At 37.7% G+C, this 72,089-nt stretch overlaps 3 protein-coding genes and 1 non-coding gene across 13 annotated transcripts in view; 1 reads left to right on the top strand and 3 right to left on the bottom strand.

Annotated features, from left to right (window-relative positions):
• Positions 1-7,470, bottom strand: part of tle2a (TLE family member 2, transcriptional corepressor a) — a 38,324-nt gene extending 30,854 nt beyond the window's left edge. For 7 of the 8 annotated variants that reach the window (XM_067396196.1, XM_067396197.1, XM_067396198.1 and 4 more), the window contains exons 1-2: positions 6,993-7,470; positions 1,146-1,306 (exon numbers count right to left, since the gene is read on the bottom strand). In XM_067396196.1, the coding sequence (XP_067252297.1) occupies positions 1,146-1,306; positions 6,993-7,016 (185 nt within the window). In that variant the 5' untranslated portion in view covers positions 7,017-7,470. Of the gene's footprint in view, positions 1-1,145; positions 1,307-6,992 lie in introns of those variants that run through there. The other variant, XM_067396204.1, reaches the window with a different exon arrangement.
• A 6,178-nt stretch (positions 7,471-13,648) lies between these two features.
• trnaq-uug (transfer RNA glutamine (anticodon UUG)) lies at positions 13,649-13,720 on the top strand. Its single transcript has one exon. It is a non-coding gene; the product is annotated as a tRNA-Gln (tRNA).
• Positions 13,721-20,093: 6,373 nt separating this feature from the next.
• On the bottom strand, positions 20,094-40,378 carry plpp2b (phospholipid phosphatase 2b). Its single transcript, XM_067398700.1, has 6 exons — positions 39,930-40,378; positions 24,508-24,659; positions 23,992-24,254; positions 23,852-23,909; positions 21,857-22,033; positions 20,094-20,876 (listed from the first exon to the last, which is right to left on the bottom strand). Exons 1-6 carry the CDS (start codon positions 39,988-39,990, stop codon positions 20,763-20,765), a joined length of 825 nt encoding a protein of 274 aa, XP_067254801.1. The 5' UTR covers positions 39,991-40,378; the 3' UTR covers positions 20,094-20,762.
• A 3,435-nt stretch (positions 40,379-43,813) lies between these two features.
• mier2 (mesoderm induction early response 1, family member 2) lies at positions 43,814-55,822 on the bottom strand. 3 transcript variants are annotated; one of them, XM_067396193.1, is made up of 13 exons: positions 55,783-55,822; positions 53,944-54,116; positions 53,732-53,857; positions 53,215-53,335; positions 51,239-51,318; positions 50,545-50,614; positions 50,265-50,416; positions 46,535-46,616; positions 46,328-46,422; positions 46,078-46,208; positions 45,401-45,525; positions 45,010-45,128; positions 43,814-43,950 (listed from the first exon to the last, which is right to left on the bottom strand). In XM_067396193.1, exons 2-12 carry the CDS (start codon positions 54,106-54,108, stop codon positions 45,049-45,051), a joined length of 1,227 nt encoding a protein of 408 aa, XP_067252294.1. In that variant the 5' UTR covers positions 54,109-54,116; positions 55,783-55,822; the 3' UTR covers positions 43,814-43,950; positions 45,010-45,048. The 3 variants fall into 3 exon arrangements, with proteins under 3 accessions (XP_067252294.1, XP_067252295.1, XP_067252296.1); XM_067396194.1 differs by having other exon boundaries at positions 46,328-46,419; XM_067396195.1 differs by having other exon boundaries at positions 53,215-53,329.
• Positions 55,823-72,089: the final 16,267 nt, after the last annotated feature.

Here is a 72,089-nt window from a genome sequence, read left to right as displayed (position 1 = left end):
AAACGGCTCCCACTCTAGTTTGATAAGTGTGCAGGTGTTTGGCCCTCTGCGTCAGGCTTGAGCCAGATTCATTAGATATTCGAGCACCAGCTAACTGCGAAAACCAAGAGCAGATGAACAACTCTTAAAATCTGATTCGGAGACCAATACAGAGCCACATGAGAGTGGTATTATCCATTAATTTAGAAAGGTGCTCAAAATAACTGCTTAGCTGTTGGCTTCCAGGAAAGATTTTGAGAAAATACAGCCATAAATATCCAGGCTGATATATGTGTAAAACCTGCAGCCATCAGAAGGGCTGAACTCTGTTTGTACAGAGGATTTTTGAGCTTATTTGACTGAACTTTGAAGGCGGGAACAGAAGAGACCTAACAATAGGAATGTGGGGACTGGGTGGATTTGCCGATTCTGGCATGAGGAATCAAAGCTGTAGCCGTGTGAAGGCTTGCCAGTAATAAGGAGGGGTGTGCAAGTGTGCAGAGGGGGCATGGACTACCGTACCAGAGAGGATGCCAGCACCTACCAGAAATCACACACGGGTCATGCCTGGTCTGGCCACATTCCTGAGCCTCAGAGTGCACATAAAACAAACCCACAGAACCAAGTTGTATGTGTGTAAAGCAGTGGGCCTTCCCCTTTTAGAAGCTAGAGCAAGGGATTTCTTTTGAATACTAACAAAATTCTAAGCCCTACATTCTGATGGTGTCAAACAGGGGTGTCCAATCTTGCTCCTGGAGGGCCACCGTTTTGCAGAGTTAAGCTCTAACCTCCCTGGAATTTTCGCTGGAATCCAGAAGATCTTGATTAGCTAGTTCAGGTGTGTTTAACAATGATTGGAACTATACTCGGCAAGAAAACATCCCTCCAGGAGCAGGATTGGACACCCCTGGTGCAGATTGGTTGTTTAGATGGATGGGCAGAAGTCAATCATCTTTGTCAAGCAGCTACCATGTTCCAAAAAGCAACCTGACCGCCGTAACCACTGACATTTATCCTTTCTTCATAGCCTTCTTCCTACAATTACATTCTGCAAAGACATTCTCCCATGGGTTGACTAAATTTCAGGCTTGGAAAAATGTTTTCCGATAATATTGACAGTGAACATCTTAGAACTTAGTGAGTATGTATTAGCAAGAGGGTTGTACCTGTGATACTGTGTCTGCAGGAACTGGAACTCCTCCTTTATGCGGTCCAGAGTCTCGGGGTAAGTGAGTTTCAGAGGTTGGGTCGACCCCGATGCTGCAGCGACTGCGGCTGCTGCTGCAGCAGCTGAAGCCGAGGACCCAGGGGGTGGTTGCAAAGGTGCCTAGGGGTGGGAGGAAGTAGGTTTAGCATCTGAAACTTTTTTAAAACAGTTTTTAAAATAAAGGTACACTTAAAGCTAACTTCTGGCAACTGCAAAAGACTCTGTCCTAACACATAGACCTGGAGCCAATAATCGTTTCATCACTTGTAATGAAACCCGACTTAAAACAGTGGCATTTTGCATTCTCCAAGAATCAGACGATTTACAGAACTGATGAGAATCATTCAGTGTGAATATGATTTGAGGAACTCATTGCATAGAGGTCTGTGAGCAAGATAAAGAGTGCTGTGCACAAGGCAGAAATGAAGGACACTGATGAAAGACAAGCTCCCCAGAACAAGAGATAAAGCAATGAAAGAATGAGAGAGGATGGGGGTTGGGGTAGTTCCATGACATAGGCTCCATTGTAAAAGGATAAAGCATTACAGCAAGTGCATGTCTATATCACAGTGGTTGTGTGCTGGGATGTGGGACTGGGGTGGGGTCCATGTTCACTGCTAGAATTAAGACATTTGTTTAAAATTAAGCATGGATTAGAAGAGGGTGCAAGAAAGAAGACCCCATCAGCATGGGACCCCACCAAGCTAGCTGAAATCCACTGGCTCCAGCAATTAGGAGCTTGTCCTCAGGGTAATGCAGACAGACAGGCAGACAAAAGCCTACGTGCCATACAGTATGGCCTGTCCATCCATCTATCTGTCTCCAAGCACCTCTGCTGATGAAGGTCCTCGAGCTCACAACTGCGCCTCATAGGGGTTTTCACACTTCTCATGGGAAACTCTTTTTCTAATGAGCTAAAAGAGGGTAAAAACTGCCAAAAGGGACATGATTGATCAAATGTGAAAGTGCATAAAGCCCCATTACTTCAATTAACATGGAGCATGGTTTTGACGGTAGTCGCATTTACTGCCAAACACTTGAGCGGCTAACCGTTGGCAAAGTGTCATAGGTTGTTATGAGTGTCTGTGTGACCTGCATTAACACAGGAACGGTCTTGACCTAGCCAAGAATTACTGAAAAAAAGAAAACGGTACATGAACAGTTGAAGCTTAAAGCTCATCTTGGAGGGATGGGGACAGATGTAGCTGCAAATATCAAATAGGGGGTGGAGGGTGTCTGTGGGTAAAAGGGGTCACCCTGTGTCAGGGCAGCAGGCTTGGAGTACTGGGGGGGGGGGGTGTTTGGGGGGGGGGACCGAACTACACAGGGAGAATGGAGCTTCTCGGCCTTTAGCTCATGGGAGACACGCCGCATTGTTAGAGTCTCTAACGAGCTCCTCTCTCCAGCCCTGCATTTCAATCTGCTGTCCAGATCCCCAGGCTCTCACAGCTCCGGCCTAGCAGGGAGCACACACACACTACAATTACTTCTCACAGGCCAAAGAAAAGAGTCTGGAGAACAAGAGGAAGGCCATTTGACGGGGGGAGGCGGGAAGAAGGGGGATTGACACTTGGCTCTATTCCCTTCTTCCCCTTTATCTCCTCTCTCTACCCCACCCAGCCTCTCACTCTGATATTCACCTCTTTTTATTGAATTTTGCGTACAGGTGCAAAGAGACTTCCGGAAGAAAGAAAAAAGAAACGACAAAGAAAGCAGGCCTTTGCTGAAAGGCAGAGACCAAAGAGCCAGTCACATGGAGCTTCTTGGAGACTGAATGTTCATTAATTAGACATTCAGTTTTCCAAAACCAGATTGTCACTACCTCTCAGAGGCCATTATTGTGGTTCTTTCTATGTGTCCAGTCTCAATATGGCAGCCATTTTGATTCAATGCTCTTATAACCTGCTTCTCAGGCTAAATTGTCTTGCAAATCCTCTGTGCAACTTTCCTTGGTGTTTGTCACAATAAATGGCTCACTTGACCTTGACAGTTTCACAACAAGGTTTTAACCTGGCAGGACATAATCAGCATTGTTGGCCACTCTTGTCTTAGCATGAGTCACGGTCACAGAAATCTGGATTTTGGCAAAACTCTGAATACCAGAGTTGACTGAACTGTTTAAAACCTCTTATGCCATGCTGACAGGTCACACAAGAAAAGGGCGTCTTGAGGCAGCAGTGACTTCAATCAAGGCTAAATTCTCTCTTTATGATTTTAAATAGTGAAGAATAACAATGTTCTCATATGACCCTTAGTAGGGAATAGCTCAGGATAAAGATGGGAGTCTGCTGGAAATTATAGCTTGAGCTGACTAGATACTATGAAAAGCCTAGTATAGACATTATAGGCACGTCCAAGTCCATTTCTTTACCACACTCACAATGAGTCTTGGATAATGTGTGTGTGCATGCCATGTTTTCATTTCTTTTCCTCTAATTACATTGTGTGTTGATGTGTTGCATCAACCCATAATGATCTCCCAAATCCCCCTACCCACCCACTTACACAAACAAAATGTAGAAGACTAAAGAGACTGCTAAACACTACAAACAATCATACACAGAGAGAGAACTGCTGCTTCTGTGTCCACTGAGCTGTCCAAACCACAGCTTCTTTCCTTCTGTCAGAGGTCTGGCTGAGGGACCTACAAGACTCCCACATGGCCTACATCTGAGAATTGCTACACAGCCTGTGAAATGCTGCGGCCGGCCATGATGACCGACATCGCAAAACCTGTCAACACGGTTGCCTAACCTTTGATAAAGCGGTTTCTCTTTTCACACACAAATCACTTGGAAAGAACAGACCATGTGCTTGACGTTTCCATTCCCAGAGTATTGCTACAGAGCCCAATTTGGAATTCTCCAAAGTTTCTAAATCTTTAAGATCACAGTGTAAATTATAACTGTGCTTTAAAAAGCAGCTGTATATTCTCTTTAGGTGTCTTTTCATGGTAGCCTCCCCAAGTTAAGTTTCTGAGAACCAGCAACCCCACTAATTATATCATGTTTTTCCTTTAAAAAAAAAAAAAAAAAAAAATCACAAACATCCACCCTACGAAATGGGGTGGAGACACGCTAAAAATAATTGGAATGGACTTTCTGCATCTCTGAACCATTTGAAGTAGCAGCTCTTTTTAGGTGTACATACAAATCCAAGGAACCAGGCGATGCTTTCTGCAGCAACGTTTGAAGTTCAGGCATTGCATATGAAATCTTTCGACTACAGTGTCAACAACCAGCAGGCATTTGCATTTTAAAGAACCTCCCCAGGAACCTGACCTAGGCGTGGCCTTGTTTCATTGATTCCGTACTCTACGGCAGCATGGAGCTTTAAGGAATGCCCCAGTAATCCCTTACTTAGAGGGGGGAGGGGACATGGTGTGTAGTATGGTGCCAGGCACCTGTTTCATTAACATCACACATCTTTTCTCTACCCTCTCCGCAAGCTCGTTATTCAAATTTCCCCGCTGTCAGGATACATTAGCAGCGCCGCAACGTTGGCTTGTCAGCTGTAGTAATTGCTGTAGGTGCTTCCTTTATGAGGTAACCCGCAGCCTGTTTGTTCTTTCGCTTTCAAGGAATTCCACACTTTCTTCCAATGACTTTTGCAAACCTGGCCCAAAATGCTTCACTTCATGGCTGAGGGTGCCAAGGCATGTGCCATGGCCGGAAAGGGCCATGCCCTGATTTCTCTTGGATTCCTCTGGAAAACAGAAAGCTGGAAGAAATTGGATCACCGTCAGGGAGGAATACTGAGAAATACCTCACATATAGGAAGGATAGTAGTGCTCCTCTGTTGGAGACATCTTGGCTGGAGCAGATCCCTCCAGAAGACAGAATTAGAACCAATCAGCAGGTGTCAGTAGGCAATCGGTAGGAATTGCCCACCATTTCAAACTGGGAAATAAGAATTTACACTTGGTAGTCAAATTATATGCAATGTAATAATAAAAAGAAGTTGCTAATGATGAACATTGCATTCTCATCTGTAAAGAATCTAGTTCGTAGTTTACTCAAACAGCAATATAAATACAGATGCAATTAATTTTCTCTCTTTTGCCTGAATACAAAAACCTTATTTAGTCCCTTAAAAGATATGACTCTCCCTATTAGCCAAAAGTTAAACTGTGTACAACAACCACTTACTCTCTCATTCAGTGTTAAAAGCACTTTTAAAAACTGATGGACTGACTAATTAGCATGAAAATTGTTGTCTTGGTTAAGAGGTGAAATGAGAGATTTTTGACTGAAGCCATCCATTCATCAAACAAAAGGTTTTGTATTAAAATGCTTGTTTTAAACAAGATGGTAATTTTTGCATGTGTTAACCTTTTTCACATGTTGAGGAATGTGTGGGTTGGTTCTGTCTGTTTCAACTCTTTTATTTAATGCATGAGGCCTTTTTCCAATTTCATCAAGATATATCCACTCATAATTGACTAAATTAAATGCCTGTGCCAAAGTAAATATTTTTTTATATGGATACTAACAGGTTTTGTCAAGAAACTTAAAAACTATGACTTGGACTGAAGAACTGAAGTCTTGTCTTATTAAAATGACAAAACAGCTGTATCACATCCCAACAACCTTGTCATGTTTTAGGATGTTCAAGGTGAGCACAAAGAGGCTATATTCAAAAGCAGCCAGGTGCCCTGGAAAAACAGGTTGGACCAATCTTTCATTCTAAAGAGAAATAAGAAAAGAAACGAGCAACCTGGTCACTGCAGAGCAACATCTAAAAGGGGTGGAAAACCCAAATACTTCACCTATGTACCATGCATCTCCTTCAGATCACAAAATTGCACACCCCAGTGGAATCTAATTTCCATCCTTTAGGAAATGAATGTCAAAGCATTCTTAGGGAAGGTTGGGGGTGCTGGGGGAGGGGTGTATGGTGACTGTAGAGAAATCTCAGGAATGATTTTAACACATAGTTTGATTCAATCAGTCCGGTGTATTCAATTATAACTGACATTCATTAAATGGTCGTCAACCAATATGGGCTTTTCAACAGTCAATAACGCCAATATGATAACTAGAGAGCACAGTGACCGAGAAAACACCTGATATATACGTGATAAGGCACATACACATTTTAGTCTTAGACATTTCAATGTACACTGAAACCAAACAAACTTTTCTGACACAAGGGAGCTCTAATGCATCTATTAATTGGCCAAGAAGCACAACCAGACGATTACCATCACAATGGCCAAACACTTGGCCCAGTTGATATATCCATCACTAATACTAAAGTCTCATAGCTTTATGAGATGTTACATGATGCAAAATGAGCATACAAGAACAAATGTTTACTAAAAAGACCATAAAGTAAAAACCAAAGAACTGCTTCCAAGGGTGGTCAACATTGGAGGTTCATTCAGTACTGAAAATAGGAAAATTCATGAAATTGAAACATACGAAAGGTGAATGTCCTGTGGCACTCTTGAAATTACAGTAGCTGAAACTTACAGTAGTTAAAAACATCAGAGATCTGCCTACAAGCTGTAAGGGGGTATAACAGTAAAATAACGGGAAAGTAGTATCATTGATTTCATTGATTATCGAATTGGCTACCTTGAATAAACAGAGTCATTTAAAAGCACATTTAAGTGTGGTTTAATTTGATCTTGATGAGCAGCACTACTCGGCCAACTACAGTTTCACAATCCATGTGAACGTTTACCCTAAATGATGAGACAAAGGGTACAAACACACTTTGTTTTAGCCTATATGTGAAATGCACTAAAGCGCATTGCGCACCAAGCAGACGGTCATTTTACAGAGTAGTAAGGGCAACTTACCGGGGGTCGATTCTGGGGAAACATGGTGAATAACGGGGTTGTGGCGGTTTGAGGGTCTTCTGTTTCGGTCTTGTGTTAAATGTTGTTTCAGAAGAGTTTGCACCTTTGGCGGCTCTCAGAAGAACATTTGGCCCTGTTTCGGCGACGCCAGGCTCGGCTCGCGCATTCCTCGCTCAAGACTCCCTTTGTTCTGCTTTATCGCGCGATATAAGATGCGCCCAGTCCGGTATCGAGTCCCTCAATGCGACGCACCTCGAAATATCAGAATGCACGCGCTCGGCCTTCAGAGCTCCCCCGCCCTTGATGTGTTTTACTGATGAAAATAATAAAGAAACCGAGTGGATGGCCAGCTATCGTGCTCCCAAGACGCGACACTCTACGCAGCCGCAGCTTCTTTTGTCTGCTTCTCTCTCCCTCTCTCTCTCTCTCCCTCTCTCTCCTCATCCGCTCCTTCCTTTCGATCCTCAGCTGTTTTTCAATGGGACATGCGAGTTGTTTTCTTCAAGAGAAACGCATGCCCCCCTGTGCTAAAAGAGAAGGGGTTTGGCTTGTGGTAACCAGAAGCAAAGGGTTAAATTCTCAAGTTACACTCATTTTAGGCTGCGGTAGGAGTAGGAACCCATAAGACTCTCATGGATTGATCTGTTCAGTGCTGTATTTGTTTATGTATGTGGGTCAATGACAAATAAGGATGTCTGAGATGATTGAAAGGAGAAACCGTTTAAAAATTAGTTTGTGTTTATGTTGGTTTAATACATTCTTGAAGGATGTATATATCATTTTTCTACAGATATTCTGATTTAATGAGTTCAAAAATGTCAAGTATCACTAAAATATCTGAGTAGACACAACCTAATCACGTTTTTGAAGGAAACATATTTTTATCTATTAATTTCAGGACATCCTTTGGGTTACTCTGTTTGAAAAGAACAAAATTTGCACTTTTATAGAAAAGTCTGTAGGGAAAAAATATGTGTTTTTTATGACTTTGACACAATAAGGTTTTGTTGTCACATGACAACAAAATGGCTACCTGCATATTGGTTACACACCACACTAACCTTGATTTGGCAGACAAACGTTTTTCAAAAATTAATAATTTTTGTTTCAATGCTCTAGAAATAAAGAGGTTACTAAACTGCCAACATTTCTTCGTTTTTTCATGAATTTAAACTTTATAATGAGACTTTAGTTATTTGTGATGATTACACCACCTACACATTTATATACATATTGAAATATAAAAACTTCATCAAATGACAGGTCATTATCTGTATATATGGCACGACATATTTTAGTACAATAATTTAAAATACAAGCACTGTGTGCAAAATAGATGGTGTTTTAGCCAGTATATTGACAATGATGATTTTAAAATAAAATCTCATCTGCACAAAAGTCATATTTTGAAATGTGGTTTAAATATAGCAGCCCATCTCTATTCACACGTTCTCTTCACATTGTCTAATTTTATGCACAGGACTTCGATTGAAAAATAAGGGTGCAGCTAAATGTACAATGATTGAATGAAATCTCCACGTGGGGTTTGACCCAGCCACAATCAACACTGGCTGTGATAGCCAATCAGCGCTGAGAGCGCCCCACGTGGGGTACGCTGACCGCTCGTTGATTGGTGCGCGTCACAATTATAGAACCCCAAACGTCAGTCAGGCGCTCAGAGAGACCAAGAAAACCATTTAACCCCTTCGGTGCGTGCGGTGGAGACATTTGAATTCAAATTCCTTTTGTGATGTAAAATAGTTTTTTTAGCCTCTTTTATTACTTTAAATCGCTTTGCATTGTTTCAGGGCGCCCACAATGAAATCCCACGGCTAGTGGTTTAAAACGAGGGCCTATTTCCTATGTAAATCACTTTTTTGTTTAGGCCACCAGTCTCTTCATCTGTTTATGAAATATCTTGATTTGAAGATTCCTAAGATAGTACGTCCAGCATTTTGATCTTTGATCACGAAGACACATGAAACATCCCTTTGCAATAAAGATAACATGCTCCGGGGGAGCAATAAGAACCAGTGTGTGACCTAAATCAAATCTCTTGTGTGCTTTGCTCTGGGTCAGGGAATACAGCTTAATATCCTCACTAAGGTATTATCACTAAGGAATCTGCATGGAATATCTTGGATAAATTGTTCAAATTTGCTTCTTTTTTTTTTACAAAAAACAATATGAACGACAGCTATTTTCATGCACCGCTGTGACAAATAATCTAATACGTAAACTCCCTTTCGCTGTAAAGAAATGCAAAAACGCTGGAGACATTTATTAGTATTCCAGTGGCATGACCCCTTTAGCTGGGCTCATAATTAGAGAGGCAGATATTGAAAAAGCAATTTTCCCACTGTAGAAATCACTACCTGGCAGCAGTGCGGCTGAAAACAGAAAGAAGGGATGCGGAGGAGGAGAGAAAATAGAGGGAAGGAAGAGTGTAGAGGGATCTGCTTAAAAGAGAGATACAGATTTAGAGGATGTATGGGGACTGGAAGTGGGGAGGGGGGGTCATTATTGCCATTTTTCCCATGAATTTTAATGCACAGAGCAGGTCTCCTGGCCACTGCGGTCCATATGTATTGGAAACAGTCATAAGCGAGCCACATATTAGAGTCATGCTGCAGGACGTCTGATATATGATGTCTGGTGTGTGTGTGTGTGTGTGTGTGAACTGAGAGAAAAAGGAACATTTTAAAGCTCAGATTTCACAAAAGTTTTATAAGCAACGGTCAATATCTCCATTTTTCAGATCAGACGAGAGAAGCTTTTAAACCATGTTTCCACCGGGGCCAAGAAAACCGAACAAAAAGACATTTTTTTCCCCTACAATGTTTGACATTATTTATTCCAGAGACGTCCTTCACAAGTAACAAACTTGATCAATGATCTTCCCCTGTAATTCACTTTCACATATGCAGCCCACACACAATTGCAACAACACAGATATGAGCCTTTTTGAAGGCTGAACAGAAAAAGACCAACTCGCTTTGTTACTGGGAAAATATGCTTTCAGCATTTAGAACTGCAGAAGGGAGGATATTTAAAGGGATAGTGCATCAAAACAACAACAACAACAACAACACATCAGAATGTCTATAATAAAGAAAAGGGGGGAAATCAAGACTTTAAAACACACATGGCAACATCCTCTTTATTTTAATGTTTGTTTGTTTTTTGCTGTTGTTTAAAAAAAAAAAAAATTCAACAGAAGTTCCAATTTAACAACTCTAAAAATGTCATGTAGTGTAACCATCAAGTATAAAAGTATTTTCAGAGTTCATTCTTTTCAAGAATGTTTTAAATATCTTTTTCTAGGTAAAACATATCACAAATTATTAATTAATAACTATGATTACATTTTGGAGAAGTCGAACCACCTGACATTTTACCACCTGTACTAACCTTGTCATAACAAAAAAGAAATTATCAGAGACATATTGGCCTTGACAGTCAAGACTGATCTCAGTGGTCCTCCCTATGATATCATTTCCTGTTTTGTGAGGCTTTTTTCCATTAGGATATCAGGACAGTTGTGCTACCCTGACATTTTACTTTATACCTTCAAAAAATATATTCGTATTTTAAAGGATAAGTTCGCTTCTGAATTAAAATTTCTTTCAAATTAAAATTTCTTACTCACCCCCATGTCATCCAAGATGTTCATTCTTTCTTCAGTTGAAAAGAAATCAAGGTTTTTGATGAAAACATTCCAGGATTATTCTCCTTATAGTGGATTTCAATGGACTCCAAACAGTCAAAATTACAGTTTCAGTGCAGCTTCAAAGGGCTCTACATGATCCCAGACGAGGAATAAGGGTCTTATCTAGCGAAACGATCGGCCATTTTCTAAAAAAAAAAAAAAAAAAAAATTATATAATTTTTAACCACAAATGCTCATCTTGCACTAGCTCTTAGATGCGCCACACATAACATAATCATGTCGGAAAGGTCACATGTGATGTAGGTGAAAGTACAGATCCAGTGTTTACAAAGTAAAAGCCAAGAGCCCTTTAAACAAAGGTAAAACAATGACAATTGTTGGACAATTTTGAAGTTGGAGGAGGAAATGAGATGGAGTTTTTTGCCCCACCGCGGTACTTTAGCCTACGTAACGTGCCTACGTACCTTTCCAATGTAATGCGCTGCACATCACAGACCAGTACAAGCATTTTTAGTTAAAAAGTATATAAATTCTTACTTTTGTTTTAGAAAATGGCCGATCGTTTCGCTAGATAAGACCCTTATTCCTCGTCTGGAGCCCTTTGAAGCTGCACTGAAACTGTAATTTGTACCTTCAACCTGTTGGTAACTGTTGAAGTCCACTATATGGAGAATAATCCTTCAATGTTTTCCTCAAAAACCTTAATTTCTTTTCAGCTGAATAAAGAAAGACATAAACATCTTGGATGACATGGGGGTGAGTAAATTATCAGGAAATTTTCTGTCATCACTTACTAACCCCCAAGTTGTTCCAAACCTGTATGAATTTCTTTCTTCTGCTGAACACAGAAGAAATGATTTTGAAGAATGTTGGTAACCAAACAGTTGATGGGCCCCATTGACTTCCATAGTACTTTTTTTCAGCTTTGGAACAACTTGAGTGTGAGCAAATGAAGACAGAATTTTTATTTTGGGGGGAACTATCCCTTCCACAAACACATGGCATTTGGTTTCCCCTTTCCTAACAACATACAGTTTCCATGGTGGATATATTGTTACACGCACTGGATTGCAAACATACCTGCACACATATATCAAACTGACAGCAGTTACTTCACTTTCTCCAATTACAGAACTATATTTAGAGCAGAAATGGTCACTTATTCAGTGGTGAAGAGATAATTTGTCAGCATTTGTGTTGGTACTTTGCTCTCATGCGACACTCGTAGTACTTGGCAATCTGCTTATGTAATTGTCGCAATATGTCCACTTAAAAGAATGCAGTCTTGATACAAGAAGGCACTTATATGAATGTAAACTTCATCCACTTTTGGATAAACTCGACAGTCCAAGACTAAAGAAAGAAAAGAGGAAGTAAACAAAACGGAGCGTGTATCAGCCTGCCAGAACTGAACTTAGAAAAATGAATGGATGAATGGTAATGAAGGTCTGCGGCCTCACGATGGATGCGTGTGAGTTTGTTGCCTGGCCAGTATGGCAGTGACTGACAGCTAGACAAGGCTATGCTGTTGTTGTGATCCCCCTCTACACACACACATACACACAGCACACACCCCTCACAGACAAGCCCCATGTCAGCACGGAGACGGCAGGCTGATTTATTGGATTCTCCTCCCCTGGGAACCCCCCTCCCATCCTCCACCTCTTCCCCCATCCATCCATCCCTCCTCCTCTTCCCTGCTTTCCCCAGGGGGCAGAGAAGGGGTAATGACCCACATCAGCATCCACACACACACACACACACACACAATCGTTCAAGTACATTTGAACCCTTCACAGGATATCAAACTTCAAAAAAACAGGAATCAGAAATTCCACTGCACCCGTTATTCAATTAAGATGATTCATTCAGACAAAAATGAAGCTTCAACCTGGAACCAAGACAATGTATTTGCATATTCAGAAATATGTCTCTAAAATAATAGAGCTGTATCAATTATTCTGTTGGCTGCCTGTCAGTTCTTTCTTTATTTGGACAAATTCATATCTAATGCATATTAGTAGAAGGAAAATTAACTTTTTATGGTTGTATTTCATATTTCGTTTTGCATGTAAATGTAAGTGATTAGCAATATGCTATGCTAAAAATATACTTTTTTATTTATTGATTTGCAATATATCTAATTTGTGTATCTAAATTCCCTAATTTGTTTCTAATAAAGACTGCAATCGCTGTAATATTAATGATAATATACTGCATAGTTACGAACTCCGGCTGCCCCCTTCAGTTCATTTTCAGTATTGCAAGTGAGGGAGTCAGATTATTACTATTAAAATTCATGAAAGAGGCGTTATGGCTTATGGTGTGGTGAACATGTTGACCGTGGGCGTCACTGCAGTCCTCACATGTTGCTTTCTATTTTTGAAGTAGATTTTCACGGTTGGTACATCTTTATCTTGAGCACTTGGTAGCCTACGACACGTTAGTTTAGCTTGCTCATCTCGTGGACAGTTGTTGTTTAGTAAATATAGTAAATATATGCCCGGTTTCACAGACAAGGCTTCAATCTAGTAACATACTAAAATGCATGTTTTAGCTGTCTTAACTGAAATGTACTTGCAAATGACATATCTTAAAATGTGTCAGGGCCGTTGTTTTGTGTCAATATGCATAGCAGTAATGTGTTGTTGTTGTTTTTTTTCTAAGGCTCATTTTAAAAAGCTACTTAAATGTCTTAATTAAGCTAAGACATAATCCTGGCTTTATCTAAGCCCCGTCTGTGAAACCAGGCTATAATTGAATAACTTTCATAATGCAGAATTATTGTACATTTTGTACTCGCAGACATGTTGAATGAAAAATCGCAGTAAACTGTCACTCAAAGTTAGGAAGACACGATGAGACGTTATCTCAAAAACATAAAGGGTCTACATTGTTTGTACTGTAACTGTTTTATAGATAGTGTTGTAGCGATATTATCATAGTGTAGTTTTGAAATATCATCTTCTGACACACGTGTTCACGCGGTTCTATGGTGTAATGGTTAGCACTCTGGACTTTGAATCCAGCGATCCGAGTTCAAATCTCGGTAGAACCTAAAGTTTTTTAATTTTCTTTTTTTTATATCGAAATGTGGCGAATAGTAATACGCAGAAAACAAAAGTTATAACTCGATGGAATTCATATGTAAACGATGTATATGTATAGTCTAATTTGAATACTGTGATTACTAGCATACTGCTTACTACACTAAATTATTATTATTATTTAAAAAATAGTAATTTAAAAATGTTTTAAATAGTAAATGAAACTATTAATCCATCGTAAATATTTAAAATGCTATATTGTGACAAAGTATCACTATGTAACACATAATTAAGCGAGCGGTGTCCACTATCCAGATATCATGTCATTTTATTTTGAATTGACTTTCAAGTAAAATATCTTGACTGATGGTAGTCTGATCATTTGAGGAATAACTCCCAAATAATGCAATAAAATAAAATGAAATAAAACCAAAGTAGTTTTATCAGTATTTAGTCAGTTAAGATGTTATACTTGAAATGTCCAGTAGGAGTCAGTATATCACATGAACATGGAAAAAGTGCACGTCTCGAGTTCACCAATTTCATATGGAGATAATAGAGGGAAATGTTGAATGTTATTATTTTTATTATTATAAGCTTCATAACATTTAATATGAATTAAAAACATTTTTACTTCAATTATTAATCATTTAACCTTACCCAGGGCTGTACCTAGATGCACCTAATAAAAGGTTTAGCTAACTTCTGGTGTATCTAAGAAACCCCTACACAAATACATGGTAACACTTTACAGTAATGTTCATTATTAATGTATTAACTAACATGAACCAACCATGAGCAGTACATTTGTTACTGTATTTAATAATCTTGGTTAACGTTAAGGAAAATTGAGTACTGTGGCTGGAGAGAGGAGATAAAGATTTTGTATGTACATTTTTGTGTGTGTTTACCATCATCCTGCCAGGGACTGCAAATGAAAATGAGCCAGAATGGCTAAATCTGGCATATTTACATAGGAGACTTGTTTCTTGTGTTAATTAATGTGCATTGTCCTGTTTTAAAAAAGCAAATAAAAAAAAAAAAATACAGTTGTTCATTGTTTGTTCATGTTAGTTCACAGTGCATTAATCTTAACACGATTTTAATAATGTATTAGTAAATGTTGAAATTAACATTAACAAAGACTAATAAATGCTGTTGAAGTGCAGTTCTTTATTAGTTCATGTTAACTAGTTAATAATGTTAATTAATGAACCTTATTGTAAAGTGTTACCAAATACACACCCTTGATTTTCTTATTCTCTCCACTTTTTAGATCTTAAAATACCTAATTTATCTCCTCTCTCCAGCCACAGTACTCAAATGTTCCCCTTTACCCACTATCTGCAGCCCTCTTGGCAGTTTAACAGACCCTGTATTTTCCAGGCCTGAGACACTGCTGCCCAGTCCAGATGTCTGTGGATCCTTTGACCTCAGCGAGAGCTGGATGTCTGTACTTCAGGCTCAAAGGTACATTGACTGTAATTTGTAGGTATAAAATTCCAAAATTATTAAGTATACAACAAGCCTGCTTGACCACCACAACATGTTTTTCTTCTGTAAATAAGAAGGAAGTTTTGCTTGGCTAGTGTTCAAGCGTTCATTGGATCAAGCATTTGTGCATCAAAGTTACTTTAATTATGATCTAAGAAAAAGCTTTTTTAAACTTTTGAACTTTTAAACACAATTAAATGCGGAACATATTTAGTTTCACTCAAATATGCTTTTGGCTAGTCGACAGACTTCTAATTTCTCCCTTTTACACGACTGTCGACCACTCGCAAAATGTACAACCGTCCAATGTGTTTTACCTGTAATAATTCCTCACAGAGCCGCAGAGAACAGCAGCAACAGTGAGCGAGTATAAATATATAACCCCATCCAGCCGGTGGTGGGTATGGCCGGGAGCCAGGCATCACTGACCCCTGGGCTGAAAGAAGTGTAGCATTGTCTCTCTGAGCCTCCAGCTCTGTGCATTTCAATATGAACACAAGCCCTTCTGGATTATTTACTTTTGCCAGGCTATGCCGCATATGAGTCAAAATTACTATTTCCCTAAAGGAAGAAGGCTTTCTTTAGTCAAAAATGAACTATATGAAAATAATTCTAATAACTGAGTACATTTTCATAGCAGTTGGGCTTGAATTTATAAGCAGAAAACGAGAAAACCTAAAATTATGTAGATGAACAAAGTTATGAGAAATTTAGTACCAGAGGCTTGTGACATTTCAGTAACATTGAAAAAAAAAATTGAAAACTAGCCAAAAAACACTCACCAATGATTCTTTATCATGAAAATGTGCACTCCTTTTCCTTGAAAAAAAAAAAAGTTTACAATTGCTTATTACACAGCCAGGGCCTAAAATTAACTTTTTTACCACACCTGCCAATGGCCGGTGAAAATTTAATAGCCATAAAATTAATTTAATAGCGATACCAGCCATGAAACATAGAATAATCCTGATTAAAGTTAAAATTTTTGTGCTTGTTCTTTGTCTTTTGTTGTTCAATTAACATAAAAAACACAAACAGCAGCAGGAATATTAGGCTGCTGTCACTTTAAAGGTGCCCTAGATTCAAAAAATGAATTTACCTCGGCATAGTTGAATAACAAGAGTTCAGTACATGGAAATGACATACAGTGAGTCTCAAACTCCATTGTTTCCTCCTTCTTATATAAATCTCATTTGTTTAAAAGACCTCTGAAGAACAGGCGAATCTCAACATAACACTGACTGTTATGTAACAGTCAGGATCATTAATATGTACGCCCCCAATATTTGCATATGCCAGCCCATGTTCCCAACATTATGAAAGGCATTAGACAAGGGCAGCCAGTATTAACGTCTGGATCTGTGCACAGCTGAATCATCAGACTAGTTAAGCAAGCAAGAACAACAGCGAAAAATGGCAGATGGAGCAATAATAACTGACATGATCCATGATAACATGATATTTTTAGCGATATTTGTAAACTGTCTTTCTAAATGTTTTGTTAGCATGTTGCTAATGTACTGTTAAATGTGGTTAAAGTTACCATCGTTTCTTACTGTATTCACGGAGACAAGAGCCGTCGCTATTGTCATTATTAAACACTTGCAGTCTGTATAATTCACAAACACAACTTCATTCTTTATAAATCTCTCCAACAGTGTAGCATTAGCCGTTAGCCCCGGAGCACTATCAAACTCATTCAGAATCAAATGTAAACTTCCAAATAAACACTGTACTTACGCGATTAGACATGCTGCATGACGAACACTTTGTAAAGAACAATTTTGAGGGTTATATTAGCTGTGTGAACTTTGTTTATGCTGTTCAAGGCAAGCGTGAGCTCTGTGGGCGGGGGAGCGCGAGATTTAAAGGGGCCGTGCAAGGAATCGGCTCATATTTAATGATGCCTCAAAATAGGCAGTTAAAAAAATGAATTTAAAAAAAATCTGTGGGGTATTTTGAGCTGAAACTTCACAGACACATTCAGGGGACACCTTAGACTTATATTACATCTTGTAAAAAAACGTTCGATGGCACCTTTAAATTGGCAAGGCTTAAACTTGTAACGATGCAGCGCTGGCCCACCAACTGTCCCAAATGTCTTACACGTTTGTTCACGTTCATGTTCTCACAATTTTGCATTGTTAGAATTCATAAAAATGTTACCGGCCAACTGGCTATTGATAACTTTTCACACAGAATACTCGCTGATTTTTACTTGCATTTGGCAGTTGGCCAGTGTTAATTTTTAGGCCCTGTACGCAGCGCTCTGGAAAGCTTGATTCTGATTGGTCAGTCGCGGCATTCAGCGGACAGATATTTCCTAAGGCTCTCATGCCAACGTTGTATATCAGTCTGCTCATTGGTGGAACTGAAACTGGAGATACCAAAAATACACAGCTAAAATGTTTCTGAACACAGTGGTGTGAGAACAGACCTACAATCATCCCCAAACAAATATAGGTGCTAAATATGTTTGAACGGCCAACACTTTCTTTGACATCTTCTAAACCTTGCATAAGCAGAGAGGCGTCAAGCCAGATGGAAACCCACAAAATAACAACTTACATCTGAGGTAAAAGGAACGCAACATGATATAGAGTAACATGAGGGGTTGTGTCTTACCATTGCAGTTTAGGAACACAAGGGTAGGATGGAAGCTTTGTTAAAATCCTGACTACACTCTAAAAAGTAATTCAGTGGACCTGTTACCACATGGTTGCAAGTTAAAAATTCAAATGTATTGTTTTAATTAAACCTTTTAAGTTGTAAACATGATTTTGATTTTTGCATGTTAAAGGATTAGTTCACTTTCAAATAAAATTTTCCTGATAATTTACTCACCCCCATGTCATCCAAGATGTTCATGCCTTTCTTTCTTCAGTCGAAAAGAAATTAAGGTTTTTAATGAAAACATTCCAGGATTATTCTCTTTATAATGGACTTCAATGGGCACCAAATGGTTCAAGGTCAAAATTACAGTTTCAGTGAAGCTTCAAAGGGCTTTAAACGATACTAGACGAGGAATAAGGTTCTTATCTAGAGAAACGATCAGTCATTTTCGGAAAAAAAATGTAAATGTATATGCTTTATAAACACAAATGATCGCCTTGCACGTGTTTCCGCCAAAACCGCACTTTCGTATTCTTCAAAAAGCTTACGCAGAATGTCCTACGCCTTCCCTATCCAACTTACGGAATGAACGTGGTGCCAGTTCCATTTTTTCCGTAAGTAGAACAGGGAAGGCGTAGGACATTCAGCGTAAGCTTTTTGAAGAATACGAAAGTGCGGTTTTGGCGGAAACACGTGCAAGGTGATCATTTTTTTATATAAAGCATATACTTTTACATTTTTTTTTTTTGAAAATGACAGATCGTTTCACTAGATAAGTCCCTTATTCCTCGTCTGGTATCGTTTTAAGCCCTTTGAAGCTGCACTGAAACTCTAATTTTGACCTTCAACCGTTTGGCCTCCATTGAAGTCCACTATAAGGAGAATAATCCTGGAATGTTTTCATCAAAAACCTTAATTTCTTTCAACTGAAGAAAGAAAGACATGAACATCCTGGATGACATGGGGTGAGTAAATTATCAGGAAAATTTTATTTGACAGTGAACTAATCCTTTAAATTTGTCACTTTTTGAGGGTGAGCAAAAACACAGTTTTTGTGTGTCCCTTTAAATGCAAATGAGCTGCTGCTCTCAAGAAGAGGGCGGAGTTTCAGAAGCTCACATTTGCAGCTCCGATTACCTCAGACTCACTGAAAATGTCAGAAACTGTTCAGCCTTTTATGTTCAAACTGGAGTCGGACAATGATGGAGAGATTTAAGAAGAAGTGACAACATGTTGAATGCAACAGGACGCTTCTGAATGGTTAGTTGATGAATTTATGTAGCTGATGTGGAGTTAATTATCTTTAAGTCATTGATTAGCATATTCTGTCATGATAATCTATAAATCGCTCATGTGGGAACTGTTGTAAGATCCTAGAGCCAGAAAATATATGCTGCATGAAGATAGAACAGGTAATAGTTTAATTACGGTTATATCTATGTCGTCATCTGGCTTTTATGACATGCTATTGCGTTTGTGTTATGTACTGTATTGCAGTAACATGGCCTCACCCCTTTGTTGCGTGTTCTCGGGGGCAGGGTTTATGTAAATTTTAGGGTTAGTGATGTCACTAACTCAAAGTTGTCATAACTCAACAAAAATTGATGCAAACTGTTGAGCCAACATATTTTTTTTAGTGTATGATATAATACAAATAAAGAAATAAACACATGCAACTACAGATCTGCCCACTCACACCTAATGACAGGGCCAAATTTTATATAGGCTGAATATTATAATAATTATATTATAATAATTATATTATAATAATTATATTATAATAATTATATTATATATATATATAATATATATATAATATATATATATAATATATATATATATATATATATATATATATTTGCATCTTTGCCTAGCTCATTAGAGGTCTGGCTACTGCGGTTCTGGACTGACAGGAAAGTGCCCAGCAGAACAAGGCTAAATTAAACAACGTTTGCAAACCAAATAAGATCAAAAGTGTTTGACAACCACTTCTGGCTGATGTGTCCTTCACGGTATGCAAAACTGAAGTTTACATGTGGATTGAATTCATGTTTGTTCATGCCTACATAAATATTTTTAGTATTGACATAGTACTTCTAGATTAAAATATGCTAACTGGATATGCAAACATTAAATATACCAAGCTCATGTTTTACAGTAGAATACAAATGCAGTCAAAATAGAGTCCAATTTATGATATTTATCATTTAAAGTAGTGATATCTGAAAAAATAAATTAAACTTTGGTACTCAATAACAAACAAGCCAATTGTTATTACAAATATTTAATAGGAAATTAGACAAATGCAAACAACAATTCACAAAGTTCAATAAAGCAGGCTTTTTTAAAATGCAAAAAATGAAGCACAGAGGCTTGCAGATGTTGTAGTGGTATCTCAATTTTTAATTTTAAACATAGGGGAACCAAAAAAAAAGATAAAATATCCTAACAATTTTATGGCATTATTCACTTTTTGCAGTCCAGATTACTAGATATAATTAAGGCACATGGTATTGGAAAAATACAAACAAGCAATGATTTCCAACACTTTAAATCACAGAGTATGGGATTCTGTTTGGGTTGTCAAAGGCAAGCCATTATTTACACAACAGTTCAGTAAGATTTACAATTCAAATAAAGAAGATACATGTCGTACATGACTTTGTATAAATCCTGGTCCAGTACACAAACTTAAAATAGATTCAGTCCCTCAATATCTGGTATCCTCGGCAAATCGTTTTGATTAAAATAAATTGATTAAATATGTATAAAGAGTTCTCTCTCACTTGAAACAAAGGAATAGACACTAAAGCTTTTTCAAGGAGGGCCATTGTGAGCATGTGCAGTCTTACTCCGCCCCCTGCCGTCAGTCCAGTGGTTTGTGGGAGATGTAGTGTGAGTGTTTGTTCTCATTTCTCTCACACATGTCCAGAATAGCTGTAATGGTTATTGTGCTCCACCTCGAAAGCTGTGTTTCTGCTCCTCATTTTCTGCTCCTATCTCTGGACATGAGTATTCAGGCAAAGGACGGACCTTGAAGAAATTTGCGACGTATCGCACCTGTAAGAGACGAGGTCAGTTAGCAGAGTTAAAGACCCTTACAGTGCTACATTTCAAACTGAACTGAGTGGCCTTGTACTTTTGAGTCACTTTAACAGAAAAGGAAATATTCAGTGGAGGAAAAAAAAAATCTGTAAAGAAAATGCTTTTATTTTAAATTTTTTATTTAATTCATTTTTTAATCATTCTCTGAATGCATGCGTCGGATTGTGTGAGTATTGTATTTATTTGGGTGTTTACATTTGATATTGAATGAGTTTGAGGCTGTGCTCTGTGGCTAACGGATAACACTACACTGTTGGAGAGATTTATAAAGAATGAAGTTGTGTTTATGAATTATACAGACTGCAAGTGTTTAATAATGAAAATAACGACGGCTCTTGTCTACGTGAATACAGTAAGAAACAATGGTAACTTTAACCACATTTAACAGTACATTAGCAACATGCTAGCAAAACTTTTAGAAAGACAATTTACAAATATCACTAAAAATATCATGTTTCATGGATCATGTCAGTTATTATTGCTCCATCTGCCATTTTTCACTGTTTTCCTTGCTTGCTTACCTAGTCTGATGATTCAGCTGTGCACAGATCCAGACGTTCTGCCCTTGTGTAATACTAACTGCCCTTGTGTAATGCCTCTCATGAGCTGGCATATGCAAATATTGGGGTGTACACCCCGACTGTTATGTAACAGTGGGTGTCATGTTGAGATTCACCTGTTTTTCGGAGGTCTTTTAAACAAATGAGATTTATATAAGGAGGAGGAAACAATGGAGTTTGAAACTCAGCGTATGTCTTTTCCATGTACTGAACTCTTGTTATTTAACTATGCCAATTTAAATTCAATTTTTAATTCTAGGGTACCTTTAAAAGGTTAGAAAGAAGGTCATTCTGATTTGGAACAACGTGAGGGTGAGGAAAAGATGACAGATTTTTGGGGTATATCGCTTTAAAAAGAAAAAAATGTTAACTTACAGTGAGAATTGCGATAAGCGCCCCCTGGAGGAGCCCCACCAGCACGTCGCTCCAGTGGTGCTTATAATCAGACACGCGGGTGTAACCTACATACACAGCAAAGGCCACCAGGAAGAACTGGATGGTGGGCCTCAGAAGACGGGCCCATTTTGCATTCAGCCTGGCCTGGACATAGAACTGGTGAAGGAAAAGGAAAAGAAAAAGAGGTGTTTTTCATTAGCTGAATGATAATGACTTCATTTGTTGAGATGATCAAAAATCAAAAAACCTCTTAAATGACTTTAGCCTCTGGGAACTGACAAACGCTAATGACAGCTTAGCTTTATCTCAGTGGACTCTCTAAATAGCATTTACTGTATCATTTGCTTTGTAGTTCATCTGTGGTGTATGCAAAATTATTTGTATTCAAATTCAAGTCTTTCATTTATTTATTTTTTTAATAATCCTTTTTATGAATCTTATTAATCTCTCTTAATGAATTCTAGTCATTGATAGCTATGTATTAATTTAATCATTAAAGGGATAGTTCATCCAAAAATGAAAATTATATCATAATTTACTCACCCTCAAGCCATCCTAGGTATATAGGACTTTCTTCTTTCAGTCAAAAAGTTCAGTTTTGTTTTGCTCTATCCTCTGCGCTTCCACTTTCATCAATACGTCATGTGTCAGGTCAAAGACCTTCCGCCAGAATTGACTCACGTACGGAAGCCAGCGATTCTAGTTTATAAAGTTACAAATATGGATATTTTTCTTACAAAAACACATCGTTTCACTTCAGAAGGCCTTTATTAACCCTGGAGCTGTATGGATTACTTTTATGATGGATAGAAGTGCTTTTTTTGGTTACTGTTCATTCCCATTATAAAGCGCAGAAGAGCCAGAATATTTTTTATATAACTCTGAGCGTATTTGACTGAAAGAAGAAAGTCCTATACACCTATGATGGCTTGAGAGTGAGTACATAATAGGATAGTTTTCATTTTTGGGCGAACTAACCCTTTAATTGTTATATTCCTTATGTTGCATTATTATTCTTTTCATGTTATTTATTTCTTTAATCATTTATATATTTTCTATTATATGCTCTGATATGTTTATTTCCAAATGTAAGGTCTTTGATGTCTTCTGTGTAAAAACAAGTGGGTGTATTTTCCATCAGAATTGTTTACATGATGTACCTTCATATCTAAATATGTCCGTTTCCATCTCTGCAGACATGAGATAAGATCTGCAATATTTTCATAAAGGTCTTAAAAGGTGTCAAATCCACAACTCATATATCGATCTTCATCTATCTTTGACATCTGACCGGTTATGCCGACCTAGCTTTTACATTGACTATGACATAATAGAAAAGTTTGTTTGACTTTTACTTATCAGACCAAAACATAAATTTAGGAGGATGTTCTTTGACATAATCATTGATTGTCTGCTTGGATGTCATTGCATTAATCAGGAAATCTTTTTGTACTAAGAATGATGCAGAACCTGTTTTAGCAGATTTCAGAGACTGCTTTTTACTTTTTTGTTTTGTTCTCTGACCGCTTTGAACGTATACACTGTTTATTCCTCATTGTGTCCCATTTATGTCATATCTATTCAGTGCTTCAAAAACAGTTGCTTAAAATGAGGTCATATTAGCGAAATTTGTAGCCAATCAGGTCCATTTGTCAAGTGTAGCAATGTATGAAGCACAGCTAACATTCAAGTCACTTTCAAACCAAGCAGCTTTCTGTTGGTCAATTGCTCTCATGAGAAATTCCTGATCGTGCTGATCCCTACTGATATGACTGACGGTAACTGTGACCGCACCTTTAAATCTGCCATTTTAGTGCCTTTAGTTGAATCAAATGGAACTGCAGAAACAAAGCCTATTTTTAAACAGGTTTCCCCATTGGCCATTGGTTGCAAGACAATCCCACCCCCAAACTGTTGGTTGATCCCAAGGGGTGAATGTTTTGCGGGTAAACATCCGATTGCTTCAGCACTCACCGCTAGAAACAGCATGCAGTACATCCCGAAGGAGGAGTGACCCGAGTAGAAGGACAACCTACGACACACAGATTGCATATAGTTTCAACAGAAATTCACAGAACTCAAAGCATTAAAAAGATTTATGATGAGACACACACCGAGCTTCAGTCACTTCACGTGGGTCGCCAGTGCAGTTGATCGCAGCAACGTATCCTTTGCAGACTTTGGGAGCACACACTGCTAAGAAATGTGGACGTGGTCGCCCAATGGTGTACTTAGCCAAGTCGGTCAGTGATTGGCTGACAGCTCCCCCAAATAGGAAGGCACCCAGCACCTTATAGATGGCCGACACATATTGATTAAAGGTAGAGTTGGAGTGAATTTTCTTGCTGTACACCAGATACGCTTCACCTGACGATATCTAGAGGAACAGAAGAGGTAAAAGTTTAGTAATGTGATGCATTTCTGTAGCTTTCAAAAAAGGTTATGCTACATTAGGTTTGTCATAAATGTGCCAAACAGGTCCATGAGCACAAAATGCTGCGTTGTTGTGCATAATCAAACCCTCTTCTGTGCAGAGTCATGAACGGACACTTTGTTGAGGATCAGCATGTGACTCGAGGGATGATGAGATCATGGGAGGGATGATGGAGATGAATGAATGAGGGACTCACGATAATGATAGTGCAGGTGATGGTGACCGCAGCCAGCGTCACGTGCGTGATGGTGTCCGTTCTAACAGGGTAACCGATGCTCTCGTCCTGGCAGAAGATGCCTCGCTGGTATGGCTGGGATGCGATATTCATTATCACAAAGGGCAGAGAAGCTACAGGAATAAGAAGAGGAGACAATAAAAAATAAATTCATAGAGAGATAAATATCTAAATGATGAGTGTGGAGAATATACTGGGTGAATCTCCTGAAAACTACAAAAAAAACCTGTCTTTAACTTCAATAAAATAAAATGTACATTATGACCTTATATTCATGACAATTAATCAAATTTTTCCAGCCATTTGTCATTATCAAATATATACCAACATTACATTATTTTCATTATAATGTAATAATGTATATATTTACTTAAAGGTGCCCAAGAACATGTTTTCAAAAGATGTAATATAAGTCTAAGGTGTCCTCTGAATGTGTCTGTTAAGTTTCAGCTCAAAATACCCCATCGTTTTTTTTTTATCTGCCTATTTTGGGGCATCATTATAAACGCGCCGATTTATGCAGCGCGGCCCCTTTAAATCTCGTGCTCTCCGCCCACGGAGCTCGTGCTTGCCTTAAACAGCTATAAACAAAGTTCACACAGCTAATATAACCCTCAAAATGGATCTTTACAAAGTGTTCGTCATGCAGCATGTCTAATCGCGTAAGTATTGTATTTATTTAGATGTTTACATTTGATTCTGAATGAGTTTGATAGTGCTCCGTGGCTAATGGGCTAATGCTACACTGTTGGAGAGATTTATAAAGAATGAAGTTGTGTTTATGAATTATACAGACTGCAAGTGTTTAATAATGAAAATAGCGACGGCTCTTGTCTCTGCGAATACAGTAATAAACAATGGTAACTTTAACCACATTTAACAGTACATTAGAAACATGCTAACGAAACATTTAGAAAGACAATTTACAAATATCACTAAAAATATCATGATATCATGGATCATGTCAGTTATTATTGCTCCATCTGCCATTTTTCGTTATTGTTCTTGCTTGCTTACCTAGTCTGATGATTCAGCTGTGCACAGATCCAGACGTTAATACTGGCTGCCCTTGTCTAATGCTTGAACATGAGCTGGCATATGCAAATATTGGGGTGTACACCCCGACTGTTACGTAACAGTCGGTGTTATGTTGAGATTCGCCTGTTCTTCGGAGGTCTTTTAAACAAATGAGATTTATATAAGGAGGAGGAAACAATGGTGTTTGAGATTCACTGTATGTCATTTCCATGTACTGAACTCTTGTTATTCAACTATGCCGAGGGAAATTCAATTTTTGAATCTAGGGCACTTTTAATGTATTTATACATCATGGTATGTTTGTTACAGTGCCTTTGTTTTTATGAAAATTATACATTAAATAAAAAAATTGTATAATTAAATCAAATATATTTTTCTGTTGATTTGTGGGTGAGATGTTGTTTTTGTTATTGTTAAAGTAATTAAATAGCCCAAAAAAATATTTCTTTCCCAAAGTGTCTCTACTAATAGCGAAACTATAAGTTTATCTACCACAAGAACTGCACAGTTATTACCAGTTATTACCTGGTGAGAAATGTCATATATCATAAATTTCTATGTATGTATATGTGTGTATGTATATGTAATTTATATATCTTGAATTGTGAAATTTCACATAAACTAGGCTAAAATAAAAAAAATTCCATGAAATTCTGCCACAATTTTTCAGTCAAGCTTTTTTTAGTAACTTACAGAACACCATCTGAATTCTGTCATGGAAGCATTGAGTATTTATAGAACCTCTTTTTTCCAGAGTCACACAGAAACACATTTATCCCACAGCAATGAGGAAGTCACCTGACCACACCGTCTTAACCCAAAACACGTTGCGAGCCATATCATAAACATGCCCGTACACACCCACAGCCCAGACATCCTTTCCACAACGCCTTGGTCGGTGGACTGATGTGGCTGGAGATAAACATGTCTGAATGTAGCCACAGCGTGATCCTTTAATGAATGGAAAATGTCCTTGGGACATTCGGAAACGTTACAAAATCACTCAGCAACCATGTGATCCTAAACCACAGCAACTGAAGAGAACAGTAAGAGCAATTCTACTTCCTGTAATTCCATTTTCTGTTGATAAAGTGGGCATATAATAGCACAGTGTTCTAGTAAGTTTGCATATCTTAACGGACAGAAAATGTTCTACTGTCTGAATGGAATCTATTTGAGTAGATATTTTAGGCAGACTAAGAATGTAAAAGACTTTGTTCCTTCCAGTTATCATCAGTAACTGAGTGTCAGGAAGATGCTACACCAGCAGGAAAACATGCAGTCTGTTGGTACAGGCCAAAAATATGATTCTGGGCCATCTGGTTGACTCAGTGTATGTTTAAATATGGATAAGCAGCTTCCCACACAAATCAAGAAGTGCCATTTATACCACTGCGGTATTACAATGTACAAGAGGATCTGTGAGACTGACAGTCAGGTCCATCACAAAATTTAACTCTGGGCTCACTGTGAGTGAGCTGCTTTCACCAAGGCTATTTTTATATTTACACATGGTTTATTCTTGCCATTAAAAAAATATAAATACCACATATTCATAATATCTACATATGGAGCTTACTAATAATCATATAGAATTTAAGATAATATAGTCCAACTAGTAATAATAAACATTTTTATAGAGCACAATGCATACTAGCTCAAACAAACAAATTTTCTTGCACCTTACAATACAAAGCCAAACAAATTTTTTGAAAAACATTTACAAATATGTCTTGTTTCCTGCATTTTATAAAACCAAGCCTTTTGAAAAGCATTTAAAAATGTTTTCTTTTGTTTTGCACCTCACAAATGCATATATTTGTAAATGAAAATATGAACTACTGGACAGAACATGGTAGCAAGTTCCAAAATTTCATAATGAATGTTATAGCTGACTAACTGATGAATTAAATCATATGGAAATGTACAAGAAAATTAGTAGTTTGCCTGTTTTCAAACTCGTCTTTTGGCGCTAGTTTATAGACAGTAAAAAAAAAAAAAAGGTTTATTTACTGGGTTGAATTGTTGGGCCATATAAAAGAACAAATATCGATCACTTTAGCAAGTTAATCATGATGCTGAGTGGCTAAAAATCAAATCAATAGAAATTTAATTTTTAAGTTTTAGCACTAGAGATGTAGAACTAAATCCTTGAGATGCTGAAATGCAATGGTGCAAAATACTTATCCAAACTTATCCAAAGCAAGTCATTTTGAGTTTCATTGTGTTATTGAGACATTCACGTCGCCTCAACAACAGACGAACAGTCATAGAGTCAGAGATTCACTTAACAACTAAGTGTCTTTGTATTCCTAAAACAAATAACAATGGTGTTTGAAATGACACTGTATTTCCATACACTGTCTGGCAAGTGACAACACACACACACACACACACACACACACACACACACACACACAATCATGATCTGACATCCTCAATGGTGCACTAGTAAAACATACTGTTCATGTAAAACTAAAAATTACTGTCAAAAAAACAGTAATTATTATTATTATTATTATGCTGTATATTACTGAACCAACAATTGTGAATTTTGGAGCAATGATTCAGTTATATTTAGGTACAAATTCTGTGTCAAATTGTATCCTCAGGTCAAAGTAACAGTTCTAACTAACTAACTAACTAACTAACTAACTAACTAACTAACTAACTAACTAACTAACTAACTAACTAACTAACTAACTAACTAACTAACTAACTAACTAACTAACTAACTAACTAACTAACTACTGTTAAATCAGACTCATCCAACAGATGTGGCCCAAAATGTTTTGATTTCTTTTGTTTTGTACCTTACCAAGCAAAATGTTTATTTATTTTTTAATATTTACAAATGTTTTGTTTTCTTTTGTTTTGCAACTTACCAAACAAAAAAAGTGCTTTTTAATACTCAGATATTTTGTTTTATTTTTTGCACTTTATAAAACAAAAAAATTGTTTTCATATTTACAGATGTTTTGTTTTCTTTTGTTTTGTTTTGCTCCTTACAAAAACAAATATTTACAAATATGTTTTGTTTTCTTTTGTTTGCACATTACAAATCAAACTCTCTTTTTGAAAAATATTTATAAATATATATGCTTTGTTTTCTTTTGTCTGGTTCAAACCAAAAAAAAAACCATTACCTTAAATAGTAGCTCTAGCCTAACCCTAGCTCAAAATGATGTGATCCACTTGCTGAAAATGGTTTTTTGAAAGTATCCCCTAGTTTTGTTGCCATTAAGAAGATTTATTCTTTACAAACAATGCAAGAATAAAGAAACTTTCCCTCAGGCCTCATAGACCATCCTGCTGAGGGAGACCCCAAACAATGGCTACAGTTTTAGCACTCCATTGAGATTCAGATACTTTGTGGATCTGGAGCTGAGCTTGGATGGACTTTTCTGTATGTTTGCCAGCTGAATATACTCCAAACAAATGAAAATAAATGCCCAATAAAACCGAGTCTCATTTTTCCTTTCTCCTCTCCAGACTTTTCAACTCTTGAGACAAATTGTTAGGAAACAAAAAGACGGGTAAGACTGCAAGAAAGGTTTTTGCTACAGATTTTTATGGTCAATGGAAAACTGAAAAATTTACCCAGAGGACTAGTTTTGTATTTGAAACTGTCATTGATTAATGCCAAACACAATTAGAACACTGAGAACTGAGTGTCAACTTTACATTTAAAAAGGCTAAGCAGTATTCTGGTACTCGTCAGTGAAATTCATGAGTATTACTTCTGAAGTATTTTCCAGACTGTGTTCCCAGGGAATTAAGTCAGTATAAGGTACATTAAAAGTGGTCAGTGTGGAAGAACTTCAAACAGCTTGAGTTCAAAGCCTCAGTTGGCAGGTGCGAGCTTGGCGGTCGTTTAATTACGCAATGAAACAGGACTGCAGGGAGAGATGTGGCACGTAGAAGTGAGAGGGCGAGATGTGTAGAAAGCTGAAACCCAACACATTGCAATATTGGGGCTGCACTGAAAAATGAACCTCGTCTCAACTGCCACCAGCCATCACCCTTCAACCATTCCCTCAAAACAAATTAGTTCCATTTGAATGTACAGGAAGTGAAATTTCCTGTAAAACATTAAAGGGACTCCGTTTTGGTATGAGCTCTTTTTACGAGTCTATGGACTAGGCCTATGCTATGCTATGCAAGTAAAAGCAGTGTACTGTAGTTCCTAACTGAATAGTTCACCAAAAATGAAAAGTTTGCCATTTATCCAACATCATGTCCTTTTTACTTGAAAAAGGTAATTAGACTTTGAAGAATCTATGAAGAATAGGGCTTGGCGATAAAATTAGGAAAACAATTAGGGAAAAATAAAATGGATTTCATGAGGGCCTACTCTGTACAGTTTAATGTGACATGTTTACATTCATTCTCAAGGTCTAACATATGTATGTGGAAAGCATTTCCTTCCCCATTAATAGTAAATAAATATAGATGATATATGATATGGAAAAAATATTATGATAATTATAAATGCAATGAAAGTGAATGGGCTTCAAATTAAAGAAGATACAAAAATACAATTTGCACTCTATCTTCCAAGTCTTCCTAAGTCATAAATGATAGTTTTGTGTGAGGAACAGCCTGAAATTTAAGTCATTATTCACTGGAAATCTTGCTTAACAGAATTGTTATTTTAGTATTATTTGTATACTATTGTAGAATTTATTACCATTTGAAATTCGCTTTTATTTTTATATTTTCAGTTTAGTAGTTTAGTTTGTTTTAGTAATGTTGTGTGCCTTTGTAATTCAAAAAAATAAATAAATAATAATAATAATAATAATAATAATAATATATATTTATTTATTTATTTTTTCAGTTTTAGTTTTAGTAATTTTAGTTTCAGCAAGTTTTTCACCAAATATTTATATGTCAATGCATTTCAGCCTCATTTTAATTAACGAACATGATTTATAAGTTTTAGTTTTAACAATAACAACATTGCTTGACAGTCTTGGTCATCATTAACTTTGTATGTGGATCAGCATGAACATCCTGCTAAACATTTACTTTTGCATTCCACAGAACAAAGAACGTGATGTAGTTTTGGAACAACATGACGGTGTGTATTGAGTAAACCATGAAAGACTTTTCATGCTCCTAATGGGAAAAAAAGGAAAGTCATTGTAATATTTTAACAGAGTAGCAACAAAGCAATTTAGAAACATCCAGAGGGTGAGGAGAGAGTCAAATGTTTCTGGGTTGGTGATTAAGTGTTGAAGGACTGAAGATTCACATGCTTTTGCCCATCCCATAGACAAAAATGAGCTTGCCACTCCTGTCGTCTCCACCTCATTCATTCATGGTTTCTTCTTTGTTTGGAGCATCCTCCCCCTCCTTCACAAACACTATAAATATGAAGGGCTGAACTGAGAGTTGCTTTATTTGGTTCAAACTGATGTGCAGTTATTGTATGAAGGATAATTGTTGGCAATCTGAGTTTAACAGAATTTGAAAGGCTTCCCCTCACCTCACACCGCTGGAGAAACGCCAGAGCCATTATTGGATCTAACCATCAGTTTCATTCAGTATACAAACAAGAAAGTTCACCCAAAAATTAAATGGTCATACCCTTGTGTTATTCTTAATGCTGAACTTTTTATTTCTTGCATGGAAGCAGAAGTTTATCAGAATGTCTGAGATTCTCACTTTCCCACAGTGAAAGTGAATGCTGACCGGGGACTGTACAGATTCAAAGAGGACAAATAATATTCACTACGGGAGGAGTTTATATGATTTGTGCACTATATTTCATGTCTTCTGAAGTTTCACTTTAAATGAAGGGGAAAAGAGCAGTTTGGAAAATGTTATACAAAAAGAAAAAAAAATCTACAGGAAAAAAAAAGCATAGAGGGACAGTAAATGATGACATTTGTAATTTTTGAGTGAACTTTCCCTTTAACATCAGCTTACAGTGGCTCAGCTATTTTTAATCTTAAAAAAAAAATCCACTTTCAGGATGTGGTACACGTTTTTTTTTTGCTGTGAATTTTTTTTTTTTACTAATTTCTATAAAGTAAACAAAAATAACTTTAGATTGTTAGTAACACTTCAAGATGAACATTTACTGGACTGAAACTTAAGTTTACATGATTATCCAAAGATTATTTTATATATATATATATATATTTACATTTTTTTTTTTTTTTAAGAAAAATCATGTTAAAATCATGCCAAATATGATCAGGCTTTTGAGTAATGTTTCTTTGTACTCTCAAGCATCTCTCAAGCATCATCATATATTGCATTGGATTTATGTTTTATTAAGCTTTGATCATAAAATTGAGCATTTGAATATCATCTTACTAAGGCATATTATTGTGAGATTTAGAGTAAAAAATGATATTTTTGTGTATTTTATGTAAGTAGACTGTTATACAGTTATAAAGGTCTCACTGACTTTTATAAGCTATCAGAATTTCATCTTACTTTTTGGCCATTTAAACATCAGCAACTGCATCAAATTACATACAATTGCTCAGAGTAGGCCTCTGAATAAAACAGATTTTTCTGACTATTACTTTATATGTCAGGCTTTACAAGGTTAACTACTTTAAATTATGAATAGCTTGTAACTTGGGAAGCTAAAGTTTCAAAGTAGCTTTCCCAACATTGGCGTTGTTGGTCCAAGAAACTGAAATTCTGTGAACATTTAGCTCATGCGTTTACAGTAAATCTGAATTGTTAGTCAAGGACACACACGTTGGTGGATTTCCAATGACAGGGCTTGAAAAAAAAAAAAACCCTGGCGAAAGACCCATTTGTTTTTGGCTGCACCACAGCCTGTGAGGGAGTATCCTGTTTTCTTAGGGTCGGCTTTGACCTTCACCCTGACATTGGTTCACCACCTTTCATTATCAAACACATCCTATGTTTTTATTGACCGCTTGTGTTCTAACCCATTTGCAGGCATTTCAACAAATATATTAAGGTTTCAACACCTAACCTGATTCATTCTGGCTTCATTTCAACATTTGAAACCCAGTTCATACAAACTGAACCCACAACGATCACATTTGGTTTCTACTCTGAAGATGAAAATGAGATGTTCTTGACTTTCTTTGTGGGTTTTCTAGAGTACTATCATAAGTGTTGCGAAAATACAAGCCTGTCGCCCCTTAAGTGAGAGTTTTGAAGGCGGTCTGTCTGCCGGCAGCACTCCCTGAGCTGTAGTTTGGCAAGGCCGTCTGACTCATTTGGAAGCTATGTGCTGAGCGTACAACCTCGCAGGAGAGTCTGGAATCCTACTTCATGAAGAAACACCCACCCTCCTCCTCTCTTCTTTCACCATACACCAAAGTCTATCCGTCCCAGCCCTCTACCTCCCCACGCCAATGCTAGTGTGTGATTTACATTCTTGGAAACCATGGAAATGTATAATATTGCGTGGGAAACAGGTTAGCTAGTACGCTAGTAGCGTTTAGCAAATCTGTTTTGCTTTACAAATAGGTTCTGTGATTAGTGGAACAGCATCATTATGTTAATAGTCTCATGATGTGACCAATTTATGAACAATTTTGTTGATGTTGCAATTGCTATCTCACACAGATGGTTCAGAACAAGCTTAACCAAGAACTAAAATGTACAGAATGATGGTTCCTAGCCTGCACTTTTCCTTTGTCATCCTCCCATATTTCGCCAGTAGTTTTAGGGAATGAATCCAAATTGTGTGGCAATATGTCTTTATAGGTTATTGTGCAATGCTATGATGCTAAAAACCTTCACTGTTCCTCACTGTTGGAATGATCTTCCTAACCTTATACCCGAACATCTGAGTTTTTTCCCTTTTTTTCATTCCAATTTACTATTTAACTGTCACACATAGCCTATATCTCCATCTCTGTCCTAGTTTCCACTTTGAAGAAATGTTGTATCTGCATAAAGGTCCTGTAAGCAATATAACAATTATCCATGTGTGTTGTTGAAATTGTTAATACCAATACAACAAAATGTAAAAAGGTGTCTGCTAAAACAGTGTAACGCAGGCCAGCTAGTAAGAGCTGTGCAAGTAAACCCCACTCCCCTGGCCTCAAGAGTCGCACTAACGACTGATGCTAGAGGCTGTGGTCTTTAGCGTCCTTGTTAGCATTCCTGCTTCCCAAGTCTGAAATGCTGGTTTCAATCCTGCTTGGAGCAGTGAGAGTAGAATCAGAAGTGATTACATTAGCTGCTTTCCCACTGTCAAGCCAGTGTTAACAATGTGCTGGGCAGGGCCAATATCCTTAGACCTTTAGCACTGAGGTCAAAATCAAGCTGAGTTCCAATGTTGGGCCAGTAGCCCCGCAGTGCTTACCTAAAAACCCAACTTTAACATGGTTTGAGCAATCTTTTCTGTCTCAGTATACTGTTACCCTTTCAGTCAGAGTAACAGAGGGAGCTCACTGACAGAAAACAGGAGTTATACGAGTTAGCCGGACATATATATATATATGGGGTGTAACGATACGCTCAGGTCACTATACGGTACGTATCTCGATACGGAGTTCACGTATCACGATATTTTGAACTAAATTAAACTGAAATTCAAACAACATTTATTAAAAAAACATTAACAAATTTCAATAATTTTCCTTGATCACATTTCAATATAATAAATAAATATAAAATTTTAATAAAAACCTTCTGTATTCAAATTAACAGTTGAATAGGGCTGTCTGTCACTGAAAAAAACATGTTAAATTTAACATGAACTTAGAATTATGAATAGGGGCCGTTCACATATCACGTCTAAAAACGCGTGGAAGGCGCGGCCGCACAGCTTCTCCTTCTTTCCAAAGCGCTTGCGCTCCCGTGGCGTCGGTCGTTGCTATGCAACCATGAACTGAGCTCTCCAAGAGGATCAGGATGTTTCTGCAAAGGATAAATGATTTCTAGCCATTGCATTAGCTTTACTACGAGATATATTGATGGAGATAAGATATAAAAACCACCATGTACAGCTATGATCAGCTGTTCGGCTGAGCTTTTGATGTTTTGTTACGGAAAGGCCATAGCTGATCGGTTGATTCTTGTCACACGACCTGCGGTGCGCTTACGGCATTCTGAGAAGTTGAGAATTGCATGCGCGTCGATCCCATTATGAGCGCGCCTGCCGCGCGGCTACATGTGAAAATAATAACTGACTTGCACGCGGAAAAGACGCAATATGTGAACGGCCCCACAGAACTTCTTAAAGCAAAGCATCGCAAGCGTCTTTTGCTTTTCTGTGAGCACAGCTGTTGCTCTGCACTGCGGTGAAAGAAAGCCACGACTTCTCACGCGACCATGCAAGAGACTGACATGAGAAACGTTTAAACCTGCTTGCAAGATTCAATGTGTGCCCGAAACACTTACTGAACTAGAGAGCTGATTGAGACACACCATCTACGATAAATCGTTACACCCCTAATACTTATAGTAATTTAAAAATGTGGTAGCATTAGATCTGGACAGGAAGGATAACTCTGGGAGTTGGAAGGGGTGTGTCGCGATTCTGCCTTCTCACATCGCGATACAGGTTCGTTCGATTTCGGTTTCATATCGCATATCGTTACAGCCCTAATTTTTTATATATATATATATATATATATATATATATATATATATATATATATATATATATATATATATATATATATATATATATATATATATAAAAGGATAGAAGCAGGATAGAAGAGTCCACTAGGTGGCAATATGCATAGTACTGAGCACAATGTGCAGACGTCGAAGAAGAGTGCGTTAAGAGCGATTCAAAAACAAGACGTGTAAACTCAGAAGCATGCTTTCTCCATCGTTTTTTTATTCCTCTTCTCTTGGTGTATCTTCTGAACTATGTTGCAATGGTGGATGCACTATTTTTCTTCTCTGATCATGCCCAGCGAATGTTCGGTTGATGACACGATGTCTGGTAAAGAGTATAGAAAAATTGTACTGCGCATGTGTCGAACTTGGTCATCCGCGCGCATCCGTGGTTAGTATACTTTGAAATATGCGCTGACGCGTCCGGGCGCGGAAAGTGAAGTACCCAGGGCTTTAGAAACGCATGTAAATATATTTCTGATTCATACAGTGATTAGAATCCCCATCGGATCTCAATCAGAAGTTATTTCAGACACTCGCTGATGTCTGGAAATGAGTTGAGCTGAAAATAGTTTTAAAACGTCTTAAATGTTGAAGTTTGCTTGTAGTCTAATATGAAGCATGTGAAATGAGCAGGGGTATTGACCCTCTCCTGACTCAGGTAAACCTCGCCTTTTGTTCATGACTACTCCTCAAGCCCCAGCTGGCCTGCTTTAAATCAAGGTATTCTGCGGGCCAAAAAACACTTGCTGTTGGCCCAGATGAAAGCCCGATCAAGCCCCGGAAGTGACAGTGGAAAAGCAGCTATTGGTGCCGTGACCCGGATGGGAGTTAGGTTTAGAGGGTTGAGTGTTATGGAGGCCAGCTAGTAAGAGCTGTGCAGGTAAACCTCACTCCCTTGACCTCAAAAGGCGCCCGCCTCCCATGCCTGAAACGCTGGTGAGTAGAACCATTGGGATTATAAACGCACAATATAATGGTGTATTAGGTAAGAAATGAAGAGCTTTATTAAATACACTGACTTTAAGCCAAACCACACCAGAGGTACCTGGAAAGAAGCCCTTCAGAACTGAGCCAAATGCTTGCTTTTTATAGGTACAGATAGGCTTCTCAATTTCGCTATCACTGAAGTAAAATGCTGATCCTGAGGCTTTGACTTGCTGTATCATTGCAGTAGAACAGAGGCAGAATATCAGATGTCAACACTTTTTTTCTGATGAAAAAATTTGTAAAGAATACCAGCATACAGGCAGCAGTAAAATAAGTAAAATACGCACCGTTAGCCTGTGAGCGAACCAAAAGCCAGACAGTGTTTGTGTGGAGGGAAAGTTTACTTAGACAGAAGAAAAAGAGAAGCAAAGGGTGGTGGGCTGGATTGAATGTCAAAAACAGGGCTGGGAAAAAGGATATTAATGCCCAGAAACACTTACAGAAATTCTCCAGTAGCTGAAGTCAACTGGATTCTGGGACTTTCTGTTGTTACAACAGCAATCTGAGAGGCTGATATTTATTTGAAAATGACTGAATAATTCCACCCGTGCTGAAGTAAAACCTCCTTTACTTTCGTTACCTCAAGGCCAACTGTCTCAAATTCATAGGACTTTGAGCTCTCTTTTATGTCCTCGTAGATCAATCAGAAACCAAATTACCCATACACAATCCAGTTATGGGTTTCTTAGCCAGGAGTCCACATAACTGGTGCACAGGTGCACATGCGTGGTAAAAAAATAAACGATGCGCACCAGAATTTTTACCAACATTTTTGAGGACCGGTTCACAGGGACACGTTTACTTACTGGAGTAGGATTTTTCTCCATCTCTGGTAAGATAGCAATCATGATAATAAGTGTGTTCTTTAATTATTAGGTGTGCAACGGATTGCAGTTAATCCGTTATCTGTGAAAGTTTATCATTTGGACGTGTTTCGTCTGGCCAATTAACATATTCAAATGGCGAAGAGACGAAAATCGGTACTCGCGAGCTGTTATCTGTGCACACAGCCTCACACCCCTGCGCACGCAGAGATAGAGAGAGAGAGAGAGATAGAGAGCGCTCAAACACCGAATTAGTCCTCTTTCATGTTAACTTGCGCTTTAATGGACATCTACACACAAAATTATGTCAAAATACCTGTCTCGGCAAGTATTCTCTTGGTTGTGTCATAAGTGAACAGTTGAGAAAGAAACTGGATGTGTGTCAGTTATTCATGCTTTCCTTCTTAAAGTGATAGCAGCCTATATTCTTGCTCATTAATGTTAGTAAAATTAAAAAAAAATCTTTATCATCATCTACCATGTTTGAGAGAAAAGAAGATAGTGAGGAGAGCAGACAGAAGGAAAGTGATGAGGCTTTTAGGATAACAGTGTTGCGTAAAGTGTGAGTACCAAGCAAGATCTCCAGGTGCTCCCTTGAGAACCAGACCAAAAAAGTTATGTGCACCCCTGTTCTTAGCCCTTCTTTCAGTACATGATTTTTTAGCAGAAAGCTGTCCTAACTGAGATAATACATTTAAATATCTGCAAAAAGCTGGAAATTCTTTAATATGATTTGTAATAATGACAGAATGTTCATATTAAGTAAACGACTCTGTTAAATACAAAAAAATATTTTTGGACTTTTCAGATAATTTGATCTTTTAATGACATTGCAAGATTAGTTTAGGTTGTAAAATGTAATTTGGGGCAACTTCCCAAAATGTAATGATATTGATGAATTAATAATTCATGTTATTTGAAAATAAAAATAAAAAATTACTACCTTGAAAAATATATTTAAAAATACAGTCACATGCATTGAAGATTTATGGAAAATGTTTACTTTTTATTTGATGGTTACAACACAATTTACAATTACAGTATTTATACATATTTAGAATTCGCTTTTTTATATTTTCAGTTTTCATTTGAATTTTAGTTTAAGTTTTATTAATTTTCTTATGTGCTTTTGTCATTTTAATTAGTTTTATTTCGTGTCTATTTAGTAGAACTGCACGATTCTGGATAAATGGAAAATGAGATCACGATTCCCCCACGAATCTGAGTAGACAACTATAAATAACATGCGATTTACTAGAGGTTCTGACAAAATGTTAATTGCTGCAGTCTATTTTAAAAATATTTAATTAATTAGAATAAAAAAAAAAAGCTGTGATCGTACTTGTCAAAGGTTTAATAGACAAAGCTGCATCATTGTCATTTAGGAATAAGATAAGGGTGTTTGAACTGATATCGCAGTCTTTTAAATATTAATCGTGCCGGGGTGCATTTCCCAAAAGCAACTATGATCTTAAGGTCTGTCATCACCAATAAACTAAAGTTCAATGGAATTTACGACCATAGTTAGCGAATTATGTTAGCTAGTTCTTCACCTAATTTTTAATGTGTTTATTTTCAGCTTTATATAAATGAACGAAAAATTGTAATCTTAGTTTACTATAACAACACTGTACCACATTACATTTTTTAGAGTGATTACATTTAAACATTCACTGAAAATGGCATTTAAAAATCACATGAAAGACACATGAATAAAAGAGTAGATTACTAAGAATGTGGCACATCCATTTTAAACTAGATTTTAAGAAGAATTTCCCTTTTCTCTTATTTTTCATTGACCCTCCTATAGCGGAAATACAAGGTAAGAAACATCTGAAATTGTCCTATATATCACCATGTGATGCCACTTATAGACTAGACAATAATGTCCTTCCCTGTCTACAACGTGGATAGATCATTTAAAAATGAGATGGAGACACTTGCACCATGGTAAAGGTGAAGGATCATGCCTAGGGCACATTCTAGCCCTCATGAAATCTAATGCTGGTGGCTGGAGAACAAAGACACAATGAAAGACTTCAAAGGGCAGGTGCAGAAACTTCATCTCCGCAACGTTGTGGTAGGGTTACCTCATGTGGTTAAAAAAAACAGACTCAAGCACAATGTTTCCAAAGGAAGTAATGGTCAAGATGATTCACACTCACTTTAGCACTGAGGCAAGTCGAATCTTTTCGTACATGGTCATCGAGTTTGTCTTATGATTGGTCTGCAAGCAAAACCCTAAATAAAGCCAAAAATGCAAGAAGAGGAACATTTCTGTGGCACTACACGCTGCCAAACACTGTGGGAAATACTGACAGGCTTGGATTACATTTCCATAAACAAATACTCAACTTCCTGAACGTGCAAAATCCAGGAAAAGAAGCAAGGACGGATGCAACTCAGCTTGTGAATACAGAGAACACACCTCCCAATACATATTTAAATATGAAAATATGAAAAGACAGGCCCCTCACCATGACACAAACACACTTAACATTGAGCATGGCCACTGTCACTGAAAGCACTTGTTTTGATTTTTGTTCGTTTTGCAATAAGATAACACACATGAAATATTGGCAAAAGTCAAAAACTAGTCCAGGTCAGTCAATATATTGAAGTTTAGTGCAAAGACAAGGCAGTTTTGAAAGGCTGTGAGGAAAATAACACTTATTAAAAATTCATATTTTTTAAAAGTACAATAAAAAAACGTATTTAAACTCTAATTGACTATCTAAATGTAGTTGTTAGTATGACCTAGAATGTGAAAAACTTGATCTCTCTCACACACAAACATAAACATATGTTAGCCTACATATAGTTGTCACAAAGCACAGACTGAGAAAAACCTTTTTGGTCCCTTATAAAATACATTTCCCCTAAAACTATTTAAGTGATCAATGAACTTCAGAATATGAAACTGAACGTTTAAACATTGAACTCACTTACCTACAACAACACACAGCACGTCAACCAGGACGAAGAGTTTCTTTTTCCTCATGTCCGTCATAATTTCTTTAGCTCGGATGCCCTTTAAAACTAGTACTTTAAAAGTCACTTCATTTATGTGATAATGTCAAAGATAATCCAACTGGAAGAAAAAAACAAACAAACTGAACGCGACCAGTATTGCGAGTTCTTCCGGCTCTGCTGTGTACCTGCGCTGTTCGTTCTTTACTTCAGCTCATAGGTGACGGTGAAGTACTCGCGTCCTTTACGACTTTATATATCTACAACTTCAAAAGCTGACGGCAGTGCCGCGTTGGTGCACATATTGCTTTTGTAAAAAAAAAGACTTGTGTTCAACCCTCCAGCTGATTTGTAAGGACGCATCCACTCCTTTCCCAAAAGAACGCCACTGTGTTCCCACTCGCGCTCGCGCTGTGTCCACACCTTGAGCAGACAGTGTGGGACGCGCCTGCGCAAACGCGCTCTGCATGGATAAATCTCTGCACTTTGAGCTGAGGAACATGACACACTCACAGGCCTACTTTTATGGCATATCATTCCATAAATATGAACCTGGCCAATTATTTCTACTACATTTATCTCTGAAACTCATCGTTACATCTGTTGCTGGACATGTTGTGATTTACTGGCCTGTCTATCTATCTACCTATCCATCTGTCTGTCTTTTGAGCGTGGGATTTGGTGTAGGCTAGTCATGGGATGGTTTGCTAGTGGCTGTTTTTAAATTCTTTGGGAATATTTTTAGTTGATTGCCTGAACACACCTCCTAGAATATGATTATATGACAACAAATAGTGTGATTTTATAAGTTAAGGGAACACCTAGCTTATTTTTAACACGTGAACATCGTCGCAAGTTAACCCAAACTAACAATTTTTGGTCACTAGAACCTTATGGAAACGTTACTGCATGGTTGCAAAAATATTAAAATTATATTAAATAAAAGACAGTACGTTATTTTTTGGTTCCCCTGGGTATAGCAAACATTTTAGTAGTTTAATTCCCGAATGCTTCATAGATGGTGATATTCAAACGAGGCTTTCATAATGTTAAAAAACTATCGCTGATGATTAATACTGCTTTATTGTAGCCTACTGACATGTGACGTCACCGATATCAGGACATATTGGCAATTAATATTCATTAGTAATACAAAGTTTTTTAAAGGTCAAGCCTAGAATGTAGGGTGTAAACTGAATGATTGTGTCTCAGTTCAGCTTTCTTTATTTCATTTCATTTGTATGTTAATCTGCCCTCTAGTGGACACCAGTAACAGGTCACACTTAGTTCACCCAAAAATGAAAATTCTGTCATTTATCACTTACCTTCATGCCGTTCCACACCCACCTTCGTTCATCTTCGGAACACAAATTAAGATATTTTTGTTGAAATCCGATGGCTCCGTGAGGCCTACATAGGGAGCAATGACATTTCCTCTCTGAAGATCCATAAAAGGAACTAAAAACATATTTAAATCGGTTCATGTGAGTACAGTGGTTCAATATTAATATTATAAAGCGACGAGAATATTTTTGGAGGGCTAAAAAAAAAAAAAAAAATAACGACTTATTTAGTGATGGCCGATTTCAAAACACTGCTTCAGGAAGCATCGGAGCATAAATGAATCAGTGTGTCGAATCATGATTCAGATCGCGTGTCAAACTGCCAACGGCTGAAATCACGTGACTTTGGCGCTCCGAACAGCAGATTCGACACTGATTCATTTATGCTCCGATGCTCCCTGAAGCAGTGTTTTGAAATCGGCCATCACTAAATAAGTCGGGGTTTTTTTGTTGTTGTTTTTTGGCGCTCCAAATATATTCCCGTCGCTTTATAATATTAATATTGAACCACTGTACTCACATGAACCGATTGTGTGGAACGTAATGAGGGTAAGTAATAAATGATAGAATTTTCATGTTTGGGTGAACTAACCCTTTAAAACTATAACGGCAGTTGGAAAATTATGTTAACATTAAATAGCTTCATTAAGCAGTCTACACATTTACATAAATGAAAACAGAGCACAGGAAAATATTCATGCTTCAGAGATATGACAAGCAGTCAGCTGGGATGTCAAGGTCATTATGACTTGATGGAAAAGAGACAACAAAACAAAATATATAGGTAGTGTGGGAATAGTTGTCACGAGGGGTGTATCTCAATAACTAAAAGACAGAGTTTGTTTTCATTTTTTTTATTATTATTTACAAAATATAATAACAGGGACAATAAATCAACAGGAGGAGTAATACATGAATTGCTTACAAAAAAAAGTAAAATAAGTCAAGGTGGTGTTTGTCTCCCTTTCGTATGTTCTGAACCTTGTGTAAACTATAGCCAAAACTTAAAGCCAATTCTAAAAACATTTTTGAATCTGAATGTATAAAGGGAAGTGAATGATGGTACATGATGCTTTTAAATTCTAAATAACAGAAGTCCAGTCACAATTGAGGTACTAAACTAGATTCGACAATGCCGGTTTCTCTGGATAGCGAAGGATTCTGGGTAGTATGGAGGGCTGACAGGTTGTGGCTTCACGCAAAGACAACTGGCTGCAAAACCTGAGAAACTTAATAGAGTGAATCCGTCACTTACATCAGGATTTGTTGGCGAAGCATGGAGCGTATATTCATAAACCATTCAAAAAACCCTCTTCAACACTTAGTACTGAAGTACCGACGGACCAGACCGAGAGGGAAACGATCGAAGCCCCTGAGGAACTTGTGTTTTTTATTGCACAAAGAAGAACCTACAACGGGAAAGCCAGAATCTCATAAAGGGTATCGCAACAAATGAAAGGAAGAAACAACTGCATTAGTAGTTCATTCTTGATGATATCTTTTTTACAAGTAAAACATTTTATGCTTTAACAAAAAGAAATAAGCCATTTAAAAATTTAAGTTTTGAGAGCTTATAAGAACTACATGCAATGAAGGGCTTACCAAAGTTCTATAAAATGAGACCATCAAACTTTTCTTACAATTAGGAAGCTTACAATTAGGTAGTTAAAAACACTGTCATTGCATATAGTAGTCTGACAGAGACAACCAGCTCCCTAAAACACCTGGTTACTAGTTTAGTAGAAGATGCATGGTTTAAACGAGGAATTCTTGAACACATTCCTTAAAGGGATCGTTCAGGCAAAAATAAAAATTCGGTCATTTATTCACCCTCATGTCCTTCCAAACCTGTATGACTTACTTTCTTCAGCAGAACACAGTAAAAGTAAGTCAATGTGGAATATTTTGGGGTAAAAGTAGGAGAAAAGGGAAAGAAGCTTCTGAAAATAAAATAAAAGTAGTGTATTTTTGGATTACTTTTATGCTACCTTGATGTATTTTTTGGAGATTGTAAGTTTTGGACCCAATTTACTTTCACTGTATGGACAAAAACCTTTTTTTTTTAAATTATTTAAACAGGTTTGGAATGACATGAGGGTGAGTAACGGTGACATAATTTTCATTTTTGCTTGAATTATCCCTTTATTTCAGGCTTTTCTGGAGTAGCCTGAAGACAACTCCAAACTCCAGGTGAATGACAGTCGTCATATTTGCTTAGATCTGGAATGTTTCTCTTAGCGGAACAGGTGAGTTGCCGTGTTGGATGGGTGTGGAGCAGATGGAGGAAGGTGGACACAAGAGGCTACTGAGTACCCCAAAATCTGGGACGGATGGGACAGGCGAGGAAGGCAAAGAAAAGTCAATTTGAAGCCTCCGTGAGGCAACATACTCTGAGCAGGCAGGTGCAGGATCTTCCGAGAAAGACCCCAGTTGTAGCTGGTTAAGACCTGCTCCCAGGAGCCCTGAGTCTGGCTGGGAAAAAGGGACGGAGTGGCTAAGAGGGAGCGAGGACAAGTAAAGCTGGGTGGACGAGGAGGCTAAGTCTGGCGTCTGGAGCGCTTGTGGGAGAGGCAAAAATTGTCTGAACAGCTGCTCCCCCTGTGGGCTAGAACAAGAACCTGCACATAGTTCCAGCTCCCCAATGTTTTGCTCAGAACCTGAAAGAACAAGAAACAGGCATATCAAGAAAAAGCAGTTGAGCGTTTGGGGGAAAACAGAAAAGGGGGTGGAGGGGGAAGAGTAGATGTATGAGGAGTTTCTGTTTTACAATTTAAAACACATGCACAAAGAAAACTTTTCCACAGACTTTTCCACTCCGTTTATTCTTGTAGTGTTTGGGTCATTCCTGTTATGCAGTACCAGATTTAACAAAGATGCTTTGGTCATGTTCAGACATTTAAACTTTATTAATTATAGCTTTGTTATTTTTTAACAATGGTATGTAAATATAAAAATTAACAGGATGGAACTGAATAGGATGTAAGCAAAAAACTAAGGTTAGATACTTAGTTTATAACAATCTTTTGAAATTTTGATATTATACAAGTGTTGTTTTTATAAACTAAAACTATTAAAAATAAATTTCGTTAATCGAATAAAGCTGAAATAAAATAATTTATAAATATTAGATTAATATTAGAATGCTAACTAACTGAAATAAGTTTGAAGTACTAAAATTACTAAAACTGAAATAAAAATAAATTGATAAACAGGAATATAAAAAAATGAATAAAAATGACAAAACATAAAATCACTAAAACAAACTAAAATTAAAAAAAATGCTAGATCAAAATATTAATAAATATTAGAATATCGAAACACTGATGTAAACAGATAAAGTTTCATGCAGATATCTGTAATTTTATCTAACAGTGAGGAACAGGATGGAAAGTAATATTGAATACACACAAAAAATTGAAAACTAAAAGTATACCCCCATTTTTGATTAGATACAAGAAAAATATTTATATATAATATTTTTTTTTTCAGGAATATTCATATATATATTTATGTTTTTATGTTAGTACAGCAGTCGAGAACATAGCAAAAATAAGTAATTTGATTTCCATTTATAAAAATTGAGTCTAATATTTTTTATATAATTAAAAAGTGAGTTTAATATTTTATTCACTATATGAAGATATAATATGAGCATGAAAAAGTACTACATAACAGGAATGATCCATTTCCTGGGACATCTATACTTCTGTTTTTACCTGTGTCTGTCAGTTTTAGGTTGTCTGTGAGCAGCAAGCTCAGGGCTTTAATAGGAAGCGCGGTGTGCGTTTCCGTCGTGGACGACCCTGAAACTGAGCTGCACAATTCAGGCTCTCCTCTGGATTGTACGACCAAATGAAAGGTGATGAAACATAAAAGAACACAAACACAATAGGAAAAATGCTGGCAGATGGAAAACATGAAACAAATCATAACTCATTGACCATCCAGACCAAAACCAAGAAAATATGCATTTATGCTGGACATAAACAAATGAATATAAATGAAGAAGCTTGTCAAAAATTAAGAAAATGGCCACAATGGAAGGTTCCATGAACTCATATGGATGTGGAAAAGTAAGTATAATATCCAAGAACTAATAAAGCATACCTTGTTTATTCAGCTCCATGACAGCAGGTGGCGATGGAGGCTGGAGTTGAATGGAAGACCTACTTGGCAAACCTTGATTGGCACCTTCCACATCGCCAGTATCCCCATCCGGCTCAGCATCCTCTCTAAGAGACACATAAATCATTTAAATATCATCAGATCATTATTAAAAACGTGAAAACTTTTACTGTATTTTGCCTTCAGTGTGAAAAAAATTCCTGTTTTGTTTCATTTTTCTTAACAAAAAATATAAGCCTCCACTTTTTATATAATCAATTCAGCTTAAATTGCTTTTAATCAGGCAACGAAATAAAATTATTCAAATAACCTGTTCATTTACACCAGGGGTGGGGAAAGTTGATCCTGGAGGGCCATTGTTCTATAGAGCTTCGCTCCAACCCTAATTAAACACACTTGAAGCTATTCAAGGTCTTCAGGATTACTAAAGTTACAGGCAGGTGAGTGTTTTTTTCAGGGTTGGAGCTAAACTCTGCAGGACAATGGCCCTCCAGGATCGTTCCCCACCCCTGATTTAAACCCTTCTGCACCACTTCATTATTACTTTTTCAATTTCTACATTTACATTTATGTATCTAGCAGATGCTTTTAGTTTCTTGTGTGAGAGTCCTTACTCAGAAAGAAACAAGCAAACAAACAAAATACACACACACACTCACGTGTTCCCAGATGGTAGATTGCACTTTTTCCGACCCAGCTTGGTGGCCTGCTGTGTGAAATACTCATGCCGCTCTGATTTCTTCCACATGTAGTAGTACTCTACACACTCACCCACCGAGCGCGTGCGGACCTGGGTGATGGCAAATAAGAGAGACTGACACATTAAGGCACTCTCATTTCTCTAAAATAGCATCAGCAGCAATCCCTACTGGGAAACAATATATGTTATGAGACAAATTTGGTGCTCACCTTGTTGCCCTGTATTAGGTGGAAGTTCTTCCCATAGGCACGGTAACCATGCTCAAAGTTACGACACTCCTCCTCACTCCAGGCACAAAGCTCTTCTGGAACATTTTTCAAATTGAGATTAACCAGCTATACATATCAGGATGCATTTAATTATAGAAAGAAAGGAATATAAAAAGAGACAAGGAAGGAAAAGTACAGAGGTCTTACCATTGAAAACCTTGACATTAAAGCGATATCTTCTTAGTGCCTCTTCTGCATTAAAGTTACATTTTACTAGTTCATAAAGAGCCTACAAAAGAGATGGAATGAAAGAATAAGTGCAACCACTGAAAGATCAAAACAACACCCACCCACCATACAATAAAAACGTACAATGAGATACAAAAGAATCAGACCACTAGTGAAAATGCATCTGTGTAATTTCAGGATCTCTTAGTATTTGGCAAGTTGCCACTTTGCTTTAATGACAGCAGCACAAGAGTTGCATGGACTCCACAAAACCTGATGATCATGTTTTCCAACATGGTTTGGAGTAAAATCGTAAAAAAGAAAAAGAAAAAAAAGTGACCCAGAAATAATCCAGAATCTGAAATACTATGTTTCTTATTTATTTATTTTGAATGTCACTACATACATTTGCAAGAAAATCTTTAAGAAAGTACCAGGTAAGAAAACTTGATTCATTTTGCACAGAGTGGTCTACTGATACTGATACTTTTAACTATGGGGTCCCACTGGGCTCTATTCTTGGACCATTATAATTTCATATTTATATATTCTATATAATTTTATATACACTATATCCAATCACTTCCATAACCACAGGTGTATAAAATCAAGCACCTAGTCATGCAGACTGCTTCTACAAACATTTGTGAAAGAATGGGTCGCTGTCAGGAGCTCAGCGAATTCAAGCGTGGTACCGTGATAACTTGCCAGCTGTGCAATAAGTCCATTCATGAAATTTCCTCACTACTAAATATTCCACAGTCAACTGTTAGTGGTATCATAAAGTGGAAGCAATTGGGAACAACAGCAACTCAGCCACGAAGTGGTAGGCCACGTGAAATCGCAGAGCGGGGTCAGTGCATGCCAAGGCACACAGTGTGCAGAAGTCTACAACTTTCTGCAGAGTCAATAGCTACAGACCTCCAAACTTCCTGTGGCCTTCAGATTAGCTCAAGAACAGTGCTTAGAGAGCTTCATGGAATATGTCTCCATGGCCAAGCAGCTGCATCCAAGCCTTACATCACCAAGTGCAATGCAAAGCATCGGATGCAGTGGTGTAAAGCACGCCGCCACAGGACTCTAGAGCAGTGGAGACGTGTTCTCTCGAGTGATGAATCATGCTTCTCTGTCTGGCAATCTTATGGACGATTCTGGGTTTGGCGGTTTCCAGGAGGACAGTACTTGCCTGCATTGTGCCAAGTGTAAAGTTCGGTGGAGGGGGATTATGGTGTGGGATTGTCTTTCAGGGGTTGGGCTTGGCCCCTTAGTTCCAGTGAAAGTAACTCTTAATGCTTCAGCATACCAAGACATTTTGGACAATTTCATGCTCCCAACTATGTGGGAACAGTTTGGTGATGGCCCCTTCCTGTTCCAACATGACTGTGCTCCAGTGCACAAAGCAAGGTCCATAAAGACATGGATGAGCGAGTTTGGTGTGGAGGAACTTGACTGGCCTGCTCAGAGTCGTGACCTCAACCTGATAAAAAACCTTTGAGCATTACTGCAAGCCAGGTCTTCTCGCCAACATCAGTGCCTGACCTCACAAATGAGCTTTTAGAAGAATGGTCAAAAATTCTGATAAACACCCCTAAACCTTGTGGAAAGCCTTCCTAGAAGAGTTGAAGATGTCATAGCTGCAAAAGGGGCCAACTCCATATTAAACCCTACGGATTAAGAATGGGATGTCATTAAAGTTCATTCACATTGGCCAAGTACAGCATGTGATGCTGGTGGAAGAAAACGTTTCCTGACTAGCTCCTCCAAAATACCCCAAAGTGGATAAATAATATTCAGATCGGTTGACTGTACAGGCCATGGGAGATGTTCAACTTCACTTTCATGTACATCAAACCATTTTGTCACAAGTCTTGCTGTGGGTATTGGTGCATTACCATGCTGATACACGGCACCCCCTTCAAAGTACAATGTTTGAACCTTTGGATGCACGTTCCTCCAGAATGGCTTGGTAGTCCTTGGCAGTGACATGCCCACTAAGCACAGTAGGAAATGCCATGATTTTGCAGCCCAAACCATCACTGATCCACCCCTGTTCTTCCCCCGTGTGGGAAAGACAGTGAAGGTCAACTCAGACAACAATACATGTTTCACATTGTCCACAGCCCAGGATTTGCACTCTTGGAACTGACATTTGGCATTGGCATGAGTGAACAAAGGTTTGGCTATAGTAGCCCAACTATGAATATTGACTCTGTGGAGCTGTGAGTTAGGCAGCTATAGTTTTATGTTTTTTGGATACATTCTGGGTTAGTACCCAGACATCCCTTTCAGACAGCTCCTCTTGCGTCAACAGTTACTCCTGTTGGATGTGGTTCACCTTACGTGGTGGTATTCTGACATTACCCTGGATACCAGAGCTCTTAATACACCACAAGGACTCGCTGTCCAGGTCACAGATGAGCCAGCGAGACGAGCACCAACAATTGGTCTTCTTTTGAACTTTGATATGTCTCCCATTATGGTGTGTGGATTGCAATATTTTATGTACAGCTGTGTTATTGCTCTGCTAATTCAACACACTCTGCTCTTACAGATGGAATGTAAAATCAGTGAAGATTGGCCACCGGGCGGCGCATATATAGGTGTGAATCCTCCAACTCTATATTGGCCATTTAGACATACACTCGCAAACTTCCCTAAGCACTTACCCTCAGGGGAATTCCCACAGCCATTTTGAAGAGCGTTCAACTTCGTCAAGTGGATAAGGTAAGTTTAATTGGACAGACCCTCAACCCCTCAATTTTGACGGAGGGAATGAGTCTACTCGATATGAACATTTTAGGCAGATCTATAGACCACAATGCAACATGAGTGTGATGTCACAGCAGGCCGCGCCTAATTTACCCCCATCCCACACAACTCTAGTGTATGAGAGTTATTTTGACATTTAACTAAATTAAATACATGTAGCTATCCTTAGGCTGACTGTTTTTTAACAGTTATAGTTTATTGTATTGTTATTTTCATTTGTATATTTTTAATATTTTATATTTAATATAAATATATGAATATATTAATATTTAATGTTTATATTTAATTTTTTTAACCACCCAAGCATACATAGAGGCCTATAGAATGATACATAAAAAATTAAAGAAAAAAAAGAAAAAAAAAAAGACTCAATAAGCTCCTTATCGGATTCCAAGTGATCAAGGGTGTTCTATTTAAACATGTTGCAATGGCTGCACCAGTAGTGGAAACTCGTGCAATGTAAGAAATGACATGCATCTGAGTGAACAAGAAGGAGGGAAGTTAGTAAGGGAAGGGCATAAAAATTGTCAAACACATCATACACTATGATTTGTAATAACAATTAATTAAACTAAATTCAATAAATTAGTCTAGTAATCAGTGTTGTTATTGTTAACTAAAGCTTAAAATATTAAAAAGAATTTTGTAATTGAAATAAAGCTGAAATAAAACAAACTAGATTTTTTAAATTAAATAAAAATCAGAAATGTTGCCATGGCAAATAACTGAAATATGTGTTGTACTACCATTACTAAATCTGAAATTACTAACATTACTGAAACATATTAATAAATACTGTAAAAATATCAAAAATCAAAATAATAATAAATGCTATAATAGTACATAAATAAAACTCAAATAAAACTGTTAGCATGCTCCACCCCCCAATTCAGACACTTCCCAATTGCATGGAAAAAAATGTTGAGTGATTCAACCCAACCTGCTCATTGTCTTTGACTATATCTCCTGTGTTCCGAGTGTTTGTAGGTCCATTGTCACTCCCTTTTCTCTGGACTTCAAGCAAAAACTTCTCTACTGCCAGACTGGACAACACATCTGGAGTCCACAACAACTGGTCCTCATTTTCATAGGCTGGGGATAACAGTAACAAAACAGGTGTGGGTCCCAGTGGACTCTGCAGGTCGGTTATGCAAAATAGACCACTGAAACCACAATCCTGGAGCCAGTGTAAAGGACACTGGCCAGGAGAAGACACTCACCTCTTTCATAAAAAGTGTGTGTACAGAGAGCAGGAATTATAGCCTGATACTGGGGGCCCACCATGATGTCCTGATAACCAAAATAAGGCACAAAAGCATTACTACATTTTTTTTTAACCCCCATTAAGATTAAGACATTTTTAAATAGTTATAAAATATTATTAATTCTATTTTATGGATACAACTGTTCAAACATTTATTCTCACCATTAGTGCATTTAATTGATCACAAATACAATAAAACAGTAATATTGTGATATAATAATACAAAATTAAATAATTATTACAAAATAACTGTTTTCTATTTGAATATATTTTAAAATTTAATTTATTCCTGTGATGGCAACCCTGACATAATCCTTCAGAGGTTTGCTACTTTGCAAAAGTAATTCACTTTGACAAAATGAATGAGTATTAATTTCTTTTAATAACCCCTAATGGTTATGTTTTCTAACATGAAATTTGTAAGTACTGTGTCAGAAAGCTTGACATTTCTATTCATTTTGAACATAATGGCTTACTGCTACTTTTAACTATGGTGTCCCACTGGGCTCTATTCTTGGACCATTAAAATGTCATTATGTATAATTGTTAACCAAGGCTAAAACTTCTAGAATCATTTTTGTTCACTGAAATAAAGCTGAAATAACTTAAAATATAAAAACAGTAAACTATACCATGAATCATTTTTTTACCTTTCGGCCATCACTGGAGGGGATAGAGGTGCTTTCTGAGTCGTCTTCAGAGCAGCTGACTGAAATGTCTTTGTCATCACCTAACAAGATTAAGGGTTAGTTCATCCAAAAATAAAATTTCTGTCATTAATTACTCACCCTCATGTCTTTTCACACCCGTAAGATCTTTGTTCATCTTCGTAACACAAATTTTTGATGAAATACAAGGGTTTCTGAACCACACTTAGGCAGCAACGTCATTGTACCTTTTGAGGTCCAGAAAGGTAGTAAAGACGTAGTTAAAATAGTCCACGTGACTGCAGAGGTTCAACCTTAATGTTATGAGGTGATGAGAATACTTTTTGTGCGTAAAAAACAAAACGTAAATAATGACAACAATTTTTTCTCTTCCCTGTCAGTTTTGCACATGCGTCGTGCTGCTCTCGTGAACAGCGCAGGACAATACTGAGTAGGCGTTTGGACGTAAACACGGAAGCGCTGCACTGCGTTCACTACGTCAACAACGTAAGAAACTGACAGGGAACAGAAAAAATCATTGATTAAAGTCATTATTTAGGTTTTGTTTTTGTGCAAAAGTATTCTCGACACTTAGTAACATTAAAGATGCCCTAGAATTTCCCTCGGCATAGTTAAATAACAAGAGTTGAGTACATGGAAATGACATACAGTGAGCCTCAAACTCCATTGTTTCCTCCTTCTTATATAAATCTCATTTGTTTAAAAGACCTCCGAAGAACAGGCGAATCTCAACATAACACCGACTATTACGTAACAGTCAGGGTGTACGCCTCAATATTTGCATATGCCAGCTCATGTTCAAAGCATTAGACAAGGGCAGCCAGTATTAACGTCTGGATGTGCACAGCTGTATCATCAGACTAGGTAAGCAAGCAAGAATAACTGACATGATTCAAGATATCATGATATTTTTAGTGATATTTGTAAACTCTCTTTCTAAATGTTTCGTTAGCATGTTGCTAATGTACTGTTAAATGTGGTTAAAGTTACCATTGTTTCTTACTGTATTCAAGGAGACAAGAGCCGTCGTTATTTTCATTATTTATAACTTGCAGTCTGTATAATTCATAAACACAACTTCATTCTTTATAAATCTCTCCAACAGTGTAGCATTAGCCGTTAGCCACAGAGCATAGCCTCAAACTCATTCAGAATCAAATGTAAACATCCAAATAAATACAATACTCACATAATCTGATGCATGCATGCAGCATGCATGATGAACACTTTGTAAAGATCCATTTTGAGGATTATATTAGCTGTGTGAACTTTGTTTATGCAATGATAGAGTCGAGAGCTCGGGAGGGGGCGGAGAGCACGAGCAATTAAAGGGGCCGCAGCCTGAATCGGCGCATTTCTAATTATGCCCCAAAATAGGCAGTTAAAAAAAATAATTTTGAGCTGAAACTTCACAGACACATTCAGGGGACACCTTAGACTTATATTACATCTTGTAAAAAAATGTTCAATGGCACCTTTAAGGTTGAGCCGATGTAGTCATGTTGACTATTTTAACAATGTCTTTACTTTTTTCTGGACCTTGAATGTGGTAATTACGATGTTTTCTATGGGGGATAAAAAAACCTCATATTTCATGAAAAATATCTTAATTTGTGTTCCGAAGATGGGTTTGAGACGATATGAGGGTGAGTACTTAGTGACAGAAATTTCATTTTTGGGTGAACTGTCCCTTTAAGAACAGGTTCGGAACAAGCCCAAACATTTTTAACAAAAGAAAATACATTTTTCTTAGAAAATTACCACACACTAAATGTCTTATTCTGATGTCACCAAGATTTATCAGAGAAAAACATGATTCAGTTCCAAATGTATGTGCAGTGTGGACAAATTTAACAGAATATAAAAGAAAGAAAAATAAGGCAACTACCACTGACATTAAGAATATTCACTTAGGAGTTGAACAGTAAAACAAGAAGCATTGTAATGTGATGTGCTACCTCTCAGGTGGCATTGTAAGAGGTCAGATGCATGGGACGTGATGGAGAGTGTGAGGTCATCAACAGAGGAATGGTTGTCCACATCCTCCCCTCCTGAGAGCAGATCTTTACCTATCTGAACCTACAAAATGAATGACTTAATTTGCAATCATAAGCCATAATTTGTTACTTTCCAATTTTCCTAATGAAGCTCGAAGCATTTCAAGAATCTACTGATGAGGACAAGCACAAAATAAGAACATTTTCCATAGATAAGGTGCAGAAAGGGAATTCTTGGTTTGAGCATGGGGGGGGCGGGAATTCTTTTTAAAATAATTTTGTGGCTTACTTATAACCCCCACAAAGTTGATCTCCGCAACTAATATAATTCATTGTTTGCATAGGATACACAGGTATGAAGCACTTTATATCATTTAAGCACTGGAACCTTTTCAGTTTGACAGAATTTTCTACTTTAAAATGCTAATTCATTAGAACAAAACACATTTTACATGTAGAGAAAACTAGTGATAGTGACCTTGTCCAGTGTCATTTCAGGCAGACTAGCTGCCAGCTCATTTGGCTCCTGTTGTTGTTCCAGGACCGGATCAGGCATGTTGTACCCATAAAGTGCCAGAAGTTGCTCGAGGGGCATCTCACCACCCTGTGGAAAGGTAAACGAAACAATCCTTTTATTAATAAGAAGCTAATCCAATCTATCAATGCAGACCAAGAAGTTGTTTCACTCACTGAATGGGTTTTGGTTGCCATCTTTACCGCCCGTCTCCGCAGGGCCACCAGGCTCCTGTCCTGCTCCTCTAGGAACGTAGATGCCCGGGGAAGGGCCTCCAGTGGCCCCGCATAGCCCTGGTGGAAAATGTCTACACGACTGTGCCGTTGGTCCTTGGAGCCCATTCGCACAGCTAAAGCACAACGAGAGCAGATAATTCTCAAAATATATAGGCCTTTTTAATGTCAATTTATTCAGTTATAGGTCAATTACATTGGTAAATGTTGGTTAAATTTAAAAGTAATTCTAAAAATGATTAACAAAAACGTTTTGAGAAAGGATTATTTGTAGGTGAATGCCACTTGATTGTATATTTTGATTCTCAAGCATTGACATTCAGGAATTTTTTAAAAGTTTTCATATACATATATATATATATATACCCGCACGTCAACCAACAACATCTCTTAAAAGATTATGATGGGCAAAATACCAAAATAACTTTCTTTTCAACATCTGAAATGGAGCACTTTTAGTAAAATTTATGACAGGTCACGCAACTCAAACAATATCCTTACAACATTTTACAACAAAGCCCATAATTTTTTTGTTTACCAAAATTACATTGTTTAAATGATTGTTATTTACTCGTCAAACACTTTTAGACTATTTCAAGAAATATTTTACATGGTGAACATAGTGAATTATGTTAAAAACTGTGTTATGAAGCAATTTTTCCAAGAGAAGATCTATAAGTTAGAATAGAATATTTCCCATACTAGTTGTACTAGGCCTTTTAAAATATATAAGCCCTTAAAACAATGTTCCTTAGTCAACATAGTTTACACCAAAATAGCAGTTATTGTTTCTACATTACAAATGTGATAAGAAATAAATCAAAATTGCAATATTAGCATCACTAAAAATAAAGGTTCCAAAAGGATTTTTTTTGACAGTGATGCTATAGAAGTTATTAGTGTGAAGAACATTTAAATGATCTAAAGAACCTTTTTCTACTATAAAGAACCTTTTGTGCAATGGAACTGTTCTGTGGATGTTAAAAGTTTTTCATGGAAGCATCAATGCCAATAAAGAGCCGTTTGTCTTTAAGAGACATGTTCTAGTAACACAAACACTCTCTTTCCCTCATATAACCTAACAAGTCTCCCTTAGTCTCCCAAAAATGACATTTTAACACAACATTGAACATAATTCTCTATGTTTACCTCATAGACACTTCTAGACTTAGTCTGAAACTCAAAGTAAATTGTTTTTAAGCAGCACAAACATGTTTAAAGTGTCTTTTCCTATTTTTATTTTTTTTTTCATAACCGTTAAACGCATCTGTATGTGACCTCTTTGAGCTTTACTGAAGTTTGCAGCGGTTAGTCACTCAGGCGCTTTCCTGTAAGTCAGTGCTGAACATTTGCACTGTGACTCCGAACCGGTGCGAAAAGGAAACAGTTTTAGGGAAGTCGAGGAGGCAGTGACAGTATCTGAAGTTTTGAAAGTTTAGACCTGCCATCCGTCCTGCTCCGAGCGCACCTGGGACACACTTCAGCACCAGCGCTCGCGCAGCTCTCCAGTTGTTTCGTACGGCGCTCGATCTGGCGAATTAAACGCTCGTGAACGCGTACAGACAGAGAGATAGATAGAGTGGCGAAACGCTGAGGAGTGCTCCCATTTTAACTTCTTCCTTATTATTGACCGTCTATCTTTGCCGTTTTCTGAGTCGGTCGATCAGACGGCCGGGATCTTAAGCTGTCTGTTAATGCGCGACTGGCGGTTAAATTGTATCGGAGCGGTTGAAACATTTAATCCTTGTGTTGTTCTTCCCCCAAGCCCCGCAGCTCACTTACCTCCGCCATTCCGATTCTGCGCAAGCGGTGGAATGCCCGGATGTTGTGTAGAACTCCTATTGAACTCAACATACACTGATGATAGTCACCAAACTCTGTCATATTAATCATACGGTTCTCATATGCAGTGCATATATTTTGGGTTAAATGGAAATGAATCCCACCGGTTACATAAGTGAGCAAAATATACTTCAGAGTCTGAAGGGTCTAAAATAGGCTAAGTTATCAACTATGAATGAAATTGCAAAGGTCTTTGACTCAATGTGAGACTTTTTACATAGCTAGTGTAGTCACATAACCATATGTTTAATTTTAGTTTGTGCCTCTGAAAGATGATGATCAGAGATCCATAAAAAAGGTTACAAAACTACAACTACAATATTTGGTGCATCTGATATTAAAAGTGTTTATTAGGCTATTAATACATTTCCAACTGTTTATTAATCATGATCACAATACGTGTAAACATACTGTAGTTTATCAAATATTTATTTATCAAAATACAGTAAATAGGCCTACAGTAATATTGTGAACTTTGCATTATAATTTAAAATAACTGTTTCTGTTCAGCATCATTACTCCAGTCTTCAGTGTCACATGATCCTCCAGAAATCATTCTAATATGCTGATTTGGTGCTATCGAGATATTTCTTATTATCAGTGTTGAAACAGTAGGGCTGCTTAATATTTTTGTTGAAACCATGCTACATTTGTCTTAGTATTCACATTGTAAAAAACATTTCCCGATAGATTTCAAAATATTTTTATTAAATATATTAATATTAATTGATGTTACTTTGTTTGTTTGTAACTTCCCATCCTCCCAATAGTTTTCCACAGGCTACAAATCTGACCAAGAATAAAACACATTCGTTAACTAATGTTTTGGGTTTATTTATTTACTTTGTTTCAAGGAGTAAAATACATATTCTCACTTAGAATTTGAAAAAAAAAAAATTGAGATTAAATTAGATGCATATAATTTGGGTAGGTTTTCATTTGTTTTTATTAATTTACTTTCTATACACTTGTCTATATAGCCTAAATAAAATGTTTTATACTAAATTATCTATAATGCACAAGGATGAAATAACTCAAAATTCAAGATTACAGGGGGACCAAATGTAAAATCTAAGAAAAATGCATTGAAAAACCCACCATCTCAATGTCTATGGTGGTTACAGCCTTGCCAATGCATGTGGTAAAGAGTCCATATGATATTTAAGTAGGCTAAAGTTACAAATTGAACTATTAAATCCTAATGCATGCAGTTTGGGATGACATGGATTTATTTAATCCAAAGACTTTATATACAAACCCCAAATCCTTTGGAAAAACCACTTGAAATGTTAGTCTATTGTAAAGATCTTTTTTCTATGGGTTTATGGGTTGCCCTGTACGCTTAATAAAAAACTCCAGCTTGTCCAAAACGCAGCAGCTAGAGTTCTTACTAAAACTAGGAAGTATGTAGCCTGGTAATACCAGACTCTGCTACTTCACTTTGCTTCGTAGACAGAGTCTGGAATGGCATAGTAGAGAAGTGTTTTCTCTCTCGCTAGGGGGTGCTTGTCTGAAGTTTAAAATCATTGGTTACCCGTAAGCCAATCAGATACGTTTACTTATGACGTATGTTATGCGCCTGTACAGCCGCATCGAAGCACAGACATCATGCATCGAACTCAAATCTATGATTGAACTTCCACTGTAAACCTGTTGTAAACACATGATAAGACAAATGTTTATCAAACACTCTTCTTGTTCTGGCTTCAGTTTGAAAAAGAGTTGAATGTTCTCCATAACAGAGCAAATTGCATCCCGTGGTCATTTCGGTTTCCGATTTCTCTAACCTACAATGTAAAACACGGCGCTTAGCATCTACGTCACGGCTCTCAGCCCGCCCTCTGTTCGTTGATTGGGCCGGCTGTTTCCAGACCGGTGGCAAACAGAAAGCTCTGACGCTGTATCAGACTGAGTACAGAAGCGAAATGAAATTGAGCGGAAGTAGGAATTCTGACGTAGTCAGGCTAGGAAGTATGACCATATTAGCCTGATTCTGTCAACACTGCATTGGCTCCCTGTTAAACATCACATACATTTTAAAATCTTGCTAATTACTATGAAAATAGTAGGCTAAATCATGCACACGATTTACTATTTACGAATAAGTAAATCGTGCACATGATTTAGCAAATCGAGGGAATGAAATAGTAAATCGTCAGCACGATTTAGCAAATGGAGGCAACGAATTAGTAAATGAGTGCGGGGCTCCATAAATTACTCAAAAAAACACTAAATGGTTTAGCTCCTCAGTACTTGAGTGAGCTCTTAAAGGTGCCGTAGGAGATCTGGGAAATGTTAATGTTAGCCTGCTAGCATTGAAAGCAAATCACCATCCAAAGCCACGCCTCCTCCAGAACATATGAATGCACACACATACACAGCTGCTCTCGGTAAAGTGTCACAAGAGACGGCCTTAAAGGTGCTAAAGAGGATCTTTTCGTCGACTGAGAAACCAAAGACTGTTAGTGAGTTTTTGAAATGAGCGCATGCGTAAGAACAACCCCCCTCCTTCACAGCTCATTTCGAGGGAACGCCTCCCAAAACTCGTGCACGAGTATTGGAACACGAGTGTTTGTTTACCACCGGCATTCGCTGTGTCGTGTTCGTGGATTCATTATGTCGGACTCACCGCAGGTAACTCATAATCTGCAGTTGTTACTCCTGTCTCCTGACAAAAACATTGCATGCGGCGCCTGTGGAGTGTGGAAAGTTACTGGAGTGCGCAGCCGCGCTCCTCTCTCACAAGGAACGTCACGGCAGTGATTGACAAGCCAGAGGGCCAATCCACGCACGTCTCTCACAAGGAACGTCATGGCAGTGATTGACAAGCCAGAAGGCCAATCGTTTACGTGATGATCGCGTAAACGATTGGCTGATGTTTTTAAGGCCCTACCTCGTGCACAGATGATGTATATTAATTTTATTCCTTTCAGTGCACCTAATAAATAGTCTTTTATCAGTTAGTAAAGACAGTTTCAAGTAATATTGCAAAAATGTATAAAACAAAACATCCTCTTTAGCACCTTTAAACTACCTCATGTTTCAAAGCACATAACTTTACAATAATAATGAACGTAAGCAACTTTGTTCCTGACTGCTGCAGATTTATTTTGGTGTTGATACTGTTGACATGGAATCACATAATTCCGAGTCTGAGGACGTGCTCTGGTTAGAACGTCATGAGTTTCCATCTCTTAATTACGGTAGTTATGGCATGAACGCAGCATAAAGTCATTGTTTTGATTCAGTAGGAACTGTAAAAGGTGGCCTCTGTTTGTTTGCGGTGCTCCGTAACTGAGGTCTGTCTGCAATCTGTATAAACTGCATAGCATGAAACGCACTGGTGACATATGATGTCTGCGTGAACATGGTGACAAGGGTATGTAAAACATTCGGACCTAATATAATAATTGGATGAACATTTTATGGTCATACACCTTCCTGTTTCTGTGGAGAATCACCCATTGCATCTATAACGCATTAACGCATAGTCCTTCGTGTCTATATGTGGCCTCAAAATTCTGGCCAGTTGATAGTACCTAGAATCAAAATCAACTGCAGGCGGTAGATGCTTTTCCTATTTAGCACCCAAACTCTGGAACAGTCTTCCTAGCCTTGTTCGGGAAGCAGAGATACTCTGTCAGTTTAAATCTAGACTTAAACACATCTCTTTAACCTGGCATATGTAACGGAGGCCAGCTAGTAGTTGTTGTGCGAGTAACCTCACTCCTCTGATCTCAAGAGATGCTCTAGCAACTGACGCTAGAGGTTGTAGCCTTTAGCCTTGTTAGAGTGTCCGACTCCCACACAGGAGACCCAGGTTCGACGCCTGCGCAGAGTGGGGTGAGTAAGATCTGGGTGAGGGGTTATACATACACATAACACATTATCACATTTCTATAATTCAGATCTGTTAAAGGATTGTTATGCCGCATAAATTATAGGTCAACCAGAACCAGAACCAGGACCAGGAACACTTCCCATAACATGTACTTGTTACATCATAAGAAGAGCGGCATCTACGCTAATATTAGTCTGTCTGCCTCATTCTTATTACGAGGTTACCGTAGTCAGCCGGATCCGGGCCGTATCAGATCAGATGGTGGACCTGCACCTAGACACCATTGGCGTAAATTTCATCTAACAGTTGGGGGGGGACATTAAACATGAAATTTCTCAAGAGCAATTTTTGAAGGGGACACAAATAATACAGCCAAAATTGTAGGCTACTTGTAAGGATATGTGTACACAGAGGAAAACCTTACTACTATTATGAGTGAAGCATGGAGACTCGGACGTTTTCCCCTCTTTTCTTTTTTTTCGAATTAGCGGCAATTCAGGGCCGGCAATTGCTTGAATGGTGGGTTCATTGTTATTCTTAATGAAAAATACGACAGCCGTCAGGACAGATCCTCAGTAAAGACCACAAGAACCGGACAAGTCCACTGCACAGACCCATGACGAGCATGATGAATCTTCAAGCAGAAGGAACTGGATGAAATATTTTGAATGCTATAGTGTACCTCAGAGATGACATGTTTTTTTAGGCCAACCCGGAAGTTAGCAGCTCACGGGTTCCCTCGATTGAAAGCCTATGCATTTTTCCCGTAGACTTTTGGAAAATCTCAAAAAATAAGCTGTGTTTAACAAAGGGTTATGACACTTTTTGTCTGTCAAGATAATCTTTACAAGTTAACACAACATTTATAGATTTTGAAGCCTAAATAAAGCTAACAGTAGGCTATAAACGGACTACAGCATGGTTGCGGATCAATGTCACCATCACCAAGCTTCCTCAAACTTTATTAACAACTTTATTTAAAAACATGCTCACTGATTATGATCTGCGCTGTGTATGAATACTTATCCACTTTTTCATGAGAAATGCTGTCCAAATGTCCTGTTTGTCATGATGACGTCTAAAGTCCCCGCCAAAGGAAGTAGTCCCTTTTAGCAACTTGTTAGCAACGCCGTTTTTAAGACACAATAAAGGTTTAAAAAATCACAAGTGGGTTATAACTGGTGTGTTTTACGTCTTAGATCAAAATGTGAAAATATTTAGAGGCTTTGTTAACCACAAACCTTATTTTAGGCGATTTAGCAAAAACCTGTAGACTTTAGGGCAATGGAACCGGAAGTTGTTTTGCATACAAAAAAACGTCATCTCTGAGGTACTCTATTGATCCACAATCTGATTTCTGACTTGTGATGCAGCCTGAATGATAATAACACCTGGCGAGTGGGCGAGTCACGGAATGTAAGGTTTGTCCAAGAAGTTGCTAGATTTGTGCTAGGCTTTTGAAAAAAGTCTCAAAAGGGTCGGAAAGTCGCTAAATCTAGCGACAAAATCGGCAGCACATTTTACGCACATGCACTCTTCAAAATGGCGCTGATCGTTGACATGCTAAAATATATAGATTCAAAGGTATATACTGTATATTAAAAGAGAATAAAAGATTTAGAATGTACTGAATGTTAGGTTGCTTAATGTGCCCAAAAGCATGATCTATTTAAGTCCACATGTCATTCAACAAGAAACTATGCTTCTTAACCACAGTTAGAGATGTAGTTCCAACCACGTAAGTTCGTGATTCTTGTTGGAACTATGGTTTTGGGAAAAACCAAATTGTTGAACTACGTTGGTAATGAGGGAACTTGTGACCATAGTTGGCTAACAATGCTTTTGGGAGACTCACTCCTGGACGATGACTTTTCTATACTGCTTTCTGGGTGAATTGACTAATTTAATAATTGATGAACTTTACAACAGAACTGAATCAACACTGAACTAACTTCAGCTGAACAATGACACTATGTTCACATCATTGAATCATTTTCCTTTAAAGCTGCTTTGAAACAATCTGTATAGTGATAAGCGCTATATAAATAAAGCTGACGTGACTTGACTTGTATATGAATTACACAAAACAGGAACTTGCACATGCTCACAGACTGTGTTGTTTTGACATCAGATGGCATGTAAACTCCATGTGATCTGTGGTATTAATGACACATGGAGATTCAGGATGAAGGGGGAGTGGTGAGTGTGTTTCTCGCAGATAAACTCATCATGTGTATCAGAGTGTGTGTATCAGTACCGGTCGTCATTTTGCCCTGATGTTCTATAAGCTATGCTTCCTTGCCCAAAGCCCAATCCTAGTGACTAACAGAAACCGCACCACTGGTTTCAGACCAGAAATCAACAGTAAAGTCTGCAAACACCTGTGCAGTTTCTCAGAGGATGTGGTCTGGCTGAAAAAAAAGCTGACGGCTTCTTTGCTGTGGAACAATTCAACATTTAAAAAAAAAATGTAATTTTCTTTTTACATCTGATTCATGTAATATAGCCTGTATTATGTCTCTCTCTCTCTCTCTAGCTATAAATTGCTTTTTTTTAATTATAAATTATAGATCAAATACATTTTATTTAAAATAGATTGAGATTTGATTCTTTTGAGGAATGCTCAATTGTATTAAATTAAATAAGTACATTTTTCTATGGTGTGTTTGACTTTTTTTTCTGGCTACTACTGATGAGAAATGAGAAAATATGACTGTAAAAATGCAAAAAAATGCAGATTTATTTTCTGTTGATTGTCATGTATTTCAGTTCTGTTGACTCTTCCATGTAATTTAATTCAGAAAGCTTTTATTAGAGATAATAATGCCTGTTTAATATCCGGCTCATTGACACAAAACACTGATTACATTCGTTTTTGCATTTATATACACATGCAAGAAGAAATATTCAAACTACTAAAGAAAGTAAGGATTCAAAACTTTAAACATTTCTGCAAAGCTAGATTTTGCTTTAAATTAAGTCTTTATCAGTCGATAGGCCTACAAATGATTATATCCCAGATATTTCATGAGAAAGGTGTTGCTTTTATGTATCAATAAATATTTTTTATTTGTTTACTGAGACTTTTTTTTTAATTCTACACATCACCATAATACCTTTAAAGGTGCTAAAGAGGATCTTTTTGATGACTGAGAAACCAAAGACTTTTACTGAGTTTTTGAAATGAGCGCATGCGTAAGAACAACCCCCCTCCTTCACAGCTCATTTTGAGGGAACGCCTCCCAAAACTCGTGCACGAGTATTGGAACACGAGTGTTTAACACCGGCATTCTCTGTATCGTGTTAGTGGATTCATTATGTCGGACTCACCGCAGGTAACTCATAATCTGCAGTTGTTACTCCGGTCTCCTGACAAAAACATTGCATGCGGCGCCTGTGGAGTGTGGAAAGTTACTGGAGCGCGCAGCCGTGCTCGTCTCTCACAAGGAACGTCACGGCAGTGAATGACAAGCCAGAGTGCCAATCGTTTACACGTTTGGCTGATGTTTTAAGGCCCTACCTCGTGCACAGATGATGTATATTAATATTATTCCTTTCAGTGCACCTAATAAATAGTCTTTTATCAGTTAGTAAAGACAGTTTCAAGTAATATTGCAAAAATGTAACATCCACTTTAGCACCTTTAAAGCCGAGTTCAGACTGCACGATTTTAGCCCCGATTTTGGCTCGCCGACAGGTTTTGAGAAATCGCCGACAAATGCCCGAAATCACAGGCAAATCGGTGCTCGTTCACGCGAGTGACAATCACGCAGTGTGAATGAGCAAAGACGCGATATGAGAGAATCGCCGACGAGTCGCCGACACCCGTGAGATATTTGGCATGCTAAATATCTGGACCTGTCGGCGATTCAAAATCATGCAGTGTGAAAAGTGTTCTGACTGAAAACTATATCGGCGATGACCGACAGCCAATGAGAGAGCAAACAGAACAGCGGGGAGTTCGGGCAGGAGTTATAGACCACAATATCAGCAAGCATGTCTTCGTTTCAGATAAACATTACATTACATCAAACAAAAACAAAGCACAAACATTTCCTTGACCATCCGCAACAGCAGCACATTGAAAAGTTATGTATTTAGCTCCAACTGTCTTTGTAGAACACACAATCCACATGCTGCGTCCCAATTCGCTATGCATCCTAAATAGTATTCGAAAAAAGAATTAGTATGTCCCAAATCGTAGTATGTTGAAATGAGTATTCCAAAGATACCCGGATGGTGTACTTTTTCCGGTTAGAATTCGAAGTGCAGATCCGTGCACACTTCTAACGGCTAATATTGCCGATAACACATTGCGCTGTGGACGAGGATTCGATTAGAACTACAAATACGAATAAAAAGTGTTTAAAAACTACAAACATGACGGACGTGCGAGGTACGACGGTTAAGATAAAGTGGCTTGAATGATTAATAAGCAGTGTCTAACCTGACAAAAAGATATTTATTTAATGTTATCCACATTATATTTCATCTGCGTTCAGCATTGTGAACTTTTATAACGATGTGTTTGGTCATTAACTTTTAAATGCATCATTATGCAAAGATGAGGAGAGTTCTCTGCATGAAAGACCCATGACTGGCAGATCAACGTGCGACTACATTTCTCTCCGAAACGGTAGGAAAATAAATTTAATTAAATGTGGAGGATTTTAACTGTGATGATTGACACGGTAGTTTAAACAGTTACAGGTTGAGTAACTAAGCAACAGAACGTCCGTTAAAGACGCAGTTATGACAAGGTAGTATGTCCCAAAACTTGCATACTCTTCTACTACACACTCAAAAGTATGTACTTTTTCTTTACAAAAATAGTACATACTTTTAGGACGTAGTATAAGTAGGCGAATTGGGACGCAGCAACAGTCTCCCCAAACATTTCCTTCTCCATATTCTTCTTTTATTTATGTTGTTTTCGCTGCAAATCAGCGCACAGGCAATTCATATTTCAAGCTTCTTGCGGACTACTATTTTTAATAATAATCCCACCGTGTGTCTCAGCCACATTCACTTTCATATACTGATTCACTACCTAGGGAGCTGATTGAAACGCAGGGCCAGTCTCACACGAGAACTCCGGTCTTGAAGCGTGATATCGCGTTGTTTCCTTGTCACGTCTCGCGTGTGTTTGGTTGTGAAACGTAGTTTGCGTGCCAGACAGAGTTGTCGGCGATTCTTCCTATTGTGAAGTCACGCAGTGTGAAAAACCTTCTGTCGCCGATCCATCGTGCAGTTTGAACACAGCAGCGACTGAATGCTGGCCAAGATAGTCATGCAGTGTGAAAAGAACAGTGACCCGACTACTTTGAAAATCGTGCAGTCTGAACTCGGCTTTAAGGTTCGGGGTTGAATATTTCCAATTACAAGTGAATTTATAGTCTCAATGAGACAATTATACACATATTCTTTAGGTGAAAACACTAAAAGAAACTGAAATGCAATGAAAATCTAAATAAAAAGTAGTGAAAAAATGGTGTATGTTGCATTTAAAACGATACACAACCATTTACACAACAACCTTATCAGCCAATGGCGTGCCTCAGGGGTGGGGCTATCTGTTTTCCTGACCAATGGTGGGTGAGGGGAGTTTTCAGGGACAACTGTCTGAAAACAGTCATTTGTGCGAAACGATCAATAAATGTAGAAAAACAGGACAGCCATGGTGCTTAAAATAACTCGAAATGAACATTTTGCTTTAGAGAATCTTTTCACTGCAACAAACTATTTTTTTCCTCAAGAAAACTTTATATATATGGCCTACATACAGGGCCGGATTAACATAAGGGCTAGGTGGGGCTGAAGCCCCAGGGCCCGCGGGTAGAGGGGGCCCGTGATTGGCTGGAGGAAATGAGATTGACAAGTCAAAGGTGGTTGATTTGTGTCTAATAAATAACAAGAAAAAATGATTGGAAAATGTGCCTGACTGATAAATCACTGTCCAATCAAAATCACTTTACAATTCGCGACATGACACCGGGAAACGCCTCTTTGCATTATGCTATCGCATCGCATGTAGACTAGAAAATTGGCCTTTATTGCTTGTTCAGCCTCGCTGGTGTTCAAAATGATTAAAAAAAGTGATAGTGTTGCGCAAAAAATGAAAAATAAGCTTGAAAGGGAGAAAAGGGATGCTAATCTTACAGCAAAAATTACAAAACTAACTGCTTCGGTTCACATAAAACATCCGAGCCAGTGGAAGACCCCGCGTGCAGCGGCAGCTCACAATTATCTTCACCCGACACCGTCGCCGATCTGCGTGCTTTACACGTTGAAAAAGGTGAGATAGCAGCTGCATCAAGTTATTATTTTTATTACGAGTTAAGCCCTATTCGGATAGTAATTGTTTCTCATTAAAACGTAAGGTGTTTTCAACATTTACAGGGACGAGTCGGTTGATTTTATTGCCGTTTGAATTCAGAATGTCAGTGTTTTTCTCTCATCATCATCACCCGTGTAAAAATCCCGAATTAACTTTCCTACTGTTTTTTTGACGAACACCAATGTCGTGTGACTTGTCTCCACTTTCTGCCTTTGAAGTACATTTTATCAGTTGCAGTTCTGGTGCCGCATCCGTACATCTCGACCTCGACACATTCACATCACACGTTAACACAGCGGTAGAGTTACTCACGGGACACTGCACTTATTCGCAATCACAAGTTCTTTATTTGCATGTGCTTTAAAAGCCAGTTAAACCTGTCATTCGTGTGCTGTTCTGAGATGCGCTTTTTCTGACCCCAACCCCATACACCCGAAGCGTGCACACACACTTAAGCCTGTCAAACAGCACCTGACTACTGGACTTCATCTTTCGCGTCTGATTGCGCTATAATACTGTCAAATACACAAAAGGTTTACATAAACACAGTTGGTTATGTCTGAAGTGAGTTGAGAAAATCGGACGCGTGCAGGTCTTAAAGTGACAGCATCCTAATAGCATGCGGACCCTTGTGCTTAAAGGGATAGTTCACCCCAAAAATTAAAATCCTGTCATCACATACTCACTTTCAAGTTGTTTTAAACCTGAATGAGTTTCTTTCTTCTGTTGAACACAAAAGAAAATATTTTAAAGAATGTGGGTAACCAAACAGTTGCTGGTCCCCATTCATTTCCATAGTAGGAAAAAAATATATATAATGTGGAAATCACTGGGGACCATCAACGGTTTGGTTACCCACATTCTTCAAAATAGTTTATTTTGTGTTAATCAGAGGAAAGAATTATTGTGTCAGCAATATATGCAATATAATTTTAAAATATGTTAAATATTTTATATGTTAAATATTTTTTAAAATATGTTAATAGCATGGAATATTTAGTGTGCTTATATAAAATGATTTGATAAAAGGAATTTTTAAAAAATATAAAAATAATAATAATTAAAAAAAAAATTCTTGTGGTACAAGACACTGTGGCATGGCAATCATATGAAAGGGGGCCCTTAGTGTTGCTATAGCCCCAGGGCCCAATGTGTTCTTAATCCGGGCCTGCCTACATACAGTATGTGCCGATTACCGAAACCACAAGGGGGCAGACAGTGTTTGTAGGCGAACCTCTTCCCGTTGTTAACCTTCAATTCAGCATAAAGTAGCCAACTAATTAACATATGAACATGTTCATGCATACACGAGACTTTAACAACTCACATGAGTTCTCCAGAGATCACTTCTCTTTATGCCTATGCCTATCACACCCTTCTGTTAAAATGAAAGCAGAAACTCATATTGAGCATTATTCAGTTTCGTTATGCTACCTACCTCAAATGTCATGGCTAATCAGAAATTATTTTTTACACGACTCATTCATCCGAAAGTGATTCATCTCCGTACTCATTAGTAATGTCAACATTGCCAATGTTAGAGTTTACTGTATTAATGTGTTCCTATGAAATCTCCCAGCTTAAGCACCAAAATAATAGCAGAATATCAAACACGATTAGGCGAAAAAATATTAACTCGGCCATTTAGGCTAACTAACGTACATAAGCATAGCCTAAAACAACATTTCACCCTATGTTTAATTCAGAACTTTTTTTCTACAGAGTTTTTGATCTTTGATTTAATTCGAAATTCGAATAACGTCTGAATCCATAAAATCGGATTTAGAATCTAACTTAAATCTGAAAACAAACAGAAATATCGAGGGTTTTAGAAACATACAAAACGACGACACATTATAAATTGAAATTCTAATCATGTTATTAAAAATAGCTTTTCAATAGCCTAGGCTATCGTGAAAACTGCGCTGCAGCTTGACAAGAGGAGTCCCATAACCTCACATGTAATCTCAAATACTTTGAGGTATTTTGATTCATATTTTACCAGTGAATTCAGGATGTTGGAAAGCTTGTTCTTCTGGTGAACCGAATAAAAACATGATTTAATTTCCGCAGAAACCTTTAAAACAGATGTGCTGATAGTTTAAATGAATGAGTCAGGCCTATATAAACATACTTCCTATCAAAATAAAAGCACTGTACAGACTTTAAAATGCAGATAAGATGAAAACAGCTCATTTTAGAATGTTTGCCCACTTTATCACTGATAATATATTTTTCTATGTATGCATTATTTGAATTATTTAACTTAATCAAAATGTAACTTTGCTTTCCCTATGATTCATTTTATAGCAGACATCATCAAAAGCAGTCTGTGGTTTGGCAGTGGCATCAACAAACCACCAGAAGGGGGCAACATATCACCTCAAGACTGTATGTGCTTTCTGGAGGTAGACGATAAAATAATAGAACTTTTGACAGTAATGTATAAAATCATACACTGACACAAGATGAAGTCATATCAGTCTTCGAGAAATAGCAGTTATTCTAGATAAAGGTGGTCCCGCATCACGCTGGTGCATGTTGAGACATTATTCACTGTAGCCGCACGCGCAGGTTCAGACAGACAGGCTGACAGCGGTCAGGTCAGCTGTGTTGGTGTTTCAGGGAAATAATGAATGATTTTGTCATTTTGAACAAAATGAAGAACAATATTTTTTTTGTGGTCCAGTTTGTGGATGTCACAAGTTCAACTCTGGGATAACATCTGATCCGCATGCATTGTGCCTGAGCATTACGGATTTCTCGTGTGACTCAGCCAGAGGAATTAGTTTTTTTACTTTTACATTCATTTAATAGTTTCTGATATTTTTTATAATGTGTTTCGTTTTTTATAATGTGTTTCGAAACTGAGTATATTATTACTATATACTCTTATAGGCTACTATATAGCTACTCCTAAGGTAAAACATGCAGACAAAAACATTGAGTGTTTCTAATATGTATCTCTCTTTCTCTCACATAGTATAAACAGGATGTTTATGCCAGTTTAAGGGCCGTAGACAAACCCAGAGCTGATGGTCAGATAGCCCTCAGTGAGTTCCCAGAGTAAACCTCATCCTTCAATCTAGATTAACTTGGATTAAAACCTCTATTCTGTTTAGTTTAGACTGCCGCAGGTCTGAAGCTCTTCCTGTAGCGGTAGGCGACGTGTTTTAGGATTGGATCCCAATTGCCTGTGCTTCTTTTCATAACAGCAACACCGTCTGAGCTCTCACAAAAATAGGATTATGTAAAAGTAAACATGCAAAGTTATGTTCGCAGATATATGGGCATGAATAATAACTCAAAAGACTCACCTTGTGAAGGATTAAATGGACAAAAAAAGAAAAAAAAAAATCCCATATAGGCTACTTAAATACACCAGAAAAAAAAACAGCCTAAACTGGTTGACTGGTTTTAGCTGGTCTTCAAGCCTGGTCATACACAGTTTAGTGGGCTGGTTTTAGAGCTGGTCAGGCTGGGAGATGAGCTGACAAACCAGCTAAAAACCAGGCGAACACCAGCTTGGCCAGGCTGGGAGACCAGCTTAAACCAGCTAAGACCAGCCAACCCGCATAGTCTGGATTTAGCTTCTTTTTTTTCTCAGCAGGGATCTTGGAGGTGGGCCAATTAGAAACCACCTTGCGATGCAACATGGTAGTAATAACCACCCTAGCATTGTAGCATGGAGTTTTATGAAGACTATATCTCTCATTTTGCTAAAATTTGCTACAAAAATGTGACAGTAATAATAAAACGCCTCCTAAATTGTTAATTAGCATGGCATTTATTGCAGTTTTTTAAATAGTTTTCTCTCAGTTCATTGTAGACTAGCTGGAGGCAGTTTTAGTTATGCCAGAGGTGGTAATTCAGAGGAGAGTTTCCTGTAAGCAGCAATTAAAGTTGACAACTTTACCCAGAGCAGCCTCTCTGTTTACCTTTACAAATATCCCTTTCTTTCCTCACATTCTGTTTTTATTTTCAGTATAATTAATTTAAATAGTTTTGCCTTTGGTGTATCACAGAGTTCAATAAAGAAAAAAGTGAGATTAAGAGGCAAAAAAATAAGTAGGTATGTCGTCAGGATTAGCTAGCTGTATGTAGCGCTAATTCAACCTCTTGATGTGACACAAGAGATTCAGTGTTGCAGGATGTAAAGTGTTATTTTTCCAAACGTACACAGCAAGTTGAGTGTAATTTTGGGCCGTGAGTGGTGTCATTAAATCGGCCAGACACACAGCGCATTCACGCTCTGACTCAGGTACACACGAGTGCCTTAGATATCCAACACAATTCCTCTCTTGTGTAGGAATTCAACTCAAACGGTTAGCGCTAGCTTGCTATACAACATTGTTGATTTACTCGAAGTGTTGTGGAATCTTTCAACTGCCATTTCCAAAGGTCTTATATGAAAAAGCAACATCTTGAAAAGCATTTGCTGACAGATATTGAGTGTCAAGCAAAACATTTAGTGCTTTAACACTATAACATTTAGTACTTTTCAATGTAAATATAGCCTCAGACACCAACTAGCATTTGAACATATTTCTTTTTCACTTGCATAAACATGTATTATAGCTTAATATATTTCATTTGCTACCCTAAACAAAACATGAAAAGTCATCTCAGGACAAATTGTAAGCCATCAAGAACTATTAATGTTTTGTCACTCTTTCCGATTAAAGAAAAAAAGCTTAGCCTTTAACGCTAGTCGTGACTGTCAGCCTCCTCAGAGGGTTCTGTTTTAATCTTTTGGTTCCAGTCCATAGAAAACAATTCTTCAGAGCTGATGTGGAATGGATGCCGTGAGAATCAACAACCCTTTTGTGAGGCCATGATTTGATATGAGGCACTTTATTACTGATAAAACTCCTTCCCAGGAGGCACCTCAACATAAACCATTTATGGGCGTGTTGACCCACGGCTAAAAATACTTCGGAAAACTGGTGATGAACACCACAGATCCTTTCTAGGATTTAATAGAGACTGAAGGGGCTATGACTAAATGCCTTTTTACACCAAGAACAATAACGATAATGATAAAGATAACAAAATTAGAGCCGACACCAAGTCAGGTGGATTCTGATTGGCTGTCAATGTTTTTAGTGCTCATCACCTGGAAAAAAACATTCTGAAAGTGATCCCAACAATATCCTTCCTCTGTGTTGTTATCATTATATTTGTGGCGTACTTTGCTATTCTTTATAGTTATCGGTATCGCTGTAGTTATCATCCTTAGTATAAACAGACCTTAACTCACTCAAATATTGAAAATTTAGCTATATTTGGTAGGGTGAATTGTGATTTATATTGAAACTAATTCATTTTTCTATTTTGATCAACATTTTTACACAAATTTCTAACAGTTCGACCCAGGCAAGGCACAACAAAGTGACAAAACACTATACATTTTTGTCCTAACCAGCCGCGATAGGACATTTTGTTGGATGCTTGCTTTCTATTTCTGTTGCCTACTTGGAAGCCCCGCCCCCTGCGGAATCTCATTGGTCCAAAATCTTGCTCCTCGTAATTGTATTTTAAACATCACATTCTGATTATGAAGCAACATGTGTTACTTACTGTGTTATTTTTCCATTGTTTTTCTATGTAAATGTGCTAGACGGATGTGTTTGACCACTGTGTCACATGGACCTTGCGATTTTCCTTCTACTGCCCTGCGTCTCAGGTTTTAACCACAAAAACGCATTCTGTGTGAATGGCCCCTAAAGTAAGTATTGCAAATGGAAGTGTATACAATGTGAACTGCTAACTCTGGATAAATGTTAAAAATGTGTCATACAACAACATAACCCAGAGTTATGTTAATAATACCCTGGGTTAATGATTTTAAGTGCAATACCTGGCAAACAAAGACACAGGCCTACCCCTAATCTGATTTAGCTAATGATTAACTAGACTCTTCTTAATTTAAACAGTTTTCATTTAAAAAAGACACTGTTATTCATCCAGTCTTTCAGTTTGGAGGAGGCAGAGGAAAGGATGAGCTCATTAGAGAGATAATTAAATTCTTTCTTGGTGTCTTTCCTTCCCCACGCCCAGCCTCATGCT

This window comes from Chanodichthys erythropterus, chromosome 10 (genome assembly GCF_024489055.1).
Source record: "Chanodichthys erythropterus isolate Z2021 chromosome 10, ASM2448905v1, whole genome shotgun sequence".
Lineage (NCBI taxonomy): Eukaryota > Metazoa > Chordata > Actinopteri > Cypriniformes > Xenocyprididae > Chanodichthys > Chanodichthys erythropterus.
This window is presented reverse-complemented; position numbering and strand designations above follow the sequence as displayed.

Excerpts from the sequence above, each read along its gene's own strand:
- plpp2b (XM_067398700.1), bottom strand. The coding sequence starts at position 39,990 with ATGACGGACATGAGGAAAAAGAAACTCTTCGTCCTGGTTGACGTGCTG. Across the intron at positions 24,255-24,507 it reads TCACCTGCACTATCATTATC|ATATCGTCAGGTGAAGCGTA; the intron begins GTGAGTCCCTCA and ends CTGTTCCTCTAG. Across the intron at positions 22,034-23,851 it reads ACTGCATGCTGTTTCTAGCG|TTCTATGTCCAGGCCAGGCT; the intron begins GTGAGTGCTGAA and ends TTCCTTCACCAG.
- mier2 (XM_067396193.1), bottom strand. The coding sequence starts at position 54,108 with ATGGGCTCCAAGGACCAACGGCACAGTCGTGTAGACATTTTCCACCAG. Across the intron at positions 50,615-51,238 it reads CCTCCAGTGATGGCCGAAAG|GACATCATGGTGGGCCCCCA; the intron begins GTAAAAAAATGA and ends TTTGGTTATCAG. Across the intron at positions 46,423-46,534 it reads TAATGTCAAGGTTTTCAATG|AAGAGCTTTGTGCCTGGAGT; the intron begins GTAAGACCTCTG and ends AAAATGTTCCAG.